Raw genomic sequence first — 72089 nt, forward strand, 5'->3', positions numbered from 1 at the left:
TGAGTCCCAGGCATTTCATGTTGGGGCCATGCTTATGACATTTAAGGAGTGCTATGTGGCAGTCAGTGGCTCTTATGTCTGAGGCTTAAGGATACAGTCAATCCTCAAACCCTGGAACATCAGGGGTGGAGTCGCCACTGCTCATTGCCCTGAGGGTCCACACCCGGTAGAAATCAGGTGCTTTTTAGAGAATATCCCAGACTGTTGCATTTCAAGTGTGCTCCCACCAAACTAGATTAAAAGCAAAAAAAAAAAATTATTTGCCATTCAGAATTTTGTTGAATGAGAACATCTCCATCTATTATATTGAAGGCCACACACTGACTTCCTGATCACGGCCTGATCAATCACTGCTCCCCAGGCACACATGCCTCTGAGTCTCTGAGCGTGTGTAGCAAGGGGTGGGAGATGAGAACACAGGAGCAACAAAGGCTGACCGTGAAGGACCAGGAGGCCTTGCAAGAGGGCTTGGATTTAATGCTAAGAACAACGGAAGGCCATTGATGCATTCTAAGCAAGTGAAGGATATCCCCTTCATGTTCTTAAAGGCCCACCCTGGGTGAAGAGGGTGGTCGAGGGACAAGAGCGGAAGCAGGGAGATCAGGTGGTGTTGGCAGTGGTCCAGGTGGGAGATGCTGATGGCGCGGAGCAGACGGGGTGCTGCCGAGGGAGAGAGGTGAGTGGATTCTGGTGCTGCTTGGAAGATTGGCAGGGCTTGCTGATGGATCTCAGGTGGGCAGGTGAGGAAAGAGGAATCGGGGATGACTCCTGGATGTTGGCTGAGCTGTTGGGCAGATGGTGGTGCCATTTACAGAGATGGGAAGGCACGGGGAGGAAGAACAGATTGGGAGAGGTGGGGAAGGGTGGATATTAAGCTGCTTTGCAGACGTTGTCCCCTAGGCCAGTGGCTGGTTTACTGGCTCTATCTGGCCAACTCCCCAAACTTGGAAACACACCTTATAGGCCATGCCTCGTTGAATAGAAAACCTGCTGCCAAGGACAAAGCGTTATTGAATCATAAGTAAAATCATCAGGAAAGGACAATTATTTCTGGGTGGAGCTTCTCAGAGAGGAGATGAGCAACGACTCCAGAGTCCCATTGATTATACCTGTGTCCTTTGTGTCCTGCCCTTTCCCTGGGGCCCGCTGCCATCCCCCTTCCAGTGATGATGATCATATCAGAATTTTCTCCCAGAAGCTTCTACAACTAGAGCCAGCAGAAGGTGGAGGAAAAAAAATTCACAGTACGATTTTCAGTCCAATGTTCATTAATGAAATTCAATTCCCCCTCTTTGACATCTGCTTAATTGATTTTGAGTTTAGGAAGCAATTTTGAGCCTTGGCTTTTTGGAGCTAAAACTAGCAATGACATTTGACTTGATTTGGTAATAATTGAGAGTCAGGAATGGTTCACCTTGGCACTGTTGGGAGGAAGCCTCATCTGATAAGTGGGTCCTGGGAATCCAGTGTCCTCATTCTGGATTGAGGTACAGGAATGGCAAGAGTTGCCACCACATCAGTGAGCACGTTACTGTGTGGAAAACAATGGGTTCGCTCTGCCCAGATGTGGTTTCTGATTGCTGTTGTTTGTCCCCCAGCCCTTTCTCAAAACCCCTGCTGGGGACAGCGCTATTCTGGGGCGGGTGGTCAGGCCTGATGGGGCCCAGTCTGCTGCGGCTGGTAAGCAGGTGTGGCCATGGGCACCGTGGACAGCTCAGAAGCTGATCCCATGGACTGTGGGTGTTCCAGGGACCCCTGAGCCTGGGCAAGGGCTGCTGAGTGAATTCTAGCCTGGCAGGAGGACACCGGGGCAGGAGGTCACCGGGGCAGGAAGACACCGGGGCAGGAGGATGGTGCAGGACGCAGGTGCTTTCCTGCTTTTCCACAGGTGCTCACTGCCCCTCACACCTGCCTTTCCACTTCATGGTCTATCCCCAGCCTCTACCTGAGACCACCTCTCACCACGCCAGACCTGCAGCCCCTCTTCTCCTATGAACACCTACAGGCTTGTTTTGGAACTTCTCTCTGTGCCACACTTGAAAGTTCTATTTGCAGGTTTATTTATCTCATCTCTTGAGCTGGAGCCAGAGGTTGCAAACTCAGCATCTACAGGGGCTGGGAGTGGGATTAATGTCAGTTAGAGAATTGGGTGTGGAGGGGATTACGGTGGACAGGTGAGGATGTGCTCAGTCTAGAAAGCAGCCCTCACTACACACTCCCCATGTGGAAAGGGAAACAGTATGAGCAGGTCTCCCAACTCTTTGAGCATAGCCAAAAGTAAATTCTCTCAATTAGAAAAGAAGTTGGGGCCAGGCATGGTGGCTCATGACAACATTTTTGGAGGCTGAAGCTTGTGGATCACCTGAAGGCAGGAGTTTGAGACCAGCCTGGCCAACATGGCAAAACCCCATCTCTACTAAAAATACAAAAATTAGCCTGGTGTGGTGGCACATGCCTTTAATTCCAGCTACTCAGGAGGCTGAGGTAGGAGAATTGCCTGAACGTGGGAAGCAGAGATTGCAGTGAGCTGAGATTACGCCACTGCACTCCAGCCTGGGCATCTGAGTGAGACTCTCTCAAAAATAAATAAATAAAATAAAAAAGAAGTTGGTAGCTAGTTAAAGAAAAAAAATTGTTAACATCTTGGGGGGAGGACCCAAAACAAACTCATCTGTAGAAAGGATCCCGATGGCAGACTGTGTTATATTGTTGCACTATATGTGTGAACTACAAGACGTAAACTTCTAGAAGGCTAACATATATTAAGTACTCGCTATGCACAGCGTTGCACTATGCATAGGCTTTATGTGTATTTTCTGAATTGGTATCAAAGCAGTTAAGAATATGCTGCCGTGAAATATGCTGCTCTGGCATGTTGGCTGTTTTGAATTACAGGTGCTTGCAACGCAGCCGGCACAAGAAGATCATCCTGACCTCCTGACCTTCATTCTGTTTTGTAAAAGCAGGAGGTGAAATTCCTATGTGAGCGATGCCCTCCCTATATCCCTAGAAGGAAAGTAATATTCTTTTTTTTTTTTTTGAGACGGAGTCTCACTCTGTCACCCAGGCTGGAGTGCAGTGGTGCGATCTCGGCTCACTGCAAGCTCTGCCTCCCGGGTTCATGCCATTCTCTTGCCTCAGCCTCCTGAGTAGCTGGGAATACAGGCGCCCGCCACCTCGCCCTGCTAATTTTTTGTATTTTTAGTAGAGGCGGGGTTTCACCCTGTTGGCCAGGATGGTCTCGATCTCCTGACCTTGTGATCCGCCCGCCTCAGCCTCCCAAAGTGCTGAGATTACAGGCGTGAGCCACCATGCCCAGGTCGAAAGTAACATTCTTATCATCAAGGGCTGGAAGTTGAGATGAGAGAATTCCCTACAGACCTTGTTATAATAATTTTTTTTAGCCTCCCACATATTTTAGTTGCTGTTCTACGAATTACTGCTCTTTATCCAATTCGAAATGTAAGTGTTTGACTAATTGTATCTTTGGGTCTTCTGTACCATGTAAAACTTGAATTAAATAGAATAAATGTGTGTGTGTTTCTTCTGTTGATCAGTCTTCTGTCAAATTTCATTCTCAGGCCCGGCTAAAAACTGGGTGGAGGTAAAATTTTGCCTCTTTCACAATATTTAGAACAACCTCAGAAGGGATGATGTTGTTATTCTCCCCATATTACAGATGAGGCAACTGAGGCACAGGGAGGTTGAGTCCTTTGCATAGGTCCAACAGAGACTAGCAAGTCAGGATTCAAGCCCGGGACTTCTAATTTGACAGCCCATGCCCTGACCTCTCCACTGACCTGTTTGGTGACTTAGAATATTCTGGAATTATCCTAGAAATGCATAGTTAAATCTTAGACCTAAAGTAACCTATGCCATATGCATTTGTAGATGAGAAGTACGTGGCTTATTGAAGGTTGTGGAAATGGCTAGTGGCTGGGGACTGGGGTGTGTGTGTTCTGCCTTATTTTTCAGACTTTTAATCCAGTGCTCTGGCATGCTGCAAGTACAAAGATGAGGGTGGGGCTGGTGGTTCAGTTGCAAGCCTGTTTCTCTCTCTCTATGAGAGACTGAGATAGAGATGAAGATGGAGCAATAGCAAACAAGCAAGAAAGAGACAGACAGAGTAAGCAAACAGTTCAACCCTTAGAGGAAACTAAAAAACACGGGTGAGAAAGGAAATGCTTGGAAAGGAGTACGCCTCAAGCTGTGCTTTCTTCTTTCTTGGCCTGCCCCACGCCAGGTTGCCCCTGAGATCCTGCTCCTTAATCCAAGAGAGAGCAGAACACATGGTGTAGGAATCCTAGGCCTGAGGAACCCCCTGCAAAGTTTGAGCACATCAAGGAAAAATGTGGCAGATGAATTCTGGGCCCAAACTGAGAGCGTCTCCTGGGTTTCTGGGCCACCAGTAGAAACTAGCTTGTGCTGACTTCGTCCCCATTAGCATCCTGGCTGGTCGACCTAACAGTGGCAGACTCACAGGCCTGGAGAGGCTTGGCTCAGAGCCACCCAGGCAGCCCAAGGAGAAAACTCCTGGTCTCCCCATTCTAAAAAATCTAGAACCACGTGGTTCTCTTAGTTTTCCATTTTTGATAAAGACATGAGTACAATACATACTCTGACTCCCTCTGAACTCTACAAGAAGGAATGCAGCAAGCTGAGTGTAATAACAAAGGTGACTTTGACTCAGTCTCAGGGCTGAGAAGGCAGTAGGGAGAGGTGGGGGCTATGGCAAAGCGGGGAGCCCAGGCCCCATTTGAAGAGCACTGCTACTTCTCAGTGGCTGTGGCTACTCATTTGTCTAAGAGAAAGCAGAAATCCAGATGTTTAGGTGACATCTAATTTTTGAAGCACCATAGAGACCCAACAAAACACTTCTTTGGATCTGTGAGTCACCTGTGACCTTGTTTTATATTCAGAGTCACTTGTGGTTGCTGCAGAGAGAGGCGAGTCCTTGCCCAGAGTCTCCACGCGAGCATCTCAGGCTCTGCCATATGGAATGTGCTGCTCCTCGGGGGTGAGGCATGGAGGAGGGAGGAAGTCCTTGCTCATCTTGGTTCTCACCCAGATTTACTTGTTTCTAGGCTGTTTTCTTTCCCTTCTCTGACTCCTTCCCCAATATTCTTCATTACATGAGTAATACAGTTGTTCTTTAAAGATTTAAATAACACAAAGCGCTTCATTCCCCACCCACCACTAACACAGGCCAGTATCACGCTCAGGTTCTTGTGCATCCTCTGAGAACATTTTCCCCTCGTTTCCTCATAGACACACAGGCATTAGACATATATGCATATTGAGAAAAAGCATAGGGTAAACTGAGTCATTACACAGCAACAGGATGCTCTTTAGAAGGTGGCACCAGAGAAGGCCTCTCAGAGGAGGTGACATCTGCGGAGCCTGGAGTGAGAGGACGAGCCAGGCAGCCTTGGCAGAGGGACCTGCAAGTGCAAAGGCCCTGAGGCAGGAGGGTTCTCAAGGGGGTTGGGGAGCAGCACAGAGGCCCATGTGGCTGCAGCAGAGGAGTGAGGTGGGGAGTGGCAGGGGCAGAGGTTGAAGAGAGGATGAGGGGTCAGGCCATGGAGGGCCTTGCAGGCCATGGGGAAGACTTTGACTTTTATTCTGCATGAGAGGGTGGGTCCCTAGAGGACTCTGAGTGATGGAATCTGATGAGCTGACTTGGGCTGAAAGGCCCACCTTGGCTCTGAATGGAGAACATGGGGTGGTGGCCGAGGGTGAAGTTTGGAGACCAGTTAGGAGACTACAATAGTCCAGGCAAGAGATGGCAATGGTTAGACACAGACTGAAGTCAAGGCCCTGCATTTACTGACCCCAGCTTCATTCTTCTCACTGTCCGACCCTTCCTCTATTTCCCAAAGAGTTCCTGAAATCGTGTAATCTAATTATTCACCTATAACTAAACCACACACACACACACACACACACACACACACACACACCAGGACATCATCTCCTTCATTATCCACCCCAAGTGGTGCTCCTGTACTTCTCAGGAGAAGGGAAGCAGGCATTCAGTCAGATGCAGCATGCGTCTGCTGCCCGCTGATGGGCGTAGTTAGTCTCTTGCACAGAAGTCTCTGGACTGCAAAACTAAGCTTTACCTTTGAATCTTCAAAGTATTAGACACCATCTAAGTACCAGGAAACATTGTTTGTTCTGAACTTTGGAATATGGAATCCATTCAGCATTTCCCTGGTGTGTTATGTGTCACACCAATAGTACACGGTATACCAGAGTGCATTATCTATTTCACTATTTAATCTTTAAAGTTTTAAAGAAACATCATATATAACTAATGCATGAAATCTACAATTTCACAGACAATATTGTTTGGTTTGAGTCTAAAATTTTTAAAGTGATCCGTTTAAAAATAATATTAGTTAAATAATTGTACAGGTGGTGCAGTGAGATGACCCAAAACAAATTCATGAGGGGTGTGTGCATGGAGGGTGCTTGGGAAATGCTGAGTTTCTGGTAGGCGGTGGGGTGCAGTTTGGGCATTGAAATTTAAGTTTGTTGGGGTGTTTTCCCACTCTCAGCCCATCCCCCCAGCCCATCGGAGTCACAGAGAGAGGTGTTAGGGTGACCTCATCCTTGGCCCAGCTAGCTGGGGAGGTTTGGTCATGGAAAGAAATTGTGTCTGTTTTTTTCCACTTGTCCCCAGGCTAATGTTGGAGAAAACACGTTTTGGTTGGCTAGCTCGTCTGCATTTGAAATATTAAAAAACTGGCTTCTTTCACCTTTCACAGTGACATCTTCCAGGTTCTCACCTCCCATCAGAGCTCTCTGTCTACATTAGGGCTGGGGCTGTGGGAGGAGATGAGATCATATATTTTTTTGTGTTAAAGATGTTGATGTATAAAGCTTGGTAGTCACAGCATTTTTAATAAATCAGGTTAATGTTCCAGGGGGAGGCTTACCACTTGCTATTTATGCATAAATGCCTCTATCACTTAAGAAGCTTGTTAAAATGGTAGTATAAGAGTAAATTAACAAAGTGCTTCACAGCTGGTGTGTTTGGGCAGGGTGAGCACACCTAACAAGGACACACACACAGAGGGGAGCCGACGGCAAGAACACCCAACAGCTAATTGCCTCCAAAATTAGTAGGATGGAAAAGCAAATGCTTCAAGACCCTGGTTCTGAGCAGATTAAAAATAAGAAACAGTTCTGCAGGCTGTTTGCTTTTTGCCAATGCAGCATTCGGGGCTGCTGACTGCAGGTGAATTATTCACCAGGTGGCAGCTTCCCCTGCATTTCTGAAGAAAGGTCTGACAGGTTGAGTGGAGAGCCAGCTTTCATCCTTTTTACTACTGAGACAATTTTTGAAGAAGGAGTGAGGCCGGGTTCTCATTTCCTCTCCTTTGTCTTTCTTCCTCATTGTAAACAGTGGCCTTGCTATGTCCCGGATTCACGCCTGCAACAAGTATTTCTGAGCATTCACAGTAGGCTAGTATCTTAGTCCGCCTGTGCTGCTAGGACAACATACCACAGACTGGGTAATTTATAAACGATAGAAATGTATTTCTCACGGTTCTGGAGGCTGAGAAGTCCAAGGTCAAGGCACTGGCAGCACTGGTGTCTGCTCAAGGCATCTCTCTGCTTCCAAGATGGTGCCTTGTTGCCGTGTGGTTGGCCCAGAGAGTAGGAACACTGTGTCCTCAATGAAAGACATGAGAATGCCCCCTTCAATCGCGAATGCTTTTATAAGGGTGCTTATTCCATTCATGAGTGGGGAGCCCTCATGACTTAATAACCTCCCAAAAACCACACTGCTTATACTGTTGCAATGGGGACCAAGTCTCGATGTGAATTTTGGAGGGGATACCACCGTTCAAACCATAGCAGCAGCCTAGGCAAGATGGTGAGACCCTGTCTCTACAAAGCATTTAAAAACTAGTCAGATGTGGTGGCTCATACCTGGAGTCCAAGCTACTCGGGAGGCTGAGTGGGGAGGATTACTTGAGCTCCAGAGGTTGAGGTTGCAGTGAGCCATGATCACACTACTGCACTCCAGCCTGGGTGACAGATTGAGACCCTGTCTCAAAAAAAAAAAAAAAAAAAAGCAGCTAGACACAGCTGTAGGTATTGGGGAGATCATGGATGAACAAATCGAGGCACTTTTTTGTTTTTGCTTTTGAGGCAAGGCCTCACTCTGTTGCCCAGCTTACCACAAGCTCTTGGGCTCAAGCGATCCTCCCACCTCAGCCTCCCAAGTAGCTGAGACTACAGGCACATGCCACCATGAGTAGATAATCTTTTAACAAGATTTTTGTAGAGATAAGGCCTTACTATATTGCCCAGGCTGGTCCTGATTTCCTGGCCTCAAGCAATCCTGCTGCCTCAGCCCCAAAAGTGTTGGGATTACGGGCATGAGCCACCATGTCCAGCCAAGGTTCATTTTTATAAATGATACTTAGTACGTAGTTATGAAAAGGAATGCACTATTGACATACAGTTGTATGGATTAATTTTACAACAGTATGCTGGGCAAAAGAAGCTAGACACAAGAGTGCATGCTATACATTCTTTTGATACAACATCTAGAACTAGCAATGTTAATTTACGGTAAAGGCAATCAGAAAACAAGCAGCTGCTGGGGACTGGTGTGTGGGGTTGACAAGATGGGATGCAAGGGAGGTTTTGAAATGAGGGCAATGACCTATGTTGTGGTAAGCGTTTGCATGATAGGAGTTTGTGCATTTGTCAAAACAGATCTAAATGCACATTCAAAAAGCTATACATTTCGCCATCTCTAGATTACAAGTCAAGTAAAGCATTTCTTAGGCAAATAAAGAAAATCATCCAATTCTGAGGTCCTTTGGGTAAAATGGTATATTTGTCTCAGGGTGTAAATGTGAGTAGTGGCAATAAACAGCTGCATCTTTTGAGAGTTGGAGGCTCAGAGGCCTGGAGAGGGAAGAACGTTGTTAACAGTGGGGGGAAGCACCCTTGACCTGAGCTTCCCAAGGACACAGATACGACTGGCTTTTCTCTGTCCCCCAATGTACCTTGCCTGGCCTATGTAAATGTTGTTGAGTGGATGGATGGGGCCTGGGGGCACTCGAGGGTAGCCTGAGCGAATTCACAGGAGACCTGAGGGCAGGCTTTAGGCAGTGGAAGGATTTCCCTGCAGTTAGAGGCATGAATGCCAAGATTCTTCACTCAGAGTCCACCATTCTGCTCACAACAACCATTACAGTCTGCTCAATCATGAAAATGAGAGATATCATTATAGAGGGTGCACAGGTGCAGACATTAGCCTGTGGTACTTACACACAAGCCAAGAGAGTTCATGCAAAGTATGTAGCAAGGGGCTGGCCCCTGGGAGGCCCTCAATCAATAACCACCAAGTTCTTGGCTATGGAAGTGGAGTTTGGGATTTGATAGTTTTGTTCTGGGTCCATACCCAAATCTCATTTCAACTTGTAAATCCCAGTGTTGAAGGAGAACCTGGTGGGGGGTGATTGAATAATGGGGGTGATTTCTAATGGTTTAGCACCACCCACCTAGTGCTGTCTGGTGATAGAGTTCTCATGAGATCTGGTTGCTTGAAAGCGTGTAGCACTTCCCTCTTCCATCTCTCTCTTTTCCTCGTGCTCCAGCAATGCAGGACGTGCTCCCTTCCTCCTCACCTCTCACCATGACTGTCAGTTTCCTGAGGCCTCCCATCCATGCTTCATATACAGCCTATGGAAATGTGAGTTGATTAAACCTCTTTTCTCTTTTTTTTTTTTTTTGAGACGGAGTCTTGCTCTGTCCCCCAGGCTGGAGTGCAGTGGCACGATCTCGGCTCACTGCAAGCTCTGCCTCCCGGGTTCATGCCATTCTCCTGCCTCAGCCTCCCGAGTAGCTGGGACTACAGGTGCCCGCCAACATGCCCGGCTAATTTTTTGTATTTTTGGTAGAGACGGGGTTTCACCGTGTTAGCCAGGATGGTCTCGATCTCCTGACCTCGTGATCCGCCTGCCTCGGCCTCCCAAAGTGCTGGGATTACAGGCTTGAGCCACCGTGCCCGGCCTAAACCTCTTTTCTTTACAAATTATCCAGTCTCAGGTATGTCTTTATAGCAGTGTAAGAATGGACTAATACTGGATTCAAACCCAGTTCTGACTCCAAAGCCCATGTGCTCAACTACCACTGACCCCCACTGACTCCCAAATGTTTATTCAGATGCTGCCTCTCACCTAGCACCAATCACTCCCAATGCCTAGAATGTCCAGAAGATGCAGGAGAGAGGATGCAGCAGCCAGGACTACCTGGCAAACTCTAGCAAGCAGCAACTGGTTCTGGCGTCCAGGGACACCGTTAACTGGCTCACTGGGATCCAGCAAAGCTTCTCTTTGAACAGAAGCCTTTGATCATCCAGTAAAAGCAGTCTCAGTCTGTGCCCTAGGACTTGGCTTTCTTCCTTTCTGACTTACCTTGTCTGGACTATACCCTCCAAGCCCCAAATATCCTTCACATGTGATAAAAACACAAACAGGAGGCTAACATCTTTTTAGATAATCGTAAGTGATACAACGAAATGTGTATCAGGCTGATGGGGACAGAAAGGAAGTGGGAGGAGGTGGTTTATCTTAGAGTAAATGCTCAGGGAAGCCTTCTCTGAGGAGATGACATTTGAGAAGAGAACAGTATGAATTGAGGGTGTTACTGATGGTGTGTATTAGTCTGTTCTCTCGTGGCTAATAAAGACATACCTGAGACTGGGTCATTTATAAAGGAAAGAGGTTTAATGGACTCACAGTTCCACATGGCTGGGAGACCCCACAGTCACTGCAGAAGGCAAAAGAGATGCAAAGTCACGTCTTACACAGCAGCAGGCAAGAAAGTGTGTGCAGGGGAACTCCCCTTTTTAAAACCATCAGATCTCGTGAGACTTACTCACCATCATATGAACAGCACGGGAAAGACCCACCTCCATGATTCAGTTACCTCCTGCCAGGTCCCTCCCATGACACATAGGAATTATGGGAGCCATAATTCAAGATGAGATTTGGGTGGGGACACAATCAAACCATATCACAGTGGTAGCTGGGAGAAGACTGCTCCAGGTGGAGAGAATGGCAAGAGGCAAAGTCCGTTTGCTGGATTGAGCTTGGTGTGTTTGAAAATGAGAAAGGGGCCATGTGGCTGGACTGAGCTGGGGAGGGCTAGATCCTGCAGGACCTTGTAGACCAGAGTGAGGACCCTGAACTTGACCTTGAAGTCCATGAGGTGTCAATAAAGAGCTTTTAGTGAGGAGGTGACATAGGCTGATGTTCAAATTAGAAATCCGCCCCCTCTCTTTATCTGGGAGACGGAGAGGTGCAGGGGGATGGGGGTGGTTTTGACCAGATGTGGGCACGGAGCTCCCAATACCAGCTACAATTAGCTCTCTTAACTGAGCCCCGCTGTGGGTGAGGCATTCTTCCAAGTCACCATCACAAATTACACCATTTGATCCTCAATCAATGCCCTGAAGCAGGTCCTATTATTATCTTCATTTTACATAAGAGAGAACGGAGTAATTTGCCCAAGGTCTCTTAGTGAGTAAGTGTCACTGGGAAGATGAACCAAGATCACCCTGCTGTCTTCTCCTCCAAGGAACCACAGCCGGCTGACATCCAAGTACTGAGTAATTCAACATGCAGGACCCTGGCGTGACTTTCCCTGTAATTCAACATGCAGGACCCCTGTGTGACTTTCCCTGTAATTCAACATGCAGGACCCCTGTGTGACTTTCCCTGTAATTCAACATGCAGGACCCCTGTGTGACTTTCCCGGTAATTCAACATGTGGGACCTTGGCGTGACTTTCCCTGTAATTCAACATGCAGTACCCCTGTGTGACTTTCCCTGTAATTCAACATGCAGGACCCCTGTGTGACTTTCCCTGTAATTCAACATGTGGGACCTTGGCGTGACTTTCCCTGTAATTCAACATGCAGGACCCCTGTGTGACTTTCCCGGTAATTCAACATGCAGGACCCCTGTGTGACTTTCCCTGTAATTCAACATGCAGGACCCCTGTGTGACTTTCCCGGTAATTCAACATGTGGGACCTTGGCGTGACTTTCCCTGTAATTCAACATGTGGGACCTTGGCGTGACTTTCCCTGTAATTCAACATGCAGGACCCCTGTGTGACTTTCCCTGTAATTCAACATGCAGGACCCCTGTGTGACTTTCCCTGTAATTCAACATGCAGGACCCCTGTGTGACTTTCCCGGTAATTCAACATGTGGGACCTTGGCGTGACTTTCCCTGTAATTCAACATGCAGGACCCTGGCGTGACTTTCCCTGTAATTCAACATGCAGGACGCCTGTGTGACTTTCCCTGTAATTCAACATGCAGGACCCCTGTGTGACTTTCCCTGTAATTCAACATGTGGGACCTTGGCGTTACTTTCCCTGTAATTCAACATGCAGGACCCTGGCGTGACTTTCCCTGTAATTCAACATGCAGGACCCCTGTGTGACTTTCCCAGTAATTCAACATGTGGGACCTTGGCGTGACTTTCCCTGTAATTCAACATGCAGGACCCTGGGGTGGCTTTCCCAGTCCCAAGTGCCACAAAAGAGCTGGAGCTGGTTGCTTAGCAACCTACTCGCTCTTGGTGAATCATGGGGGCAGAAGGCAGTGCAAAGTCATTGGTGGCCCCCGTCATCACATGATCAAGATCTGACCAGTCAGGGCATCCTCTTCCCTTGGCTACAGTGATTGGCTCAGGGTTGCACAGGGGACTTGAGTTGGTGCAGAGTCAGCCCCAGGACACTGGCGTGAGTGTTGGGAAAGATGTGTCCTCCTTGTGCTTGGGTGACCGCAATGGGAGGCCTTCCCTGCCACCTCCAGGAAAACGTCAGGCCAGAGCGAAGCTCACAGAGAGGCAAGGCGAGCCCAGAGTTGGGGAGGGAGAGTCCTGCCAAAACTCTCAGAGTACCAGGATGGAGTGGAGCTTTATGTGAGGTAATATGAGTTCTCTTTTTCTGTCAAGCCATTTCCGTGAGTTTTCTGTCATTTCTACCCAAGTGTCATGGCCGGTAGTGCTCTTACCTGGGGTGGCTTCCCAAGCAGGCTCCCCGAGTGATGCCACTCTGCCCATCCAAGCTCCAGGCTTGCTTCACTCTCAAAGAGCCAGCGGATCTAGGGAAACAGTGCCTCTCTTTCCCCCTCATTCCAGTGGAGGCACTCAGCATGTTTGCATTGGACCAACCTGGGCACATGCCTGTGTCTGAGCAGTCACCATGCCTGGAGGTGGCCAGGCCTGGACACCTGTCAACCCCAGGTGTGTGTGGGCAGCCCTACAGAAGCACATGGGGAGAGTGTTAGTCAAGAAGACTGGGCTATGGGGAAGCAAGAGGTGTCCTGGGAGGTGCTGCCCACAGGCATCCTGGGAGAGCCCTGGAAGCAGAGGACCTCCTAAAGGAAGACCTGGCGAGGGTGCAAGGGTGGGCAGGACTCGGTAGAGGCAAGAAGTGAGCCCTTCCTCTCTAAGTGCCAGTGGCCACACACAAAGTCCTGTTCCTCTTTGACCTCCCCATACTGGGGAGAAAGGCCTCTCCACCTAGCTGGGAAGAGGTAAGGTGAACTCCAGGAAGAGCCCTGTTGTGGGAAATGGGAGGCCTGGCCTCTTGTCCCCAGCCATGAGCTGCTTTGGATGCATCATCACTCTACCTCTCTGTGCCTGAGTTTTCTCATCTGCAAAATGGGAGCAGTCAGCCCCACTGTGGACCTCGGCCTCCCCTTCTATCCAATGAGAGGGCAGAGTCTGGCTATTCCCTAAAGTCTTTGGGACATCCAGACCAGCCTGGCAGGGGGACCATTCTGAAATCCACATCAGCAATTCTGAGTGAGTAGAAGCCTCAGGAAGTCTCTCGCCTCCATGTTGGAAAAAAGTAATTAGCTGTGCAAACAGCCTGATGATGGGGCTGTGTTTGGGTGTCTGCCACCCCGAGCAGGAAGGGAGATTCTCAGCTGGAAACTATTAATGTGATGACATGGTGGTTTATTAGCGTATCTCACTAACAAGCTGTGCAGTTTGCAGACACACAGTGGAAGAGTAAAGACGAGAAGGAGGCGGGCCAGGGGAGGGAAACACTGCCGCTCAGCTCTAGGGAAGCTTCAGTAAAGACTGAGGGTTACACAGTAAGCCTCTCCTCTCCTACCCCACAGTGGCCTGGGACACAGGGAGTTTGGGAGGTGCAGGTGCTCGCCTGCCTCCCCAAAAGGCCAGGCATTCTCTCTCTATTTCTCCAGAATTAAGCCTCCAACTGGGAAGATTTATGGGCACAACAAACAGTATGTCCCCAACTGAGCCCCGATATTCCCCACTCTGAACCTGCTCCCCTGCAAGCATCCCCATCTGAGTTGATGGCAAGTGTCCAAGGTGTTGGACAAAAAGGGTCTTAACCAAGACTGTAAGGATAAGTTGAGAGCTACGATGGTGCTAGGTGGAAAACATTATCTGCGATATCTGATTAAAACAATCTGGCAAAGCACGGACTCAGAGAACCAGAACAAGATGGGTGGGGAGGCCTGAAGTCCAGTGTGGAGGAGGGGCTGGGGATATGGTTTGGCTCTGTGTCCCCACCCAAATCTCACATGTCATGGCAGGGAACCAGTGGGAGGTAATTGAATCATAGGGATGTGTCTTTTCCATGCTGTTTTAGTGACAGTGAATACGTCTCACGAGATCTGATGGTTTTGTAAAGGGGAGTTCCCCTGCACACGCCCTCTTGCCAGCTGCCATGTAAGATGTGACTTTGCTCCTCATTCGCCTTCCACCATGATTGTCAGGCCTCCCCAGCCACGTGGAACTGTGAGTCCATTAAACCTCTTTCCTTTATAAATTAGCCAGTCTCGGGTATGTCTTTATTAGCAGCGTGAGAACACACCGATACAGGTGGGCATCTGAGAGACATGGTGGGGTGGGGATGGGGAGCATCACTCTAGACCAGGCAGCCCATTTTCCAGAAAGGTCTGGGAAGAAGAGACCTGAGCTGGCCTTGGGGTGCAGAAGTGGTGGCCACTGGTGGACACAGAGCTGCTCACTGCAAATCCTGTCATTTGATTGATCTTCCTGAGAAGACTACGATCTTGTGCAGGTAACAGATCATAGTAGACACTGTGGTGTCCCTGTGGGCCAATCAGGTGAGGGATGGGGATTTAAGCTGCGTAAAGGACTGGTCCCCAGCCCCAAGACAACATTCCCTGCTTCTCTAGAAAAATGAGGGTGAAGGGTGCAAATTCAGGCTCCCCTGGAAGTCTTTTTTTTTTTTTTTTTTTTTTAAGACGGAGTCTCGGTCTGTCGCCTAGGCTGGAGTGCAGTGGCGCAATCTCGGCTCACTGCAAGCTCCGCCTCCCGGGTTCACGCCATTCTCCTGCCTCAGCCTCTCCAAGTAGCTGGGACTACAGGCGCCCGCCACGACGCCCGGCTAATTTTTTTTGTATTTTTTTAGTAGAGACGGGGTTTCACCATGGTCTCGATCTCCTGACCTTGTGATCCACCTGCCTCGGCCTCCCAAAGTGCTGGGATTACAAGCGTGAGCCACTGTGCCTGGCCCTCCCCTGGAAGTCTTATGTGCCACCAATATGGCTGGGCTGGAGGCCCCTGCAAGAGGCCACGCTGTGAGATTTTTCTGTTTTTCTTCCTGTCTCTCCCACAATGCTGTGTCGAAGTCATTCCACACCTCCTGCATTTCCACCTCTGCCTCAGTGGGTCGCAAGCCACTTCACTTCCATTCTCCTGTCTGCAAAATAGATTGAAGTCTGCCAAGCAGGCCGGGAAAAGCATCATGGTGTCTCAGGATGGGGCCCCCTGTCCTCGGTGCTCCAGAAGAAGTCAATGTTATTATTCTGGGGCAGTCATATCCTGATCATTAATTTATGAGAATGTTAGAAACAACAACAATTATAATAATGACTGTTTTTTTTTTTTTTTTTTTTTTTTTTTTCTTTTTTTTTGAGACGGAGTCTCACTCTTTCACCCAGGCTGGAGTACAGTGGTGCGATCTCGGCTCACTGCAGGCTCCGCCCCCCGGGGTTCACGCCATTCTCCTGCCTCAGCCTCCTGCGTAGCTGGGACTACAGGTGCCCGCCATCTCGCCCGGCTAATTTTTTGTATTTTTAGTAGAGACGGGGTTTCACCATGTTAGCCAGGATGGTCTCGATCTCCTGACCTTGTGATCTGCCCGCCTCGGCCTCCCAAAGTGCTGGGATTACAGGCATGAGCCACCGCACCCGGCCAGTAATGACTGGTTTTTATGGAGTCGTTCTTACTACTCTAGCAGGAATAATCAATTTATTATGTCATTAAACATCCTAATAGCTATTTGAGGCAGATTCTATTTACCAGCATTTTTTATCTTAAAAATGAAGTAACAGACACAGAGAAGTGGAATAACTTTCCCCCTGTCCTCCAGTTAGAAACTAATCCAGGAGTCCATCTTCTACACTGACCTCTTCTGTGCCAGGCTATGCTTCCACCAATGTGTCCTCAGTGCCAGGTGGGCGTGGCCCATGGCTAGACTTGAAGGGTACAGCCATGGTCCCTGACCTCAGGGAGGCCACAGTTTTTAACATCCAGGCTTTAACACTCCACAGACCACTCGATTAGCACATAGCACCCATATTGAGATGATCCGTTGACAGGCTTGTCTCCCTGGACCGGGCAACCCTCAAGGGAGAGGACCCTGCTTCATCACCCCCGTATAGCCCACTGCCTGGCAATGATATCAATGTTTCATCTTTCCTGGGACTTTATTCTAGAGTTATATTTTGCTGTGCTTGGTTCTGTTTGATTGTTCTAAAATCAGGACCATATTGATTTGCTTACAGTGGCTCTGAAATCTCTTAACACCAGTGGTCCCGCCCCTAGTTGATTCTATGTTGATTTTTTTGGCTGTTCTTTTTTTTTGAGACAGAGTTTCTGCTCTTGTTGCCCATGCTGGAGTGCAGTGGTGCCATCTCAGCTCACTGCAACCTCTGCCTCCTGTGTTCAAGCGATTCTTCCGCCTCAGCCTCCCGAGTAGCTGGGATTATAGGCACATGCCACCATGCCCCACTAATTCTTGTATTTTTAGTAGAGACGGGGTTTCGACATGTTGGCCAAGCTGGTCTCGAGCTCCTGACCTCAGGTGATCTGCTCACCTCCACCTCCCAAAGTGCTGGGATTACAGGCGTGAGCCACCGCACCCGGTCTCCTTAGCTGTTCTTAAACATGGGCTTTTGCATAAGAATTTGAAGATAATTTTAACCTGGAGTCGGTCTGTGTAAATTTAAACCCTGCCTCTACCTCTCACAACATGGGCCAGTCACTCACCCCCTTGTGCCTCAGTTTCCTCATCTGTAAGTGGTGGGTGGGAACAATGACAGCTGAATGGAGCTTCAAAGAAGTTGAGTGATGTTGTGTGTGCTAAGGCAGTTGCAACAGTGCCCAGAGTGTGGTAATCGCTCAATCAATGGTTGCTTTTCTTTCTTTTTTTTTTTTTTTTTTGAGATAGAATCTCACTCTGTCACCCAGGCTGGAGTGCAGTGGCACGATTTCGGCTCACTGCAACTTCCGCCTCCAGGGTTCAAGCGATGCTCCTGACTCAGCCTCCTAAGTAGCTGGGACTACAGGCACATGCCACCATGCCAGGTTAATTTTTGTATTTTTAGTAGAGACAGGGTTTCACCATGTTGGCCAGACTGGTCTTGAATTCCTGACCTCAAGTGATCCACCCACCTTGGCCTCCCAAACTGCTGGGATTACAGGCATGAGCCACCGTGCCCCGCCTCAATAAATGGTAGCTATTTAATTATCATTATTATTGAATTTTATGTGAAATAGGAAGTCTCCAGTCCTGTTTGCTCAAATTTATTTGGAGCTGTTGAGCTTCATCCCTTGTGGCTATCTATTCTTGGGGTGAGAAGGTGCTTAAGCAGGAGATGGAGGCAGGAAACACGGCAAGAGACTGTAGACCTTTGTTCTTTCTTGTGCAGTTGGCCATGAGGAGTTGACCCAGACGGTGAACAGTAAAGGAGAATTAATTCTCTTTCCCCAAGAGCCTGGCATCAGGCAGGCCTTGGTGAATATCTAGCTGGTGGCATTTCACCAGCCTTGGAGATTGTGCAGTTCTGGAAAAGTAAATGCTACAGGGAATGGTATGCAACAGGAAGATAAAGCATGTCAACATTGGAAGCCTCATTCAATCCCTGTGCACACACTGTGGTTGTTCATACAATACCCGTACCCTACTCACATACAGACATTGCGCACACAACCCAGGACCCCACCAGCCCATACCCTCCACATGCACACATTTGCACACCAGTACACACATACTCTCAGCTAAAATATCTGAGCCCCCAGGGCCTGCCGTTGACCCCAGCACCACCACCTTCCTGCCCTGGGGAAGCCTTGCTCAGGGGTAATTTGGTCTCATTCTAGCTCTCAGACCTGGATTTGAGGCTGACCGCTGCTCTCACTTCTGGCCCTGCAGGTGTGGTGATGTCCCCAGCATAATGCGCAGGCCTGGGGATGGCCCTGGCTTCTCACCCCACCACCCACACTGCCTCAGCCACCTATCTCTTCCCTATGTCCAGCCAGCCTGCAGGGATGGGAGGCCCTGCCATGCTTTCTCGAAATAGAAGGTAGGGCAGCTGGATCTGAGTCTTGGGTGGGTGAGTGAGAGCCTCTCGGAGCCTCAATTTCCTCCCCGCATCATGGGGGCGTTGATGGGACAGCACCATCTCCCAATCACTCCAATCATCAACCCGTTAAGTTTCACTTGACATCTGCTGGAGACCCAGCCCAGTGGCTGCCAGGTGGGTTCTGGGCACTGGCTCCTGTCCTGGGCACTTGCACTATGGGTGACCATGGACAAGGGGGTGCCCCCCCAGGCCTCAGTCTCCCCATCTTTACAACTCGAGACCTGATCAGGTAAGGGCCCTTCGAGCACAAATGTTCCATGAGTCTCTGAGTCCACAAAGAGCATCCGAGAAAGTTCCACAGAGTGATGGTGTTGGGACTGGATGAGGGGACCCTGTCCTTCATGAGCTCAGCCAGGAGTAGCCACCTTCCTCTGACTGGGGCTTCTGGTAAGGCCCAGATCTGAAAGACACTGTGATTGGGCCAAGAGGGAGGGGATGAAGGAGTTGGCCATGCTGAGATGAGGAGGGGTGTGCGTGTGGGTGGGGACATATATGTATGGGCACAGATCTGTGGGTGGGTAGGTGGGTGGGGATGCCGATGCACGAGTACTATGCACAGGCACAGTACACTCTTTGGGGGCCTAACCTATTTATACACATGTGAATGTTCATTTCCGTGTGTGGTGCCTGGGCCAGGTATCCATGCAGGTGCATGCATGTGGGTGAACACGTGTGCATATGTGGGAGCATGTGGACGTGCACGAGGGCTGTGTCCTTGGGGCTCACATTTTTCTCATGCCTGTTGCTTGCCAGTCATTCTTCTAAGCACTTTCCGTGCATTAACTCATGCAGCCCCCATGACGGCTTTATCTGAGATTGTTTCTTAGGTTTGAGGAAACTGAGGCTCACAAGGGTTAAACCACGTGACCCAAGTCACAGGTTCAGAAGTGGTGAAGCTGGAGGTTGGACCCAGGCTGTCTGGTCTCGGAATGAGTGATGTGACCCGTGTCTGTGGGGTCTGTGTAGACAGTGGGGCATTTGCATTCAGCTGTTTCAGGGGGTGTGCGCCTGTGGGTGAGATGGTGGGAAAGGCTCTGCGTGTGTAAGTACCTGGTGGAGTGTACGTGTGTGCAGGTACAGGCATGTGTTGTAGACAGGCTTTGCACACACATGTGGGTTTGTGCTCACATATGTATGTCTCCCAGTGTCCCTGTGGCTGTGTGCTTGGGCATGCGCACAGGCACATTGGTGGGGACGTGTGAATTTGCACCCCAGCATGATAGAGGGGCACCTCGGGGCCCTGGCAGAGAACAGAGGGAAGCCAAGCCCTCCTGGCAGGGTCCCTCCCACTCTCCCCCACCTCCTTCTCCCCCAACGCCACCCCCCATGTCACTGCAGCCCTCTCAGTCTAGTCGGGGAGGAGGAGAGCAGCCTGCTCTGTGAGTTGCATTCCATGCTGCATATTTGTGTTTTCCAAACCGGGGGATGGAGCACTAACGGGTGTCAGCCGCCCTTGGAGAATGAGGGGTGTGGAGAGAAGGGCCTTCTGGGCTGCTCCTTATTACACAGATTGCTTTTGGGGAATACATATGAGGCTGCTTATTGAGACAAGGGGTATGGCCCCGAGACAGGCCTCACCCATGACTCAGTGCCTCCCGGGAACTTCTCAGGGTGTTACAGGATACGCCCTGCCCTGGAGCTGGGCGTGAAGCCCTGGGCTGAAAGCTTTTCCTGGCCAGTTTGAGCTCTGTGACCTTGGTGAGGCTCCTTTCACCTCTCAGATTCAGTTTCCTGCTCTGGGAGAAGGAGCCACAGCAGCATCCGTGATTTCTGTCTGGATGTGTCTATCCCGCCCGCCTTTGACCTTCCCTTATGGACTTGGTCAGCCTCATGCTGAGAAGTGGTGTGGTCCGGGTGGGGCTGACCCAGCACTGGGCTGTGGGGATGTGTGACCCCAGGATGACCATGCAGAACGCTCCATCCTCCTGGACTCTGATTGGAAGTGGGACGGACATTGTTTCCTGTGGCCACTGTGACAAATTACCACGAACGGTGCAGCGCACAACAAAGAAATTCACATCTCACAGCCCTAAGGTGGGAAACCTGAAGTCATGGTGGCCATGGCTCTCTCTGGAGGCTCAGGGGGTGGGGACTTCGCTCCACTTTGCCTCTCTGTTCTTTGCCTTTTCCAGCTTCAGGTGGCTGCAGGCATTCCTTGGCTTGTGGCCACATCGCTCCAGTCTCTGCTACTGTGGCCACATTGCCTCCTCCTCTGTCTTCTCCTCTTCTCTCTCATAAGGACCCACGACAGTATTTAGGGTCCACTCGAAATAATCCAGAATCATTTCCTCATCTCAAGATCCTTAGCCACATCTGCAAAGACCTCTTTTCCAAATAAGCGAGCACCACAGGTTCCAGGTATTTGACGTGGACATCTTTCATGGGGGCCGTTCTGTGGCCTGTCACAGACATGTGACCACAATGGGCCAATGGGAGCCTGCCCTGGGGCTTTTGCTGACTCTGGGAAAGAGATGTTCTCTGTGCCCTGGGGCTGCTGAGCTGAGGGATGGAAGGCGGGAGCTGCCTGCAGTCATCATGGTCCCCCATGGAGACTACCTATTTGGGAGTGAAGCCAACACAGAGGACAGCAGAGCCCAGAGATGGAGACGGACTGCGTCATGGCCAGATTGTTGGAGCCCTGGAACTGGCTGGGTCAGAAGCCCAATACGCCTGACTTCATTACACGGGCTGGGAGGTTTTCTTGTTTCACTTAAGTCTGTTTGAATTGAGTTTTTGTAAGAATCCTAACAGCTCAGAGTTTTCCCTTGGGTCACCTAAAAAGTGGGACCAGGCAGATCCACAGATGAGAAGGCTGCTTTATGAAGGCTGTGTCTTCTGCATCTGGGGACCAGGGACTGCTAAGCATCTTGTCCAGGAGGAGCGGAGCTGTGCTCCTTCCCTGCCTCCAGGATGGCTCTGGGTTCAGGGCACCACAGGGAGCCTCAGCACCCAGCTCGCAACATCCATCTCTTTCCATGGATCACACAGGTCCCACTCAACTGGCTGAGCTAGCCACAGTCAGGTGGCTCTAGACAAGGAGCACGGAACTCCCTGATGACACCTGAGGGACATGAGGGAGGAGACAAGTATACAGGAAATGGGTCACCTTTAAACAGACAGATTGCCTGCTTTCGATCAGTGTCTAGTTAGTTCACCACTTGTAGGGGCCATTTGCTACCTTTGCCTGCCCAGGATACAAACCCCTTATGGTCTGCATCCTGATTAAATCCAGGATCCAACTGCTTCCCATTACCATTGCCACCACCCAAGTCCAGAGCCATGTCCCCTCTCTCCTGGGCAATTGCAGTCCCCTCCTCACTGATCTCCTGCTTCCACCCTCCCCATGACAAACTAATTTCATACAGCAATCTGAGCAATTCGATTAGAACCCAGATCATGTCTCTTTTCTGCTCAGAACCCCCAGAGGCTTTTCATGGCAGATAAAGCAGAAGTCAAGTTCCTTCTAACGGCCCACAAAGGCCTGCAGGATCTGTGCCATCACACTGGCTTGGGCCAACTCATCTTCGGCCCCAGGACCTTTGCACCTGCTTTTCTTCTTCTGGGATTTCTATTTTCTGAAACATCCACAGGACTTATCTCCTTCAAGTTTTACTCAAATGTCACCTTGTCTGTGAGGCCTCCCAGGCTACCCCATCTGACACTGCATGCCCCGTCCTCCTGTCCTGCTTTACGTTTCTCCACGGCACTGCCATCATGAATATTATATAACTATTAAGTTCACTGATTCTTTTTGTCTATCCCCCTGCTGTGTTTTGAACATCCCTGTCAAAACTCATGTTGAAATTTAATTGCCAGCTGGGTGTGGTGGCTCATGCCTGTGATTCCAGCACTTTGGGAGGCCAAGGTGGGAGGAGCTCCAGGTGGGAGCCCAGGAGTTCCAGACCAACCTGGGCAATATAATGAGACCTTGTCTCTTTAAAAAAGTTAAAAAATTAGCCAAGCATGGTGGCACACACCTGTGGGTCCCTGATACTTGGGGCCCCGAGGTGGGAGGATTGCTTGAGCCTAGGAGGTCAAAGTTGCAGTGAGTAGAGATTGTGCCACTGCACTCCAGCCTGGGCAACAGAGTGAGACCTTGTCTCAAAAAAAAAAAAAAAAGAAAGAAAGAAAGAAAGAAATTTAATTGCTATTCTGATGGTATTAAGAGGTGAGACCCTTCAGAAGTGGCTAGGTCATGAGGGATTTGCCCTTACAAATGGATTGATGCTGTTATCACAGAAAGGCTTAGTTATTGCCAGAGTCCAGCCCCTTTTTCTCTCTGTCTCATGTGTGTGCTTCCTCACTGTATGATGCCTTCCACCATTTTCTGATGCATCAAGAAGGCCCCTCACCAGAGGCAGCCCCTCAGTCTTGGACTTCCCAGCCTCCAGAGCGGTAATCTGTGAGCCAAATACATCTCTTTTCTTTTTTCTTTTTTTCTTCTTGAGACAGGGTCTTGCTCTGTTGCGCAGGCTGGAGTGCAGTGGCATGATCTCGGCTCACTGCAGCCTCAACCTCCCAGGCTCAGGCAATCCTCCCATCTCAGCCTTCTGAGTAGCTCAGACTACAGGCACATGCCACCAAAACCAACTAATTTTTTTTTTTTTTTTTTTTGTAGAGAAAGGGTTTTTCCATGTTGCCCAGGTTGGTCTCGAAGTTCTGAGCTCAAGTGATCCACCTGCGTCAGCTCCACAACATGCTGGAACTACAGGTATGAGCCACTGTGCCTGGCCTCTTTTCTATTAAATCACCCAATCTGTAGTATTCTGTAATAACAGCAGAAAACAGACCAAGACAATCCCCAAACGAGGCTCTAAGTTCTTTCTTCACTGCACATAGTGAGCATTTTCTGAACAGGCAATGAATGAATGAGCTCTGCCTCCTGGGCGCAGCACCTTGATTGTCCTTTGGGAAACCTGCATCCTCTACTCTTGGTTCATGTGCTGCAGGTGGGTGGACCCCACACCCAGCTCCATGCAAGGCACAAGATCCAGGCCTGTGAACTGGCATATTCAGAATCACTGGGTACAGACTTGTGTCCTGGCACAGGCTGCTTCTCCTGAAAGGAAGGGGCATCTCTTTCTTACTTATACCAAGTCACCTCAGGGAGTGGCCCTGGCTGTGAGCAAATCCTGCCACCTTGACCCCAGTGTTTAGATCAGGGACAGACACATGGCAAGTCACGTCCAATTTGGTGAATCCTGGGAAGTCCTCAGGGGCCGCCAGGAAGAGAAGGTCTTTCCCTGGGGCTGCTGCGCTGGTAGGTGGAATCTCTCCACAAGCAAAGGAAGAGGAGACAGCAGCCCTGGAGGGCTGGGAGAAAGTTTCTGGGTCCCTAGATCAAGCTCTACCTGACACTGGACTAACCCTCAAAGCTTTTCAGTTCTTTAAGTCCATCATTCCTTTTTCTTTTCTTTTTTTTTTGAGATGGAGTCTCACTCTGTAACCCAGGCTGGAGTGCAATGACACGACCTTGGCTCATTGCAGCCTCACCCCCTGGGTTCAAGCGATTCTCCTGCCTTGGCCTCCCGAGTAGCTGGGATTACAGCTGCACACCACCACACCCAGCTAATTTTTGTATTTTTAGTAGAGACAGGGTTTTGCCACTTTGGCCAAGCTGGTCTTGAACTCCTGACCTCAAGTGATCCACCTGCCTTGGCCTCCCAAAGCTATCTATTCCTTTTTTGCTTAAGTCTGTTGGGGTTGGATTTTCTGTCCTTGCAACTTTAGGACCCTTTCTGACCCAGGATTCAGGAAATGCTACCCTACAGGACAGCCAGGAGCACTGGGTGAATCCTGCTTTTGAAATGTGCTTTACTGTGTTTAAACACTTGAGGTCCATGAAGGGCTGCTGGGGCTGCTGTGGGCTCCAGCCTCATCCCCTCCTTCCTTCGTCCATGGCTGCTCCCTAGGGGAGTCTGTTCCCCTCAGCGTACCCTCTGCCTCCTCCTCGAAGCGGCTTTCAACACTCACAGCTCCTTCCCTCTCACTTGAGTGATTTTCTCCTTTCCCATTTTTCATCTTGAAAAACGGCAAATTGAAGCACTTAATTTTCCTCCTCCAGCCCAATTAATGTGGACATGCTCAGTGCTGATGGGTGTGCTTGTGAAAAGAAAGTCATTTATACCAATTAGCAGAATAACCATGAGCTTTTTGGCCCTCTGCAAACTCCAGGTGGAAGCTTCCTCAGAGAATGAGAAGGGAGACCCCGCGGGAAGGCCCAGGGGCAAATACCCCATTGGATGCATCTGGGAAGTCTGGGGTTTGGGGGCCTTTAGGACTGTGTCGTGGTGGCATTTTGGAGAGGGCACAGGTCCAGCCACCTCTCCTTCCTGCAAGGTCGCTCAGTGAATATGTCCCAGGAACAAGAGAATTACCAGACATGGCTATACCTCAGTGTCAGCAGGGGCTGTGTTCCTAAGCCTTAACGTAGAGTCCATCCAGCCAAGCAGGAACGCCGAGCCTATCCCCGAAGTGTGCCTGAGCCCCCCACATGCCTCACTGGACTGAGCCCCTCATGCATCTTGGTCTCCTGGATAGTCACAGCAGCTTCATCCCTGGACTCTGCTGTCCAATCAGGCTTCCCTCCATCCACACCCATCCCAGCAGCTGAAAGGAGCGTTTAAAAATGTAAATCAAATCATGCGATCCTCCTGCTCTGAAATTCTCAGTGGCTCCCTGTTGCTCTTGGAAGAAAATCCAATTTGCCTTTCATGGCTTCCAATATCTTGCATAACCTGGCCCCTGGCGGCCTCTCAGACTCTCCCCTGGCTCCCTCAACCACAGAGGCCTCCTTGCTCTTCCTCCAGCTCCCCTTGCTCACTCCTGCCCCTAGACCTAGGCACTCGCTGTTTCCCACATCTTTTCCTGGTGGCTGTGTCTCATCCTTCGTGTCTCAGCTCAAACAGCCCCCCTGCCCCCAACCCTGGTACCTGTCCTCAGCTGCTGTTTATCTCTTTTATACCCTTTCAAACCTAAATATGTAGCCAGCACCCACTGTAGATCAGCCCTGGCTCCATGTGCTCAGAGTCCAGAGTGAGCAGGACACACAGTAGCCCCTGCCTTCCCAGACCTGTCCTTGGAACTCTGCGGACAGATGAGATGCAGGAGACCGCCATTGCCTGAATGAACTTCCAGGTTCTGAGGACCCAGTTTATCCCAATGAGGGGCTTACAGAGTGAGGTGTGGGTAAATCATGCAGAGAAACGATGCTCACAGAAATTAGGTGAAACAGAGAGATGTGAGGCCTGGAGCCGTTAGCAAATGCCATCAGCACTGGGTCCTTAGCAAGCCTGGGCCTTGTTGACACACCATGTCCATGAGTCTATGCTGGACAGAAGCAGACACTTAGCTGGGCACCAAGAACATGCTGAGGAAAGGTTTTTGCTGTTGGTGTTTGATTTTTTTTTTTTTTTTAGATGGAGTTTCGCTATTGTCACACAGGCTGCAGTGCAATGGCACAATCTCAGCCCACTGCAACCTCCACCTCCTGGGTTCAAGCAGTTCTCCTGCCTCAGCCTCCCAAGTAGCTGGGATTCAGGCACGTGCCACCACTCCCAGGTAATTTTTGTATTTTTAGTAGAGACGGGGTTTCACCATGTTGGCCAGGCTGGTCTCGAACTCCTGACCTCAGGTGATCCGCCCGCCTCGGCCTCTCGAAGTGCTGGGATTACAGGCATGAGCCACCGCACCTGGAGGTGTTTGATTTTTGTTTTAACTGATATGAAAGGGATTCTAGGAAGGGAGAATACAGGAAGGACTGGAAAATAAAGATCCCTGCCCTCTTGAGCTGACACTGTATTTGAGGAAGAGACAGACAGCCATTGAGATACATAAGCAGATGTCAGATCGTCACAAGTGCTAACAGAAAAATAAAGTACAAAATGTGAGGTGAGGCTGCCATTAGAAATGGGATAGTCAGGGTGAGCTTCACAGAGGAGGAGACACTTAAGCCAAGAACTTGGGGAGCTGACAGCGGCATGCCTGGGGAAGGAACTTCCAGGCAGGGGAAGGAAATTCCAGGCAGAGGAAAGAACAAGGCCAGGACTGCACAGTGGGCGAGCCAGCGTCTGGTGTGGCAGAGGAAGGGCGAGGAGGCCACACTGGCTGAGAGGGCGAGAAGGGGCGAGGGGAAGGAGCTGGGGTTATAGAAAGTGGCGGGCAGATCTCACTGGGCCCTGGGGTCCTCTGTAAGGACTTTGGCTTTTGTTCTGAGTGAGGTGGGAGTCCTGGAGGGCTCTGAGCAGGGGAGGGCACGGTGGGCCTCAGGTCTTCGAGGAGTCCTCTGTTAGTAAGTGAAGAATGACCTGGGGAAAGTGAAGGCGGAATCAGGCAGAGTGGTTTGGGGGCTGCCCCAGCTGGCCAGGCAAAATGCCATCTGCAGCGGGGAGAGGAGCAGTGGGGAGAGGAGCAGAGGAGGGCCAGGTTTCTTGATCTGGATCCTAAATAATTCTTGGGAATGAGAAAGTGGGGGAGAGGGAGAGGTGGAGAGAGGCCTGGACTATCCCTGCGTTTTGAAGAGTCATCATGGAATCCTGATGTGCAGGGACTTGACAGTGACATGTATTGGCTCATGCATTCACTCCAGAATTCATTCATTCGTTCACTCATTCATTCCTTCATTCATTCATTCCAGACCCGTGAGAGGCTTTGAATTCAGGTGGACCTGGGTTCAATTCATGCCCCCACCACTTCCTACTTGGGTGTCTCTGGGCAGTAACTTTAACCTCTCTGGGCCTCAGTCTCCATATCTGTAAAATAGTGCACATCACGGCACTTGCACCTATGGTAGGGTTGCTGTGAGGTTTAACAACAGTGCATGAGCAAACCGGCAATTCACTGGCATTCGCTTGTCCTTCCTCCCTCACTCCCTCCTCCCATCGTTTCCTCCTGCCTCCTGTCTTTATCTCACCTGATTAGACTATATTTCATCTGTGTCTTTTTTCTAGTGTTTCATGCCTCCATGCCTGGAATCTTGCTTGGCACAGAGTGGGAGCTCAGTGAATATGTACTGAATGGATGGCCTCACCGGAGTGCTGAGCAGATGGAAAGCACCACATCAGGAGGTGGGAGGCAAATTATACACTTCCAAACACAGCAAAGTGCGGCAGGGGTGCCACAGACGTGTCTACAGGGAACTGGATCACGCAGCAGAAAGCAACACATCCACAGAGCTCGTACTAAATTCTGAGGCCCAGCAGATAAGCATTAATGAAATGTTTAGTGTCTTTTCCAGCTTATGTGCAAGTTTTAAGTCAAATTTATGGCCCAGAGAGAGTTGTATTTTTAATCGGCTCTATGTAACTTTGTATTATAATGGAGCCTATTGTGTAATCAATACACACTTTTTTTTTTTTTTTTTTTGAGACTGAGTCTCGCTCTTTTGCATGGGCAGGACTGCAGTGCCGCTATCTTGGCTCACTGCAAGATCCGCCTCCCGGGTTCACGCCATTCTCCTGCCTCAGCCTCCCGAGTAGCTGGGACTACAGGCGCCCGCCACTGCACCTGGCTAAGTTTTTGTATTTTTAGTAGAGACGGGGTTTCACCGTGTTAGCCAAGATGATCTCGATCTTCTGACCTCGTGATCCACCTGCCTCGGCCTCCCAAATTTCTGGGATTACAGGCGTGAGCCACCGCGTCCGGTCTCAATACACACTTTTAAAAAATGTGTCTAGGAGCACATTTTTATGATATTAGCTGTTTATGACGATCTACCAAGGCACCCTTGCCTGGGAGTTTGGCAGAGCCTGGGGCTTTGGGGATGCTTTTGGGGGAAGGGGGTATTTGTGTAGCCGAGTGACGATGAAAGCTTCTGATTTAATGAGAAGTCACTCGGTCCTGAGTCCACTGTTCCCATGATTCACATGTGTGATTTCACTGCAGCCCCAGACAACCCTTGAGGGAGGGTCCTGTGCTGATTCCATTTTACAGATGAGGAAACCCGGAGAGCAGAGGGGCTCATGTTCCTCCCAAGGTTGCACAGCTCTTAAGATCAAACCTGCCCTTGACCCCAGCTGCGTGCACACCGACAGCCCCAAAGCCCAGGCTTTGCACCAGCTTTTGGCACAGTCAAGATAGATAAATTATCCCCAGACAGCCTCCTAAGCTTTAGAAAGAGAAGCTAAGCCAGGGTGAATAAACCTTGTAATATTTATTCTAGCACCTACGTTAATTTTGTGTTATATTTGTGGTTCTAGAGAGTTATAGTGTTAAGGTATACATGCATATTTTTATACAAGGGACCCTTGGTACAATTAATGTTTTATAAGACTTGGAGTATAATTTCATTACTTTTAAATATTTACAGAGGTTGAAAGTTGTAACTTTCCTTTTATGGCGTAGTGTGGGATACTATGGTCCTGTCTGTGATGTGTTTAACACTCCATCCTCAGCTAAGAAGACACCAAAGACAGCCTTTGGGGGACAAGCAGCTCTCTGAGGACCCCACAGGAGGTCCTGGGGAGGAGGGAGGAGCTCTGGCCAGAAATGAACCCCAGTTGGTGGGCGGGCAGAGCTGCCTCAGGAGCTGTGAGGAGACCCTTCCCTGTGACCCAGGAGCTCAGAGGAGACTCCTGGGAAAAGGCAGGACTGGGCTGGGCCTGGAAGGGTAGGTAGGGTCTCAGGAAGGAGCAGCTGGGGGCGGGGCTTCCCCAGGGAAACCACGTGACATCATCCACTGGGACGATTGCCATCTGAATTTCCTTCCCTCTGAAGATGCTGTGGTCGACGTCCCCAAGCTCTAAGTCACTCAGGTCTCATGATGTTGTTTCCTCCTTAAATCCTCCCCAGACACCCGGAGCAGAGAAACGAGGGCAAAGCACAAATCCATAGAGGTCTGGCGATGCTCCTGCTGGGAGAGACAGTCAGGTAGATGTCTGGTTCGAATTCACAGGTGTCCGCGGGGCAGTGAAGGTGGCCACTGGCTCTGTGGTGGGCACCATTTGAAGCTCCTCCCAGGGAGCTGTATCTTGTCATTGGACACAAGAATCCCACCATCAGGAAAGGATCCTAGGGTGGGTGTGTTCATGCGCACAGGTGCATGAGTGTGTACAGGTAGGACAGGGCTATGAATGTATGTGTGTGTTAAATGCACACTGTGTATTCACTGATTATTTTATTTAGCCAAACACTACTGAACATTTACTATGAGGCTGGGATTGTGTTCGACCCTGGAGATTCAGTAGTTAAAATGGAAGACGAAAGGCAGTGCTGAACACTAATCACCAAGAATGATCATTGCATGATGAGGTGTGTGTGATGAAAATATAATGTGCTGCTTTAGGGATCCATGGGGGAAGCAGGAGCACACACTGTAGATGGGAGGGGTGAAGAAGTGTCCCTGACAAGGTGACACTGCAGGACACACATCAACCAAGACACCCCCCTGACGTCTGCCTCCAGCTCAGTCCCCTCCTCAAAGCTCTGGGTTCTGAGTGACAGCCACCAGCTTGACATCTCCACTGAGATCCATTCTGCCCCAGGTCCATGTGGCCGGAGGGAAGCTCCTGTTTCTTTTGAACAACTTGCCCCTCCCTCCCCCAGACTTCCTCACACAGCCCTTGGCTGCACCATGTACTGAGTGCTGGAGGAGCAAGGTAAGGAGCAGTCCAGGCAATGGGAGCAGCAAGTGCAAAGGCCCTGGGGCAGGAAAGACCGTCCTGTAGTGGAGGATAGAAAGGAGGCCAGGGCACAGCCAGCCCCAGGCGACCCCCCAAAAAAGGAGCCAGGTGAACTCCAACACCACCCCTGCTGACCTCCCACTGGGACTCCCCACTGGGGGGACACATCCAGAGCCAGAGGCAAGGGAGCCCCCTGGTGTGGGCCACGTGCTCAGCCTGCAGGTCACAGAGCAGGGGGAGGTAGGGGGGAGGACCCAGAGGACAAAGGGCAGTCATGTGGCACAGGTTGGGGCCAAGGCCGGGGCACTGGCACTCATTCTGAGTCAGGTGGGGAGCCATGGGGGCAGCAGGCAAAGAGATTATGTCCTGACTTGCAGGTTTAAAGTGTCCTGTCATTGACATGGGGAAAGTAAACTGCAGAAGCCCCGGGTGGAGGCATCTGCGGTGACCCAGGGAGAAGTGACGGGGGCTCTGCCTAAGTGTGGACAGGGCAGGTGTGCAGAGGCGGCCTGCCTTGGGTCAGAGTGGAAAAGCCACACTGAGGGACTCCAGGTGGCTCTCAGGTCTGCCTTGAACAGCAGAGTGATGGCCCCATCCCTGGGCAGAAGCAGCCTAAACGTCTGAGCAAATGGGGGATCCAGGCCCTGCTGGACGGTGTGGGTGAGAGCTGGAACCAGACAAACAGCCTCTCTCACCCTGGGCCACCTCCCAAAAGGTCCACCTCGGGCCTCAGAAGGTGCAGACAGCAGGAATGAGCAAGGCGCCCGAGGGTGGCCTCATGCCAGGGCACCGCTGTCCTCACATTTTCTTTCGCATCCATTAGCAGGAAATGCTCTGGGGCCAGAGCCGGCTTCCTGCTGAGAAATCACTGGCTCATTAGAGTTCACCTTTGCCTCCCCTCTGCCCTCAGGCTATTAAAACTGGCCAGGACAGAGCAAGACTCAGCCTACCCAGGAAGGACAGCAGGCTGGGCCCCATTCCTCCTGCAAGGCCACCCCAGCCAGGGCAGCAGCTCTGTCCCCAAGACCCCCCAGCAGCCTTGATGAGGGCCTGGCCCTGGCCCTGCAGAATGGAGAACACGTCAGCCTGGAGTGGAGCAGGTGCAGCTGTCCTGCATCCCCAGTGCAAATCCTGTCTCCACCACTCATGGGACCTGTGACCCTGGGAGTTACCTCCCCTCCCCAGGGCGCAGCCTCTCCGTCTGTAAAATGGGGCTTTACCATGAGAGTATCAGCGCTCCTCTTGCAACCAGAGGCTCCACTCCGGCTGGTTTGAGCAGAGAAAGGAGTGGATTACAGGGTCACCAGGGGCTCTGGGACCTCTGGGAGGACAAAGAGACAGGTGAGGAGGCTACGCAGGCAGCAAGAAAGCATCTCTGGCAGGACTGATCCCTGGGGACCCAACACTGATGTTGTGGCCGCAGATAGCGCAGCCTGCACCCTGACACCCACCACAGGGTCCAGTGCAAACTCCTCCTCACTCTCAGTCTAAGTGGTTCAAGCCCCTTCTCTGCACAGGGATGTCGTGTGACCTGGGTCTGGCCAGTAAGATCCATAGACTCTATCTGAGCCAATGAGTGTCACCCCAGGGCTGTGCCAGACTCACTGGGAAAGAGCCCAGTTTCTGCTGAGGGTGCTAAGTTGGAGGATGGAAGCCTGGCTGCTGGGGACCCGCCTTGCCACTACCTGAAGGGCCTGTCTGAGAACTCCACTGACACAGAGGGAAGCAGGGCTGAGAGACGGAGAGGGGGCAACGTAGTGACACTGTAAGAGCCCCTGGATGCAGCTGTGCCTGAAGCCACATTGTGAATGTGGAACAGCAAACCAGACATTTTTGTTTCTTTGTTCTTGGTTTTGTTCTAGTCCTTAATTTGGGTTCTTGCAACCAAAAGTTCAAGGAATGATTCAAGGAAACACCTGGCATGGCACAGGTCAGCGTTAATTCCAACACTCAGGGGCCTAGGGCTGAGCAGTGGAGGTGAGGAGAGGGCTGGAGAGGAGAGAGAGAGGGGAGGGGAGGAGAGAAACGAGAGCCCCATGCCCTTCCTTCTTGCATCCTCAAGGTGCTGGGGTGCCACCATCTGTGACTTGAGGAGCTGGGGCTGGGGTCCGGGCAATGCAGGGAGGGGCCCTCCATTCTCATCAGCTCCTTTCCCCTCCCAGAGGTGAGCAGACGTCCTCTGAGGGGACCCAGGATCCTGATGTGGAGTGTGTCCAGGGGAGCTTATGGGAGGGCAGGGAAGGGACCCCAGATGTCTGCCTCCAACTGTTGCCCTGTTCTCTGTGCCAACAGCTCACCCAGGGCAGCAACCTTGCGGAATCTTCTTCCCACTCACACCTGGAGGAAATGCCTCATGGAGATATGGGCAGAGCTTGATATTCGGCACCAAACACACCTGAGTGTGTGATACCCTCTGTCACTCACTGGCTGTGTGACCCCAGGCTGGTCACCTCACCCTCCCAGCCTCAGTTTCCTGGTCTGTGGAATGGGGGTAATGGTAACGCAGATCCCACAGAATTAAGGGAGTCAACCTGTATAAATGTGCCTGGTACACAGCAGGTGCTTGGAATGTGTGTCCCGGTCCTTCCCTCCTGTCCGGAGGCCTGGTGGGTGCAGGCATGACACCTGAGTCCTCATCACCCTTGGCCAATCAAACGAGGTGGCTCGGAGAGTGAAATGCAACTCCTGGCCTGTTTTCAGGACTCAATAACCATTCATCGTCATCATCATCATCATCACCATCACCATCGTCACCGTTGTGATTGTTATGGGTTGTGGAGATGCACACCTGACATGCTGACTTGGGGAGATCTGGGTGCTGATCAGAAGCATGTTTACGTGAGGTGCTCATAGCCTGTGATGGTCAGGGAGGGCTTCCTGGAAGAGGAAGACCTGAAGTGGCATCCGAAGTTCGTGGGGGCTTGGGTGAGGTAGGGAGTGCTGAGGAACAATAGCGCTAACACACATGCAGCTGCTGCTTATCGATGCGTTCACTGTGGGCAGCTGGGGTTGGGCGCTCAAGGTGCCTGAGCTCACTCAACCCCCACAGCGCCAGGAAGTTGGTGCAGTTTTGATCACTGAGGTTACTGACGAGGTAACCGAGTGGCAGAGAGGCTAGTAACTTGCCGAAGGTCACTCAGAGATGAAATGGCAAAGTGGGGATTTGAGTCCGGGCAGCCACACTGCAGAGCCCATCCTCCTGACCCTACACTGTGCCGTCTCTGTAACTTTATAAATGGTAACCATAATCCTAAGATAGTCTGACCTGTATTGCTCACCTACGTTCCAGGCACTTTATACCCATGATCTCATTTGTCCTTGTAACAGCTCTGCAACGTTGGGAGAGAGTGGGGTGACCTCAGCCTCACTGTGGAGTCCCCAGTCTGGCAGGGACACAAACTCACAGGGACGAGGCAGGGGTATGAGTGAGTGAAACAGGCCAGGAGTGGGGACGACAGGGAGGAGTGGGGACTGTGGCAAAGTGGGGAGCACAGGCCCCATGTGGAGGGGCAGCTGCAGCTCAGCTTCAGGGATCCCTACCGAGGGCAAATGTCACCTGTGTTCCTACAACTTGTGATTGCTCAAGAGAAATTGGAAATGCAGTTCTTTAAATGTAAAGTCTCCTTATTTAAACATTTTGACTACAGATTCCACTTTTCAGTACACTTGGGGGCCATTTCCGTGAATGAAATAAAACACATCTGGGAGTGATTCCGCCCATGCCAGCGCTCGTGACCTCTGAACGGTGCACTGCACCCTCTAAGGAAGGCACCCGAGGCATCACAGTGAGGGCAAAGGTGGGGGACAAGGGAGTTTCCCCTCCTGCCTGAAATAGGGAGGACAGGTGGCCGCACAGATGGAAACGGGAAGGGACAGGGGCAGTCAGCCTCTCTTCCACACAGACCGGAGCTCCCAGGCGGCTGTCCGGGCTGTGGATCCCACAGTCCTTGTCTGGAGGGATTAGTTGCGGGAATTCTCAGGGTGGGTGGTCCTGACCCCGGGCAAGTTCTGAGAAATGTGGGAACATACTTGGTCATCAAAGACAAGCAGTGGGCGGGGCCGGGGTGCTGACATTGTGCCCTTGGTGCATGGGAAAGTCCTTTGCAACGGGGGCCAGTGTCGGGTCCATCTGGGCTTTCATGTCCTGCCAGACATTCGAGGAGGTGAAACCCGTTCCTGAGGCTCTAAACCTAGATTCTCGCTCAGTTGGGGTCTCAGTTTGGCCTCCCCAGAAGCAGACCCTGAGTCAGATTCAAGGGCAAGTCGTCTATTTGGGACATGACCCAGGAACCCTGGAGTGGGTGTGGGAAGGGAAGGCATCCCCATAGATACTGGGTGTGTCAACACGTCACCTCTGCAGGCATCGGGAGCTCAGACTGCTGGGGACTGGGGAAACAGTCCAGGACCTGTGCCCGGCAGTGTCCCCATGAGCCACAAGGCTGCTGGCGCATTGCACACCCACCTCCCTCCACGTGCAGTGAGGGCCGTACTCTAGAGGCGTCAGTGCCATGGACTTCCAGCCACAGCTCCAGGGGAGAGAGGACACGCCCAGAGTCAACCTGTGTCCTTGAAAGGATGAAGGACATGGTGGGCATTGTTGTGTCACCACAAAGACTTTTCTTTTTATCCTCTCCCTGTGATTTTAAGATGCGCTGAATTTTTTTTTTTTTTTTTTTTTGAGATGGAGTTTTGCTCTTGTCACCCAGGCTGGAGTGCAATGGTGTGATCTCTGCTCACTGCAACCTCCACTTCCCGGGTTCGATTCTTCTACCTCTGCCTCCCAAGTACTGGGATTACAAGCATGCGCCACCACGCCTGGTTAATTTTCATACTTTTAGTAGAGATGGGGTTTTGCCATGTTGGTCAGGCTGGTCTCGAACTCCTGACCTCAGGTGATCCACCCACCTTGGCCTCCCAAAGTGTCAGCATTACAGGCGTGAGCCGCCACACCCAGCCAAGATGTGCTGAATTTTTAAGGACAGCATCAACCTTTGACATTGAGGGAAGATTGTCTACCTTGCGGCACACCCACCGTCGTGTTCTTGTGGTGTGAGGTCACTGCACCACGGGTGTCAGTCTGCCTGTGCACCCCCATGTTCACTGTCCTCTTGTGCTTAGGTGTGAACACCCCACGGCTTCATTTAGCGTGGTCATGCTCACAGATGTACATATAGAAAACATTTTATATAATAAATAACATTTGATTAGAATTGCTGTCATTTCACTGTTTAGCATGTTTGGGCATTTACTGACTTTTATAAATTAACGTGTCTAGCTAGGTTATAGTATTTTATGACTTTCTTTTCTGAGCAGTGCAGGACCTGTTAACAAGCATTTCTATTTGAGGGCAGGCTGGGCTGGGAGTCTCCGTACTGGGAGTTTGAGCCCATGTGGCTGAGGATGGAGCTCAGGGCACTTTTCTTCTCCAGCGCAAGTGACTCCCCAGTGACGCCGACAAGTGACAGCTGGCCCAGGCTGAGGCTTTCTGAGTAGAAATAGATCGTGTCCCAGGGGCTTCTAGGAGTGACCCTCTGGCCTGGCCAACCAATTAACCACTTCCCCAAGGAAGGAAGAGGCTGGAGCAGAGGTCAGGCTGCAGTGCCCTCGCCCACCCCACACCAAACAGCCCAGCTGTTTACACGGGCACATGCCCTCCAGTTCACTGTCGTGTACAACAGGGCAGCCCCAGCCTGAAGAGGTCCAGAAAGTAGTTGGTGTTTACGGGTCCTGTTTAGAGAGGAGGTGAAGCCACACCTCAATCCACCACTCATGTGGCAGAAATGCACCTTTTGTTGCAAAACTTCACAATATCTTGGCGGCATTAGTGCAAACTGGTTGAAGCACAGATTCTGGATCCAGAATGCCTGGTTTGTGGTTTGCACCCGCTTCCTTCCAGCCCTGTGACCTTAGCCAAGTGTACTTGAACATGCTGGGCTTGAACGTGTGTTTCCTCATCTATGAAATGGGACAGTAATAGAATGTTTTCTTCGTGTGGCTGGGACATTTCAAAACATTTTCTCATAAAAGGACTTAGACATCGCAATGCCTGCCATGTTCACTATTATTTCTTTTTTTTTTTTGAGACGGAGTCTCGCTCTGTAGCCCAGGCTGGAGTGCAGTGGCGCAATCTCGGCTCACTGCAAGCTCCGCCTCCCGGGTTCACGCCATTCTCCTGCCTCAGCCTCTCCGAGTAGCTGGGACTACAGGCGCCCGCCACCACGCCCGGCTAATTTTTTGTATTATTAGTAGAGACGGGGTTTCACCGTGGTCTCTATCTCCTGACCTCATGATCCGCCCACCTCGGCCTCCCGAAGTGCTGGGATTACAAGCGTGAGCCACCGCGCCCGGCCCATGTTCGCTATTATTTCTGTTTGAGTCCCTGTGTTGCGTGGGTAGTGGAAGTTTGACCTCAGACAATTTAGGGTGGCCCTTTCCCTTTTTGGAGGGTTTACCTGGTACCAGGTGACAGTGAGAACTAACATGGTCATTAGGTCACATCCCTCCCAGTCAGCACGTGCTGAGACACTTGTCTTGCAGCCTGGATCGTGGGGGTCCTGGACACACTCCTTGTGCCGGTCCCACAGCCCTCCTAGCCCAGCTGTTCTCTCTGCTACTTCTGGGCCACTTGGGGGCACATGAAAATACCCCACAGCTCCTGCACCGTGTGGGGTGGGCACTCTCTACCATCCTCTTGGATCCAACAGCCAACCAGGCAGGGGCTGTGAACGCACGTGCCTGAAGGGGCCAGGCGAGGACATAACGGGTGAATGGGCCCATTGGGGGTGGCAGTGGAGAGAAGGTGCCATGTAAAGGGGCGGCCGCTCCCCAGGTCTGGCTAATTGCTATGTGAAGGAAGCAAGGCCCTATGAAACTTAATTCTTTGCTTTTGCAAGAAACCAGGGGTTATTCTATGAAGTCTCCTGATTTTTAAGTATTGCTAAAAGTCCATTTTAAAAGCACCGTGTGAGCTAAACATAAAATGCCTGCAGGACTGAGCTTGACCTAGACTCGAGGTGCAGTTATTCCCTGCCTGGGCCTTGGTGCCTCCTTGAACTCTACCCAGGCCCTTGCTGTACTCAAAGCCACACACCACACCCATCAGGCACTCTGGCCACCTTCCTGGGTCATTAGACACAGGGGACCCTGGTTAGTCTCCCTAAGGTTTCTGTGTCTGATACTGGCCCCAGTAGAAGCAGGGGCCTCCAGATCAGCTTGACAGGAGCAATGAACAACCATTAATTTATCCATCCAACACCCACCCATCCACCCACCTTCCCACCCATTCACCCATCCATCCATCCATTCATTCATCCACCTTCCCACCCATTCACCCATCCATCCATCCACTCATCATCCATCCATCCATCCATCCACTCATCCATCCATCCATCCATCCACTCATCCATCCATCCATCCATCCATCCATCCATCCATCCATCCATTTATCCATCAGTCCATCCATCCACCTTTCCATCCATCCATCCATCCATTCACCATCCAGTCAACAGAAAAGTATTGAATGCCAGGTGCAACAGACACAGCTGTGAACAAACAGCTGTTGACCTTGTGTGGCTGATATTCTATCAGTGGAGCCAGCAGTAAACAGAGTAAGTAAGTAAATAAATAACATGTTGAGTGGTGGTAACTACAAAGGAGAAAAATAATTCAGGTGAGAGGAAGAAGATGTGTGTGTGTGTGCACGTGTGCACATGCATGTGTGTGATTGTGTGGGTCTAAATTATATATTGAGTAATCGGGAAGGGCTCACTGATAAGGTGACATTTGAGAAAAGACCTGGATTTGTTGAGGGAGAAAGTCACATGGGCTAGACCTCTGGAGAAAGGGCATTTCAGGTAGAGGAAGCAGCACGTGCAAAGACCCTGAGGTTAGATGATGCCAGGTGTGTTTGAGGAACAGCAATGAGGCTGCTGTGGCTGGAAGAAGGTCAGAAAGAGAGAAGCAGGGGAGATGAGGGCAAAACATAACCTGGGTCACATCAGGCAGGGCCTCGTAGACAACTGCAAGGACTGGCTTTGGAGGGAAGGAGTGCTGTGCGGAGGAGGAACAGGAGCTGTTTCAGGTTTTCACAGGGCCCTTCTGGCTGAATATGGAGGAGAAACTGCAGAAGACCAGAGATGGGTCCAATGCAGTATTCAGAAGGGAGGTAAGGAGGCTTGGATGTGTGGTAGCAATGAAGGAGGCGAGAAGTATGCGAATTCTGGTTCTACTAGAAGACAGATGCTATGGTCTGAACTTTTGTGTCTCTTCCAAATTCAAATATTGAAGTCCTAACCCCCAAGGTATTAGGAAGTGGGAGCTTTGGAGGTGATTAGGATTCATGAATGGAATGAGTACCCATATCAAATAGCCCCCAGAGAGGTGGCTCAGCCCTTCCACCATCCGAGGACGTGGCAAGCAGGCAGCATTTTCTGAACCAGAGAGTCAGCCCTCTCCAGTACTGAATCTGCAGGCACCTTGATCACGGACTCCATGTTCTCCAGAACCGTGAGAAAGAAATTCCTGTTGTTTCAAAGGCACCCATTTATGGTATTTTGTGACAGCAGCCTAAACAGACCACGGCAGCAGGCTGGCATGTTTTCCTGCTGGAGGGAAGGGGCGTGTGTGAGGAAGAGGGGAGTCGCTGGGATGCTGTGAGGCTCAGGGCCAGCTGAGAGAGGCCACGGAGGTCGTGGCTCCCTTCACACTTAGTCACCTGCCAAATCCCAGAACTATCACATGGCCCCGAAGAGGTACCCCGGTGTGGGTTGAAGTCGCCCCCTCCTCACTCCCCTGGAACGGGGGCTGGGAATGAGGGAATGAGACATTCAATTGGGAGAGAAGGATGGGGGTGATGAGTTTTCCGCTCACCTGAGTATGAGGACTAGACTCAGTCCACAGTCTGACTAATGCTCACAGTTGCGGGCCTGGGATGTCCCTCAGGGTGGGGACGGGGTCCGTTCCCTCCCCGCGTCCCCTGCATCCGGGGTGGACGTACTGTCTCTGCGTAGCCTCTGCCAGGTTGGGGGTCAGGAGGCTTCATCCTTCCCTGGGGCTGGGAGCTGGAGTAAACCCCCTCTGCAGCCTGAGGCCCAACAGCTGCTGGGTAATTCCTCAGCCGCCAGCATGCGTCTGCCCAGACTCCATAATCCCCAGACCTCCAGGGGCTCAAGTGTCAGCTGTGCCTGATCAGAGAAGGAGGGAGGAGGAGGGGCGGAGTGACACAGAGGAGGAGACAGGGAAGGGAAATACTTGGCGGCCCTGGGAAATCCACCCCTGCAGCAGCTGTTTGGGCCCATGGTACACCCAGACTGGCCTCCCCAGGCTCAGCTTCCACCACCAAACCCACAGGTATTTATGGAGGGCCCACCGCAGGGGTCGCAACTGGATGTCCCAGACCCAAATGCAGCCTATGAGCGTGTGCAAGGGCAGGGCATGTTCAACACACCCAACACTCAGTAAGTCAGGACAGACATCAGGAATGCCCAGTGGGTGCTCACTGTGTAAATACCTGCCCTGGGCATGTGCCCTGTGGCTGTGCTCTGTGGTCCTGCCCTCATTTGCCTGCAGATTTTGGCAACCACCTCCTGTGATTAAATTGATGAGGCGCTTGTCAGAGCCACTTGAGGAGGCTTGCGTCCACCCACCAGCCAGGACATCCAGGAAGCCAGGTCCCCAGCGTCCCTGGCAATCACAGCCCTAGTCCTAAAAGCCCAGTGCTGGGAACCACTCCCTTGCTGGGAAGCCTCAGCTGACAAAGTGTTGATCAGCCCATTGGTCGATGGGGGCCTTGAGCTGTCTGGACTTCCTGCAAGACTCGGTGACCCTCGGCTCCAGGAGCCCACCCTCCCGGGGTGGGGCAGAGCACTACCTTGGTCCCCCAGCAGCCTCCTGCTGATGGTGACTCTGTGCCCACCCTGCACCCAGCTGTCTGCTCACAGTGCCCACTTCATCTTCCCAATGACTCCCCAGGGCACTGTCCCCACTTTAAGGACTACAGACCCAGACGCAGTAACCTGCTGAGGCTGTGGCCACATGGGGCGGGCTCACTCCCCACTGCCTGTGCCCCCTCCTGCTGCCAGATCCCCAGGTCTGAGGCCACGTGCCCAGCCCAGGGCAGCAGCTCCAGGGGGCTCATGGGAGCTGCCCCTGGCCTGTGATTGGCAGGCGGTGACCCACATCTGACAAACAAGGGGTATGTTGAGGTTGATGCTTCTAAGGAAAAAATCAACCAAAGCATAGACCCTGTGTGCTCATGCTTTTTTCCTGCTGCCACCCTTTCTTCCTGCTGTGGCCCCGTGTCCCTGGCCTCCACCCTGGTCCAGCCCCATCATACCCGGCCCACTGAGTGGCCTTCTCCCAGGGTTCCCTGCCTTCCTTCCCCTTCACCCCCACAGTGGGTCTCCACATGTGGCCCCAGGGGACTTAAAACCTTGCTCAGGTCCTGTCCCTCCTGTGCCAGGACATCCCAGCCCCCAGCTTGCTCAGCACGAAAGCCAAAGCCTCACCTGGGCTTGGGGCACCGGCTCCTCCTCAGTCCACCTCCCACCCCACAGGGGTCCCTTGCAGCCCCCCAGACTCTCCAGGCTGCACCCACCCGGGCTTGGCCTTGCTGTTCCTTGTGCTGAAGCCCTCTGTTCCCCCCCAGTCCCACTCCTAATTCTGCCGGGCCCCCCCCACCTCCTCCAGATCTCAGGCCTCCTTCCGCAGCGGTCCCCTCAGACCTCCTTTGCTCACCCAGCACCCGTGACTCTCTGTTCCTGCCTCCAGCATGTTTATTCTTCCTAAGAATTATCCTAATCTGACATTATAGTTTATACTTAATCATTCACTTCTTCAATATCTGTCTCCCGTCTCGAAATATCAACTCCAGGAGGACAGGAATATGTGGCATTTTTACACTGCTATGTTCTCAGGGTGCCTGGACGTGGCACCAGGTACCTACAGGCGCTCATGGATGAGTGTTGGGGAAACGGATGGAAGGAAACAGCCTGGAGAGGGAGGCACGGGCTGACGGGCAGCGCTGGCCTTGGGACACTCAGGGAACCTTATGGCAAAGTCACCACTCCCAGGGCTCCGTGTCTTGTGCCTTCATTCATTCACCACCCATTCATTCATTATTTCACCCAAACGGGCCTTTGCTGAACACCTACTATGTGGCAGCGCTACTGTGGGTTCTAGGAATAAAGTGTTGGGAAGGAAAAAAGATTCTCTTTCACATCTTAGAGTCTCTGGCTGAGTTCTGAATTCAGCTGACATAGGGCAAATGAATAGGAGAAAGTGGACAAGCTTGACTACATTTTGACGTGTACACGGGGCCTTCACAAGAGAAGGAAGCCCTGAAGAAGTGCCCAGTGCAGAAAGCATTTATCTCTCTCAAAGAAATGATATATTTGTGAAGAAATGATGAGACAAAAAGGTTTGGACTGGGGGCAATAAATTGTGGGGAAGGAACTGGAAGATAACTGGGGGAGAAACGAGTAAAACTGGTAGAAGCCAAGGGTTATTTTAGTAAGTACATTTGTGCAGATGCACCTCGGCATCCACTCCCAGTGTTAGGTGATAAGGATGTTCTCTTCCTGGTACAAAGGGAGCGCATATCTTGTGGGAAATGTCATGGCCTGTCCTTGGTTAGAAATGGGGAGGTCAGAGGGCCCTGCCTGCACCTGCTATTTCTCCAGTGCCTGCAGCTCAAAATAATCCATATACCAAAGTGACGTCATTTGGGGGTAGCTTGTCCTTAATTCCTTCTAAAACAATGAACGTAACAGACAAAAAAGCCTGCGTCTTAGGACTTCACATTTCACAGCAGGGGCTGGACGATGATCAAGAAGTGAAAACTTGGTTTGTCTGATGGTGATAAGAGCCAGGAAGAGGACAGAGGGGAAAGGAGGGAGGAAGTGTCAGGGTTGGCACTTTAAATGGGGTGGCCAAAGACGCCCTTGCTCAGAGGCAACATCCAAGTAAAGACCTGAAGGAGGACACTGAATCCTCCCGACAACCCTGTGAGGGGAACCATCATCCTTCTTTTCCACGGGAGGCTCAGAGGGGTTCAGTAACTTCCCTGAAGCCACACAGCTGCTGCACGGCGAAGCCTGGTTTCAACCTGAAATCAGGCCCTTGCCGGGTTGTAACTCTGCTCCTCCGCATCTTGCTGGGGCTCTTGGTCACTCTGGATCTGGGTGTCCTGGGCTGTGTCTGCCATGAGAGCTCAGCCGGGGACCTGTGACAGCTGCCTGGGAAGGATGCCCTGCCTCCCGGGGCCTTCTCTGCTCACCCCTCCCAGTGTTCTAATGAGCAGGGAGAAAAGACATCATACGGCACAGCTAGAATTCATTTCAATATTAATTCTGAAACCTCGTTTTCAGCGGATAATTAAATTACTTTTTAATTACAAACAGAATATCTGTACATTCCCTCTGAGTGAGCACTGGCGTGTGGGGAGGGGGAAAAATGGTGCCGCCTGGCATTTCCTGCTTTGTCCCCAGCACACAGGACCCCCATAAATGGTCCCCTCCTTGTCACATCTGAAGGCTGGGAGCACGTGTCCAGGCGACCCACCTGCCCAGTCACCGGACAAATCCCACTGATGAAGCCATGTTCTCTGCTGCACACAGGCAGCGCATGAAGCCCCCTCCCTGCCCCCGATAGCCACCTCCTCCCCAGCCCCTAAAAGCGCTCAAAGGGAGGACACCAACCTTCCACTAAAACAAGGAAAAGGATCCCCTCGAGGTGAGCCTTGGACAGCAGAGGCCACATTGCCTCAGATGGGCTGCAGACAGGGGTCTGCAGTGAAGGCAGGTGTGAGCTGTCCTGACCCAGACACTTCTGGAACCCAGCAGACAGCCCGGGCCAGGGCACAGTGTCACTGCAGAAAGCGACAGTGGACAGCAGCCTCTTCCCTTCGTGGAGACACACGTCTGCAGCTACAGGGTCACAGCAGTGTCCCCTCCGGCTCTCTCCCCAGAGAGCCTCTCCCGCACCCTCTGGGCTGCCTCTGGCTGGAGTGTCCAGGGTGTCCAGGCCCGGGCGGGTGAGTGACAGAGGAGGCATCTAGAGGTACAGCCTCTTGGCCACTGACCAGGTGCAGCCTGGGACCATCCCTAGGCCTTGGCCACCAAGTATTTGAGGCGTGTGGCCTGGTGGGCACAGACTTTGGGGACAGAGGAATTGAGTTAGCTTCTGGCTCCACGGCTGAGCAGCTGAGAAGGGGGTGAGTGCCTGCTGCCAGCCACAGCTGCGCCCTGGGTGAGGAGGGGGCCCGCCTGAGCTGGGGGAACTCAGAGCTGCCTGGGCAGGGATGAGCATAGATGGTGCCTGCCGCCCACAGCAGCCCTGCCCGTCAGAATCCACGTCTGCGTGACCAGCCCTGAAAGCCACCTTCTGTTGGCTTCCTCCTTCTCCTTCACTTCTGCCTGGCCCGTCCGTGCAGCTCCTGTCAGGGGGACACAAGACTGTCAACACAGTGCAGCCCCCAGGAGGAGATGGCAGTCCCCAGACCCACGTCCTGCCCGGCCCACCTTTCACATGAAAATGGGAGAGACAACCAGGCAGATGTCCACTAAGCCGGGTGCGCTGGACAGTATGGACACGAGGCCACATCCACACCAGGTGGCTGGAGCGGCTGCTGGACAAATGGTCTCTGATGATGCCTGCCACTCCTGCAGCCTCTGTCCTTGGAGCCCTGCCCATCCTCTGCACAGAAATCACACCTATTATCTCCCCTCCACAGCACTTGGCGACCACAGGATGGGAACAGTCAGCCCAGCCTCTGAATGTCCCGCGGCCTGGTGAGCACAAGCGGTCCCTTTATTTTAAAGTGACACCTAGACCCCCAGGGTGAGGAGCAGAGCAGATCTGGATCCCAAAGGGGTCCCTAAGGCTGCTTGGAGGGAGGAATCTAGGCATCGTGGGTGGGAGCAGGCCTTCCAGGCAGGAGGCCCTAGCAGAGGAGAGAGCAGCTGTTGCCTGGAGCCTCCTGTGGTCCTGAGTTCAGGGCCAGGGTGGCACAGCCTGGACACAACCCTGCTTTGCCTCTCTGCCCAAGCCCTCCGCCCATTGCCCTGGCCCCTGAATCGGGAAAACTCCAGCCCATCCAGAGCAGGCACCATGGCCTTTCACACCCAGCCAGCCTGTTTGGGCGTGGAGAGGAGGCCTGGCTTCGTGGCCCCAGAGAGCCCTCAAGCCAGAGAGCCCCAGAGTGATGGCAGTCGGTGGAGGGGGCCCCCTTCCAGGCTGGGGATTCTCCACTCCTAGGATCCAGCTACTCCTTGGCGTGCAGCAGCACAGCCCCAGGGGCTGGTCATGGTCATCTCCTGATGGGAGATGCCGTAGGGTTTGTGACCCTCTCGGTGGGAGATACTGTAGGGTTCATGACTGGTGGGAGATGACATAGGATGTTTCCTGCCTCAGAACCTCCCCAAACCCTCACGCTGGCCCTGTGCAAAGGAAAAGGGAGTTAATTCTAATCCCTCTAATTTCCTGACTTTACGAGGAGAAGCCAGGACTTCCATTCCAAAGGAGCCTTAGTTTTCTCATCTGCTAAATGGGCTTATGGGGAAGACAAGAATCACCTAAGAGCAAACAAAAGAGAGAATTCTACTGGGATTGCGGGCCTAGAGGCGAGTGGGGATTGGGCTTCCACACTCACCTCAACAAAGTAACTTCCCTCCTGCTCCCAGATCAGCCACCATTACCTCACCTGGTGACACAGCCCCGTGAGAGCTGGGACCTTGCCTGTCACATCTAATGTTGGATTTTCAGGATCTAAAATAGCAGGTCCTGGCTCACAGTAGAGCCTCAAAAGATTTGTTGAGTAAGTGAACGAATGAATTGAAAGGTGAACTAATGCATTGACTTTATGTGACCTTGGTCCTGCTCCTTGTCTGTGTGCATCACCGTCACTCTCCCGCTAACTTACTCGGCCACACCAGCTTCCACGGTTTCTCAAATACTCGGGAACCTCCACTCCAGGCCTCTCCCCTTGCTGTTGCTTTGCCTGACATTCCTCGTAGTCACCAGCCTCACCTCCTTCAGGGATCTGTACAAATGTCCCCATCTCGGGACCTCCCTGACCCCTTTGCCTCAACCTGTGATTGACCCTACCTCCTGGCATTTCCTATCCCCACTTCATCTTTGTTTTCTCCGTAGCACTGAGCACTTTCCAATATATTAACTTCTCCATTTTGCTTATTATCATACTCCCCGCAGGAAGGCAGCCACCAGGGCAGGGATTGTGGCCTGGTTCGTTCAGTGCTGTTTCCCCAGCGCCTGGGAAAGCAGTGCCTGACACATAGCAGGTGCTCAGTCAACATTTCCCCGGTGAACGAGGAAACAGTCGAAGGAGCAACCTGTGGGCTGGGGGAAGCAGAGAGAGCTTTCGTGGCTGAGAGGACTTGAGATGAGTATTGATGAGAGAAAATTCCAAGTAGGACAAAATACTCAAAACCAAATGTGGTTTCAGGGGCCTGGGGCAGGTAGCATCCCGCAGGCCCAGTTCTGGTTTGTTGTTCTGTGTGTGTTGGTTTTTTGCTTGTGTGCTTTCATTAGATCTCATGCAGGCTTGGCAACAGTTCTTTGGCAATTAATTCAATGTTTTATTCATCTTTGAATTCCTTAAAGCTGCAAATCAAACCATCACTGGGTGCTTTGCTCACCGCGTTCCAGGCTCTGGTGTCGCAAATAACTGTGCTCTTTGAATACCAAGCAGACCTTTCTGTGCCCTGGGAAAAAGTATTTCTCCTGGTGCTCATTGCTCTAATTGCATCCACAGCGAGGCAGTCCAAATATGTTTCCATCCACATTTGCATTATGCAAAACCTTAATCTCCCCAAGTTTCCTAAAGCACTGTGAGTGATTCACAGCCTCTCGATGCCAGGAAATGCACTGTTTGATCTGACAATCCGTATAAATTAGATTTATTGGGAGGAAAGAAAGGAGGCTTGATACTATAAACTATTGGGAAATAATCACCCATGTGCACGTGTGCCCCATAAATTTGCTACTTTGGAGAAAAAAGAGGCAGCTGACTCAGCACATGTTGCTGAATTTATATCCTCGGTTGCAATGATCACAATGCAGTGGTTGGTGGACTTCTGTGTTGGGCAGACTTCTGCGTCATCTGAGTCTGGGTTGACTGGGTTGGTCAACTCCCACACTGCCCGATCTGGGAAAAGACTGGCCTGAGAGAGGCCAGGGAATACAGTAGAGTAGCAGGGTTGTCAGGGTTATGGCCAGAGCCCAGAGTAAGGAATGCCAGGACTGTCCTCTGTGTGCTTCAATACGTCATGCAGGTGATTTATCTTCTCTGAGCTTTAGTTTCTTTCTTCTTTTTCTTCTTCTTTTTTTTAGATGGAGTTTCACTCTCATCACTCAGGCTGGAGTGCAATAGCACGATCTCGGCTCACTGCAACCTCCGCCTCTTACGTTCAAGCGATTCTCCTGTCTCAGCCTCCTGAGTAGCTGAGACCACAGGCACATGCCACCACACCCAGCTAATTTTTGTATTCTTATTTTTACTAGAGACGGGGTTTCACCATATTGGTCAGGCTGGTCTCGAACTCCTGACCTCAAGTGATCCACCCACCTCGGCCTCCCAAAGTGCTGGGATTACAGGCATGAGCCACCGTGCCTGGCCAAGCTTTGGTTTCTTTAACTGCTGTTGGGGGGGACACAACTTAATAGACCATGTAGCGATGAGGGTTTGATGGTGTCCTGGGTGGAATCCTCACTGGACGTCTTCTCTGTGCCAGGCCCTGGCCTATGCTCTGGGGGGCAGTGGAGAAAAAAGGTCAGCCCAGGCCCCTGCTTCAGGGAGCTTACAGAGGACACACCAGGTGGCAACCCTCATGGAGGAGCTCAGACCATGATAAGTGAGGTGGTGCGTTGTCTTTATCACACAATCCACTTTGAGTCGGATTTTCTGTTACTTGCAGCCCAAAGCACCCCACCTGCAGTAGGCAGGCCCATGCTACCTGCAAGCAGTCTCTTCCATTTGGTGAGCAAAGACCTTATCATGTAGAAAGTGCCAGAATTTTGCAGCATCTCAACCCCTGCAAAGTATGGATTATGATCCGCATTTACAGATAGGAGTGTTAAAAGAGGGTTAATGAGGTCCCAGTGTCAGACAGACAGGCCGTGGCTGAGTGAGCAATTGGCTGTGGTCCTGTCTCGAGTCCCAGGGCAATACCTCTCCCGCCCTGCCACTGCATCCAGAAGACCTTCATCATTCTGTGATTTGAGGCCCTCCTCAGGACATCCAAGCCCCATGGAACCCCCACATCCCATCACCGTTGCTTTATGTTCTCGATTGGAGTGGCTTCCTGGGTTGAAGAATTATATCTCAGGACATTTCCTGTTGACACCCGCATGTCTCACCTAGAGAAATAGTGCTCGTCCACTGGCACAAATCAGTTCTTCAAATTAGGCCTCAGAGGTGGCAGGATATGGAAAAAATGGGACAGGCAAGTTTGGGGCTGAATCTAATCATGGTGGCAGGGTGAGATTCTATTTATTCGTTCACCCATCACTCCTTCCGGGAATATTTACTGTGTGTCCTCCGTGCTGGACACTGTGCCCTCAGGACCCAGCCTTCCAGTGAGCAGAAAGAAAACAGCAGACATAAAAACAAGATGATTTGAGCTTTGACAACGGATACCATGGTAAGAAGACCACGGGACATACAGAGAGTGATTAGCAAAAATGAGGGAGCATGCAAGCTTGAGTTCCCTAGACGACGACTTTAAGCACGGAGCAAAGGGCAAGTCCTTTGTCTGGAAGGGGATCCAGGCAGTACTGGTAAGGGGTGGGGAAATGAGACAGGAGAGGGAAAGCAGCCAGCACAGGGTGTTACCGAGCAAGCAACGCAGCGTGCAGCCGGGGCTCAATCCTCCTGGGGCACGTTAGTGTGGAGCACACAGCTCAAAGTCATCCCGCTGTGGGGCCAGGGGCCTGGGATATTTTCCCACCAGCTACCGAAAGTCACTGGTTGAGGGCCGCTCCTGCAGGGTGATGCGTCTTTGGCATTTCTAGCCCACCAGAACAGCCTTCCGGGACTCTGGAGAAATAGCCTCAGGCACAGAAATGAAGGTGGAAATCTGCAGAGCGCGCTGCAAGCTCCGGGCTTTATGGGAAGGAACTAACAGCATCTGCCACAGGAATCCCCGTTAGATTGCGTGAGGGGGTGGGGGTGTCCGTGATGCTTAACTGTAGGTGTCCCATCAGCCAGGTGAAGTTGCCCAGTTGTTTGATCACAATCCATCTAGATGTTGCCGGGAAGTTAATTTTTAGATGTGATTGACATTTAAATCAGTAGCCTCTGAGTCACGAGGAGTGCCGTCCACAGTGGGGGTGGGTGTCATGCAATCAGTTGAAGGCCTTAAGACACAGGTTCCCAACCCCCAGGTCTGTGGACCAGGACACTGGTCTGTGGCCTGATAGGAACCAGGCTGCACAGCAGGAGGTGAGTGGTGGGTGGGCAAATATTACCACCTGATCTCCACCTCCTGTCAGATCAGCAGCAGCATTAGATTCTCATAGGAGCATGAACCCTATTGTGAACTGTGCATGCGAGGGATCTAGGTTACATGCTCCTTATGAGACTCTAATGCCTGATGATCTGAGGTGGAACATTTTCACCCTGAAACCATCCACCCGACCCCCCACAGTCTGTGGAAAAATTGTCATCCACAAAACTGGTCCCTGGTGACAAAAGTGCTGGGGACTGCTGCCTTAAGAGAGTGAGGTCCCTCAAAGAGGAAGGAATTCTGACTCCAGACTGTAACGTAGAAATTCTGCCTGAGTTTCCACCCTTCCGACTCCAGACTGCAACATTAACTCTTGCTGGAATTTCCAGCCTGCCTGTCTGCTTGCAGATTTCACACTTGCCAGCCCCCGCAATCCTATGAGCGAATTCCTTAAGTTTCTCTCTCTCTCTTTCTCTCTCTCTCTCTCCCTCTCTCTCTCTATCCATATGGATTCTGTTTCTCTGGAAAATGCTGACTGATATGGCCTTCACGTGGGGGTGACAGTTGAGCTAATACCAGAAGGATGAAAAGGGTCAGGTACAAGAAGGTGTGGGAAGAAAGCAATTCAGGCTGCAGGCCCAGCAAGTGCAAAGGCCCTGAGGTGGGAATGTGCTTAGTGCAAAGTGAACAGGGAGATGTGTGTAGTGAGGGCAGGGACCAGATCATAGGGAGTCATGCAAGCCACAGTGGTGTTTGAATTTGATTCCAAGAGCAATGAGAAGTCAATGAAGATTGTAGATGAGAGAGTGGCATCATCTTAATTGCACTTTGTCATGTTTACTCTGGTGGCTGAAAGGAGAATGGATCATGGGGGCAGGCGCAGAGCAGGGAAACTCCGCAGTAGCCTGTCTTAATCACCAGGACGAGAGAGGACAGTGGCTTGGACAGGGGGTAATGGACGTGGTGCTGAGCAGTGGGTGGAGCTTGGAGGGCCTGCTACGCACAGGCTGGGGTCCAGGGTCCAAGAGCCCTGGGGTGCAGGATACATAAGGCACAGGGTTCCCCATGTGAGCAGAAGTGAGGAGGAGGAGGAGGAGGAGGAGGAGGAGGGGAATTGCATGGTGCCATGTGTGCAGCTAGGCAGGAAGGAGAAGAAGGGCACGGAGCCAAGCGCAAGAGAAGAAGGGAGCTGTCTCTGCAGTCCCTACAGGGCACTGGGATCTGACTCACCTGTTAACTGGGAGGAGGAAGGCTAGGTTTTCTTTCATGCTTTTTCTGGCTCAGACATTCTGAGCCTCCACCATCTGGTAGGGTCAGACCCTCTGAGCCTCTGCCATCTGGACAGACCCAGATGGAGCAGAGAAGGGTGCGCGGGCCAGGGCGCCAAGGTGTTCTCAGTCCCTCTTTATAGCCTTGACTCTGCAAACAGGACAGGGGACTGGCTCGGCGCTGCCAGGACACAGATGTGGCAGCCCCTCACACCCCCATCCCCAGCCTCAGCGCCACGGTCCTATGAGCCCCCACAATCCTATGAGCGAATTCCTTAAGTTTCTCTCTCTCTCTCTCTCCATATGGATTCTGTTTCTCTAGAAAATGCTGACTGATACGGCCTTCATGTTGGAGTCAGGTGAGCTGACACCAGTGGGTGTGAAGGATGGAGGGCAGCCCTGTGTCCCACACCCAGGCCCCCTTCCCTCCCTTGACTCGCTGCTCCCCAGCAGTCCCAGCTCCATCATCCTCCAGTGTTGGCCATGCACCATGGAAACAGGTCCCACCCTCCGGGCCATTCTTGTGCTCTTTTCCAAAGAGCTGTTTGGGCCAAAAGCCTGCGAAGAGAGCCGCAAGTCTGTGCGCCCTGCAGGGCTGGCCCTCATCCAGCTCATTCACCCGCAACACTCCTGTCCCTGGAGCAGCTCATCTAGGCCCTGCTGATGTTTGAAAAGCTCCCATCATCGCCTGCAGCTCTAGGAGGGCTCTGGCGAAGCACAAATCAGGGGCGTCTCCCATTACCTATGGGCCCCACAGCGGTGATGATGCACGTGTCCAGCAGGCAGCAGAGCCACTGGGAGGGACACAGGGTGGGTCGGCTCTGATTGGAGGGGGACATGGCAGGAAGGATCTGGAGGTGGAAGTCAGGACAGCAGGGCCTGCCATAGAGTGGGGGTGCTCAGGCAGCCCCACCTGGGGAACCTGGGCCTGGAAAGTGCTGGAAGGGAAACATTTCAGAAAGCAGGAGGACAGGGCAGCACCCACCCCACATGCTGGGCAGAGGCTGGCTAGGGACCCGCCCTGGGAGTGGATGGACTTGGATCCTGGGCCCCTCTGCTGAGACCCTCAGGACTTCTGGATGGGAAAACAGAACAGCACAGGGTCACTGCAGTGACCCAGGCAGAGGAGCTGAGCCAAGCCACCCTTACACACCCAAGGACCTGCCCCTGGGCCACACCCCAGACAGAGCCCTGGGCTCAGGGTCTGGAGCTGCACAGCCTGGGCTCAAATCCAGCCACTGTCCTTGTGAGAAAATTGTGGCTGCAACAATGGGAGATGCAGCCGGTGAAGGTGCCAGCAATGAGGCATTTCCTTACCCCTTAGGAGAACTCTGGAGGTGGGAGGGCCATGGCCAGGCAGGGGCTCCACAGAGTCACCAAGCCACTGCCCAGGCTCCTCTGGCCTCATGTGACCCCCAAGGCATCCCTCATGGTCACACGTTGTCACAGCCCCCACATCCGTTCATTCACTTATTCAGTCATTATTTATTTGGGGATAACCAGGTGCCCAGCACTGCCCCAGACCCCGAGTGGGGGCCCATGAGGGAGACAAAGCCGCCGTAGAGCTGCTGTTCTGGTTGGGCAAGAGGAACAGCAAACCAAATAGCTTGGTGTACCAGGCAGTGTATCAGAGAAGCTAAACCAGGAAGAGGTGGGGGCCCAGGGCTTGGGGAGGGTTGCATTTTAGACACGGGTGTCAGGGAAGGCCTCATGGAGATGGAGACTTATGAACAGAGACCTGGGGGACAGAGGGATCCATGGGGGTTTCTGGGGAAGAGCGTTCCCTGCACAGGGAGCAGCCCGTGCAGAGGCCTGAGATGGAGCTGCCGGGGAGGTCGAGGGCCCATGAGGAGACCAGAGTGGGTGGGACAGTGAGTGGAGGGGAGAGACGCAGGGGAGGGCGTGGGGAGGGGCAGGGGTCAGTGGGGTCCTGTGGGGCGTGATGGGGTCTTGGCCTTTGACTCAGTGTGAGATGGGAAGTCCCTGGAGGGCTCCAAGCAGAGGAGGGACATGGCCTGACTTGGATTCGAGCAGGACCCTTGGGCTGCATGTCAGAGCGAGGGTGGGCCTGGGATACCAAGGAGAAGACCAGACTATTCCAGGCAAACAAGCACACGATGCTGTGTTTGGATTGGGCCGGTGGCAGTGCAGGTGGGGAGGAGGGGTCAGGTGACAATGCCCAGGGCAGGAGGGGATGAGGCTCGGGGAGAAAACATGCTCCTCATGAGCCCCCTCTCTTTACAGAGAAAAGATTTTCCCAGAATCCCCCAAGCACATTGCTTGTACCTCATTGGTCAGAAGTGGCTCAATGCCCACCAATCACAGGCAGAGAGGTGGGATCCCGGGATTGACTTAGACCCTTGTGATTCACCTTCTGGGCTTAGCTCAAGACCATCCAGAGAGAGCAGGGGTGTTGTCCAGGAGGAGGAAGGGCTGTGGAGAGGTGACCAGCATGTTGGCCATCAGCACTCTGCAGCTTGAGGTCTCAGACACACAAGTGACTGTGCCTGGATCTGCCTGTACAGAGAAATGGGACACCACCTGGGAGAGTCATCTGGAAGTTCCAATGGAAGGATGCGGGCCAAGCTTAGGACAGAGCCTGGCACACTTGAGAGTACCTTCAATGTTAACCAGTGTCATTCCTGTTTGCTACGAGGACCCAAATCTACCTCTTTCTCAGCCTAATGATGTCACATCACTGTTCCCCCCGCCCCCCGGTATTACTGCAGAATTTCTGCTCCCTTCGCCCTGTCATGGTGCTTGAAATTCCCCCATTAGTCACACACCTCCCAGAAGGACATGAATGCCCTACTTTGTAGTTCATTAGAGAGACAGCTATGAAAATTTGAGAAAAATACATGTCATCATAACTCTATAAAAGTCATAAAATACAAACAAAAAAGCTTCTGACCTACCTACACACAGGGTACAGAGGCCATTCTTGTGCCATGAGTGTGAGTAAACGTGTTGGTCGTGGCAGTGGAACCTGGCGCTTCCCCACCTGACCCCTGCTGCCCCCGCTCCTGATCACAGCATGGGCATTGTCCCAGGAACCACCCTCCACAAGTCGCCCCAGGTGGAGCTGGCCCACACCTGTCTCTCGGCCTTTACATAATGCCTAGGACTGGCCAATCAGAGAATTGCCTCATTCCCTTATCCATGATGATTTGTTAACGGCGGGGGGGGGGGGCTCCTGACTCAAGGCTACCCAATCAGATTCAAAGACAGGTAATTCCAAGCTTTTCACTGGCAGGATTTGAGTAAGACTCTCTGTTCCCACGGGGTTTATAGGTGAGATTAATCATGGGTGCAGAATTGTTGACACTCACCTTGCCAACCCACGGAGCCTGAGAATGCAGCCACCACAGAGGTAATCCTAGCTGAACCCTGAAACAGACTCGGTCCTAATTCCAATATCTGGGGTTCTAGATCCAGCCATGCCTGAAGTAAAACAGCTTCGAGCCGAGCCTGTTGGGGATGGCTTCCTGCTGCTTGCAACCAAACAAGTCCTAACTGGCACATTGATGCTGTGATGGGGAAACTGTCACCCTCTCCAGCCATGTCACCGTCTCTGTCTCCCTTCATATCCAGTGAGGGGCAGTTTCATCAAGGGACAGTCTGGAACAGTGGTAAAGAGGACAGACCTAGAGGCCAGACTGGCTCTGCCACTTTGCTATGTGACCTTGGACAAGATATTTAGCTGCTCTGCACCTCTGCTTCCACATTAAAAAAACAGGGATAATTATAGCACCTACTTCACTCCAGAGTTTTGGGGATGGAATGTTAACACATCTAAAGCACTTAGCACTATGCCAGGCCCATAGTGTGTGATGTGTGTTTCTAAAGAATTATTAACTTTTAGCAGCAGAAAGTTCCCCAAAGTGGCCTCAGTCTTCATGCAGGGACAAGACAGCCTGGGAGCCGATGTCCTAGTGGACTTTGCTGGGCCCAAGACCCTGCAGGAGAGACCGCCTCATAGCACCTCTTACTCCAGCAGGGACATGGGAGGGGACTTCTGGGGTGACTCACACGCCAAGTATTAAAGCACTGAGTGGCTCCTTCCATGGAAATTTGGAGCACAAACACAGCTTAGTTGTGAAATGGACATAATAACACATAACACGATCACATCAGCAGAGGATTAAATGAGATAATATGCAAAATGCACTTGGAACAGTGCCTGGCAGAGTTAGCCCTCAGTGGGAATTGGGGTTGTTGTTATTACTGTTGCCTTGTTAAAATATAATTGTTTCAGGTGAGCCCTGTAAAAGAAAATAAAATTTTAGAACCCTCTAAATGTATTATGCCATGAGAGAAGTTAAGCTCTGGTGACTGAGCCGCAGCTGCATATTTGCAGTTCTGCTTCTTAGATTAGAGCTTAACTGTCTTCCACATTGTTCTCATTGCTATAAATGACTAGGAGAGACCAAAGAACAGAACTTCTCCTCCTTCCAATCACTGATCTTTGTTATAGATTAACTGTCTCCTTCATTGTCCTGTACCTAACTCAGACCAGATGGCGCCCAAGACCCCATGACAGTTACATCTTCCATGGAGAATGTTAAATTTACCTTTCTGGAAAACAAAAGCCACCTCAACTAATCAGATCATTTTAACTATGCATTACACCTTACATAGAAAGAGATTGGAATTCTGTTAAGCCTCCCTAAGCTTTGTCTATATAAAAATCCCAAACTTCTACAGTTTGGAACATTGACTTCTATTCTTTGCAATCTGTGCTTCCTAGGCAGCCTGTCCTCACACTTTGCACTTAAATAAATTCTCTTTAAACTAGATTCTGACCCTGTTGATTATATTAGGTTGACAGCCCATTCTTAGCAAATTAATTCTTAGTGAATGAATCAATTCACTTACCCGAAAATGGTCACCAAGCTCGTGCTATGTGCCAGGCATCGTTCAAGATGCAATGGAAAAAAAGCTAAGCAAAACACACAAGACCTGCCCTCCCTGATCTGACACTCAGACCCCAACAGCAAATCAAACCAATGAGAAAATGCCAAGCAGTGAGAGTGCTCTGAAGACAACGGAAAGAGGGTGACCACAAGAGCTATGCTCAGTCAGGTGCTCAGGAGGCCTCCCAGGGGAGGTGGCATTGCAGCTGAGCCCTGAACAAACAGGAGGAACCAGGCATGGGACAACTGGGTAGAGGAACACTGGGCAAAGGCCCCAAGGTGGGAATGAGCTCAGTCATGACACCAGCGTGCAGAGGCCCTGTAGCAGATTGGGACTGGGGAGGGATGAAGGGGACTGGAGGACTCTGGTCTTGGGAAAACGGAGAAGCAAATGTGGGCCCTGGTCCCCACATACTTTCTCATGACAACCCCCTTCCCCAACACTGTCCTTGGAGCTAAATTCAAGACCATTTTATGGTAAATCAAAGCATTGGCCACTGAAGCTGTGAAGCTATTAATATAGGCTAAATGCCTTCTGGGAGCCTCAAGGCAGAAGGGAAGGATGGGGCCTGGGGCGGCAGTAAAACCATGTCCAGGAGGTCCTGTAGTGGAGGCCTGGGACCCAGAAACCCCTCCCAGGCCAGAGGGAAGAGGCACTGCTGGGGAGAGCCTGGTTGGGACCAGACAGTGAGAAACTGCAGGGCAGGAGGGCAGCTATTCTGAGAACCCTTCCAGCCTGGGGCCACCTGCAAGAAAGCAGTTCTCCACATCCAGAGAGGCCTTGGGGTTTTAAAATAAAGGATATTTTTAGGAGGATTTGAGGGATGCTGGTGTACAATGCCCCCATGCCCTGAATTTGGAAATCCTGGTCTCTGACCCAGTCTGAATTAGATACGGAACATGAGACTGTCTCCCTGAGCGGGCAGTTTGTGGGATGCTGAGTCTCTGTGTCCCACTGGAAAGACTCCTTGGTGTCTTGGGCCTCAGTTTCCCATCTGGAAAATGGGAATAATAATGATAGTACTTCACTCATAGGCCTGTGACCATTCTTTCAATTAGTTTATTCCAGAATCATTTATTCAGTGCCTGCTGCACGACAGTCCCTTTTCTGAGCACTGATCATGACAGCTAATACTCACCGAGAGCTGACCTCCTGCCACACCCTGAAATTAGAGCTTTCTTAGCACTTTCATCACTCAGTCTGAGACTCTCCCCACAGCCCAGGAAGTGGGTGTTGTGCTCTCTGAGGCTCAGAGTGGTAAAGTCACCTGTCCAAGGCCATGCAGCTAATTAGGGGCAGAGCTGGGATTCGAACCCTGGCAGCCTGGCCCCAGAGTCCTCACCACCCATCCTCACACTTGGCTGCTCCCTTGAGTCTAAGCCAGATGCAAGGTGAGCAGCTGTTATTTGCCCAATTTGACAGACAGGGAAACTGAGGCCTAGAAAGTCAGTGGCTTGCCCAATGCTGCACAGTGACTGATCCCTTGGCTTTTTCACTCCATGGGAACCTTGAGTATCTGCAGCCACCCCAAGGGACATATTACTGGGGCAGGATTTTCTGTGGGCTCACCTGCCACTACTCCTGAGGGAATCCCAGCTGGTGACAGTGTGGTGGTCACCTGATCCCCCTTCTTGGCTCTGGTGCTAAATGTCTGCAAAATGCCTTCCAACTCTGTTTACAAAAGCTACCCTCAGGAAAGAGTCTGATAAACTCATTCACATTACTAATAACTGCATACTGTGGTACCACAGTCCATCTGGCCACCCATCATCCATCCATCCATCCATCCATTTATCCATCTATCTAGCCATCATCCATTCATTCATCCATCCATCCATTCATCTATCTACCCATCCAGCCATTCAGCCATCATCCATCCATTCATCCATCCATCCATCCATCCATCCATCCATCGATTTATCCATCTATCCAGCAATCATCCTTCCATTCATCCATCCATCCATTCATCCATTCTTCCATTTATCCATCTATCCAGCCATCATCCATCCATCCATTCATCCATCCACCCATTCATCTATCTACCCATCCAGCCATTCAGCCATCATCCATCCATTCATCCATCCATCCATTCACTCATCTACCCATCTAGTCATCCAGCCATCATCCACCCATGCATCTGTCCATTCATCTGTTCATCTATCCATCCAGCCAGCCAGCCATCGCCCATCCATCTGCCTCTCCATTCATCCATTCCTCCATCTATCCATTCATTCATCAGGTGCTTGGAGTGCTCTTGGAACAGCAAGGCAGCCAGCATGAGCCAGTGAAATAGTGGTGAGAGATGAAGATGGAGAGGGAGATGGGGGCCTCAGGTAGATTGGTGGCCCCGGTAAAACTCTTTAAAAAATAAAGCTTAGCCAGGTGCAGTGGTGTGCACCTGTAGTCCCAGGTACTCAGGGGGCTGAAGCAGGAGGATTGCTTGAGCCCAGGAGTTGGAAGTTGCAGTGAGCTATGATTGCACCACTGAACTCCAGTCCAGGCAGCATAGCAAGGCCCTACCTCTTAAAAAATAAAACAAAGTTTGATTAGACTCCTAAGCCAACCCTGTCCAGCTTGGACCAAGACACTCCAGACCCTCTCCACAGCCCCAGCCTTTGGAGCTCTTGGGCTGGGCTGCAGCAGGTACAGGAGTGGGCTGACTTGTGGCAGCTGACTGAGGGCGGGAGTGGGGTGGGAATGGAGCCTCTGCATGGAGGCTCCCTTGACTGCCAACTCACAGGCCCATCTGTCAGCCTCAGGGCACCTGCCTTCCTCGCTGCCCATTTCACCCAGTGCACACCTCCTTTCCCACTCCAACCCCTGGCCCAGAAAGGTCATGGCTGGCTTTACAGCATGTATGGCTGAGCTAGGCAGAGTGAGGCATGCACCAAGGAAAGCCTCTTGTTCTTCCCCAGCTGCAAAATCCTTTCTTCCCCACCCTGGGGAAAAGCCAACCTGGGTTCCTGGGCCCCTCCTGACTCTATCAGCAGCACAGGCCCTGGAGCCAGAGAGAGGCCTGCTGTCTCCTCCTCTTCCCACCCACTTCCCGCCCCACCTGCTCACCAGCTGGGAAATATTTAGCAAGTCACTTAACCTTTAGTCACTGAATGCCTTAGTTGCCCCATCTCTAAAATGGACATAATAATACATTTCTCCTTGGGCTGTGGGGGCATTACATATGCAAAATGCTTAGATAAGTGTCTGACACCAGAGTAAGCCCTTAATAGATATTAACTCCTATTGATACTTCAATTAAAGGCACTTCCAGAATAGCAGAGTAAAGACCTTCCCAAATCTACTCTTCCATAAAACAATGAGAGCACTGGCCAAAAAGCAACTGTCAAAATCGACTTTTCAGAACTCTGGATATTAACCAAAGGTTTAAACCGTACAAAGATGTTTATTCAGGAAAATGCTGAATCTCAGAAAGAACAAGCTTTGTTTCAACTTGCCCTAACCCATCCCCATCTCCCCAGATCCGTGGTAGCCTTGAAAACCAACCACCTCAACTAAGCAGCTATAGAAAGCAGCCACCTATCAGCCACTGGGGGGAGCAGAGGGACAGAAATTTCCCCAAAGAAGATATGAGGATGCCCCTTTGCACAGCATCATGTGCAACATGCAGTTGCACAGCATCAGGAATCTTTAGGGAACTGCAAATCATCACTTCAAAGAGATGCCATTTCACACCCACTAGGACAGCTTGAATCAAAAAGACAGACAGTAACAAGTGTTGGTGAGGTTTCAAGAAACCAGAAGCCTTATTTATTGCCAGTGGCAATGCAAAGTGTGCAGCCACTCAGGCAAAGAGTCTGATGTTTCTTCAAAAAGTTAAACAGAGTTCACACACCATGCAGCAATTCCATTCCTAGGTATATACCCAACAGAAACAAAAACACATGTCCACACGAATATTTGCATGCAAATGTTCACAGCAGCATTATTCGTAATAGCCCAGAGTGAAAGTGACCCAAATGTCTATCAACTGATGAATGGATCAAGAATGAAAAGCTCCCTTTGGGAGGCCAAGGAAGGTGGATCACTTGAGGTCAGGAGTTAGAGACCAGACTGACCAACATGGTGAAACCCTGTCTCTACTAAAAACACACACACACACACAAAAATTAGCTGGGCATGGTGGCACAGCCCTGTAATCCCAGCTACTTGAGAGGCTGAGGCAGGAGGAGAATTGCTTGAACATGGGAGGTGGAAGTTGCAGTGAGCCAAGATCGTGCCACTGCACTCCACTCCAGCCTGGGTGACAGAGTGAGACTCCATCACAAAACAAAACAAAACAAACAAACAAAAAAGACTGAAAAGTTGTGCAGTCGGCCTTCCTTATCCATGGTTCCACATCCTAGGACTCAACCAACCGTACATCAAAAATATAGTCAGTCCTATGATGATCATGTCTGTAATGAACATGTATAGACTGTTTTCCTTGTCATTAGTTTCTAAATAATATAGTATAACAACTATTTATGTAGCATTTACCTTGTATTAGGAAATATAAATAATCTACAGATGATTTAAAGTATACAGGAGTATTGTGTAGGTTAAATGTAAATACTACTCCATTTTATATCAGGCACTTGAACATCCAAGGATTTTGGTATCCATGAGGATATCCGTGAGGATACCAAAATGGGAGAGCCAGTGCAGAGGCACGCATGTGGTGGCTGTTCAGAGGGCAGCAAGGAGGCCAGTTTGGCTGGGGTGGAGTAAACCAGGGGGCAGATTCAGTGAGAAGGGAGGCTGGCAGGATTCGTGGAACCAGTCCTCCAGAATACCAAGGGACTACTGTATATGCATTCAGAGTATTATTCTATTTATATTATTCTACCACAAAAAGGAATGAAATGCTGACACATGCTACAACGTGAACGAACCCTATAAACATTACGCTAAGCAGAGGAAACCAGTCACAAAAGACCACATATTGTCTGATTCCACTTACATGAAATGATCAGAACAGGCAAATCCACAGAGGCCAACAGTAGCAGTGGCTGCCTATGGTGGGAAGGTAGTGGATGGGGAGTGACGGCTCATGGGTATAGGGTTTTCTTTGGGGATAATGCAATGCTCCAGAATAGATAGGGATGATGACCACACAACTTTCCGAGTTTAATCAAAAGCACAGAACTGTATACGTTAAAAGAGTGAACATTATGATATGCAAATTATCTCTCAATAAAGCTGTTATTAAAAAAAGATTCAAACACCCAGTCCAAAACACCGTCATCTCATGCTTGGACCATTCTGGGGTCGCCTCATGGGTCTCTGGGTCTACTCTGCCCCTTTGAATCCCTGGACCCTTCTGATCTGTTGAAGCCAGAAGCATGATGGCATCTCTCCTGTCTACCGTCCGCCATCCTTCATTTCCTTGTGTTCATCCTTCTCTCATGATTCAGGCTTTGGCCTGTGCTGTTCCCTCATTGGATGAGCCTTCCCTTCCTGTCTCCCTGGCTAATTTCTGTCCACCCTTCAGGATCCAGCCCCCTTCTAGGGGAGGCCTTCCAGAAGCCCTCTGCCTGGGTTGCTGCCTCAGCCAACTCGCCCCAGCTCAGGAATGTTTCCTGTGCACTGTTGTCTCTCCCGCTGGTCCAGCACCTGTTTTTCACTAGATCAAGCTCTTGCAGAGGAGAGTCTGGCTGTAGCCTCAGTGCATATGGCAATGTCTGGCACACGATAGGGGCTCAGTCAACACCTCTGAGTAGATGATGTCCCGGGCTGCAGCGCAGCCCAGGAAGGAGCCCAGAAGCCAGCTCTGCAGAGACCTGCTCCGGGATGTTGGGCAAGACACCACCCACTCACATGTGAACGAGCTGGAGAGTGCTAGCAGGGCTGGTGTGACAGCTTAATTTAATTGGCTTAAATAACCTCTGCATAACAATGCGTGGTTTAGCAACAGCTTCTCTTTGTACAAGCTTTGGAGAAAAAGAATCTAATCTCTCCTTAATTAGCACCACTTTGCAGATGAAAGTGAGGCTGGCAAGGTGCACTGACTTGCTTGGAGTCACAGTTTGAAAGAGGTAGAAACATTCACCTTGTTTGTTCACTCACCCATTCATTCATTCACTCAGTAAGTCAATATTTATTTTTCATGTAAAAGGTATCCTGGGTCCTGGGGATACAGTGGAGAAAAGACAAAAGTGGGCCTGATTCCATGGAACTGACATTCTAGAGAAAAAGACAGGTAATGACTCCAGATTTTGGTATGTGCTGAGAAAGAAAAGTACGATAGAGAGTGAGTGGTGGGAGTGGGGGATGTGTGGGGGTGGACGAGGTGCAACTGTTTTAGCTGTGCTGGTTAATGAAGGCCTCACTGAAGAGGTAACGTTTGCCTGAGATTTGGGAAGAACATTCCAGGCAGAGGGAACAGCCAGTGCAGAGGCACGCATGTGGTGGCTGTTCAGAGGGCAGCAAGAGGGCCAGTTTGGCCGGGGTAGAGTAAATCAGGGGGCTAGATTCAGTGAGAAGAGAGGCCGGCAGGGTTGGTCTCACAGAGCTTTGTCAAAAGTGATGAGGATCAGAGTCTGGCTGCTGAAGTGGACAAGCATGCTGGGCTGTGGAGCAGAGTGTGCAAAATGTGTGTTTCGTGTCACATTAAACTTTCCCAGGGAGTCACAAATATGCATTCATTAAGGTGAATTTGAGTTTTCTTCTGCACATGGCTGGAAAAGATGTTCTCTTGACTCAATCTGGTGGAGAGACCCAGCCAGGACCACCTGAGACAGAGCCCTCCCGAGCAGTTCAGTTCTGCAAATACGTGGAGGAAACCTCCCCAACCAAGGCCTGTGCTGCAAAGAGAGAAGTAAAGTGGGCCAGCCCTTCCCTGAAAGATCCCACAGTCCTGGGGTGAGAAATCCTTGCCCATGTGGAACAAGAAAAGAATGACAGGTTTCAATGCTCATAGGTCATTCCGGCAAGGCATCTTCCAGAATATTAGGGAAAGGCTACAGAGGTAAAAGTCAAAAGTTGAACCATTAAGTATGGTGAGATTTGTGGAGAGGAGGTAGTGAGGTTGGCCCTGGCAAGACTTTCTGCAAAGGCAAAGGTCAAAAAGTGGGCAGAGCATGGCAAGGACAGGAAGGGTGGGAAGGCAGGGGCTGAGTGGAGAGCCTGGTAGGTCCTGGGGCAGGAAGGCATGGCATTCAGTGGAAGGGTTGGTCCCTGACCACAAGAGACCTGAAGTGCAAGCTGTGGAGTGTTGGCTTGATCCTGAGAGCTCTGCCCCTCCCTGAGCAGCCTCATGAGTCCCCTATATCAGTAATGGTAGATCCAATCTCACAGAACAGTAAGTTCAATACAAGAGAGCCTTCAACACAGGGATGCACTCCTATTCTCGTACTTAAAGGAAGTTTGGGAGATAAACAGTCCATGACTGATGTGGAAGTTCCATGAAGTCAATAGGGTCCACAGAGCTTTCCTATTTCTGCTACTCCGTGGATGTACATAGCTTATATGCAAATACTACTCCATTTTGTATAAGGGACTTGAGCGTTCATGGATTTTGGTACCCATGTGGGTTCACTTCCTAGTCCTCATGGCCACTTCATAGTCCAGGATGGCTGCCGAGCAGCACCACCATAACATCCACATTCCAGGTAGCTAGAATGAGGATTGGAATCAGAGCACAAAAGGTGTGTATTCTTCCTGAACCTGTTCTCTACCCTGAGGCCTCACCAAAGACTTCTTTTGATATGACATTGAGCTTTACTTTATCACATGACCTCACCTAGTACAAGGGAGGGTGGGCAAAGTCGTCTTCCTTTTGGGGAGCCCTGTGTCCAGTTAAACTCGGGGTTCCAAAGAAGAAGAGAAGACTAGATAGCGGGTGGGCAGCAAGTATTCTCTGCTAGACCCTGGGTTTTGTCTCTTCCAAGATCTTTAAGGAAAGGAATACAAATGCTTATCTATTCCTCAAACAACACTGCTTTGGCCAATTCAAAGGCCTTCTATTCAGCAATACATCGAGGTCCATTTTTGACCCTAATAAAATGTCTCACTCCTGCAACCTCCTTGAGGAGAGTGGGCCCAATGAATGTAGTCTCCTGTTTAGGAAGAGACGGGACTTTCTGGCAGTCCTCAAACTGTCCTGCATGGCACCTTGGGGTGGAACGTCCTCTGACCAGCCACGGCCCCTACTAATGCTCACTGCTAAACCCAGCTTCTCTCTCTCCTTTTCACAATGCCCATGCTTTTTGAGAAACATTTTGAAGGCCTCTTTCATTAGCTAACTCTGATGCTGGGGAAACCAGGAAAGCACCTGGGGGCGGGAGGGTGAGGAGGCGGCTGTGTGGTTAACAGACATTTTCTCCCAGGATCCCAGATGTTGGAGAAGAAGATGCCAGGTGGGATAGAGGCACATGAACCCTTCACACACCAGGTTCATGCCTCAAACAGTGCATGGTTTTGGCCAATTACTCATTAAGTAAAGTAAGGCCCCAGGTTAAGGGGTATAATTACAGCCTCTGCATGTGCGGGCAGAAGGGTGATGTTATCTCGGAGCAGGACTCTGCTCTCTCCCGGAAACTGGGCCTTCCCAGTCTGGGGCCTCATGGGCCCCTTGGCTGGAATTTTCAATTTCACAGCCTGAGATTTTTAACGACCTTTCTATTTTCCAGAGAGGGAGGACAGAATTTATCTTGAGTGTTTGTTACCAGCCTTGTGGACCAGATAATGAAATGTGAGAGCAGACAGCTGAGATGCTAGAAAGATGGTCACCTGCAGTGGCCCCTAGACTAGTGAAGCCCTTCAGAGGCTTCCAAGAAAAGGTTCAGGATCAAAGGCACTCTATTTGAGAGACCTTGCAGAGCAACCAGTACTGGCACGGAGTCAACTTTGAAAGAGAGAAAATCCTGGACGGTAAAAGCCACAGTGGCACTTTGTGACATCGCTCTGCTAGTGGCATTGAGAGCAGCTCTCAGTGCCGCATCATGGGTGGTGTGAGGACTGATTCAGGGCTGGGCTGCCCAGGTTCAAATTCCTGCCAAGGTGGAACCCTCGGCGGGTTATTACAGCCCTTTGTGACTCAGTTTCCTTACCTGAAAATAAAAATAGTCCTAGGAGGTACCTCACAGGGTTCTGAAGATTAAATGAGCTAACATTTGTCATCTTCCTTCTAAGGTGACAAGTATTAGCTCATTAGAATGAGTTAACTCGTTTAGAATGGGGCTCAGGCCTGGTGGCAGGTGCTGTTAGAAATCATGAGTAAAGAAATTATGGGTAAAAACCATGTGTCCCTTATCTTTGGACACAGCCATGTTTTCAGAATTTAAAAACCGTGTAGCCACTGATTAAAGGGAGGGTAAGGAGCCATCTATGGCAGCCCCTACGGCTAGGTGGTTGGTGAGGCTAGGGGTAGAGCACCTGCATGGTTTTCATGGCCATGCATGATCGCATGCTCACTTTTGAGCCAATCACTGTGGCTTGGGCAATAGACTGCTCTGATTGGTCAGCTCTGGGTCATGGGGTAGAGTCAGCCTTGCTAATCAACATGAATGACAGCAGAGCTAAGGCAGTTCCCAAGAGAAAACCAGGCAGGTGTGGCCAGAGATGGGAATGTCAGGGCTGGGCAGGCTGAAAATGTCCCTCGATGTCACGGCACCATTGGTGCTAATCTGTAAGCAAACATGGGATACTTAGCTAAGAAGGGAGGCCTTTAACACGGCCAAGAAACCCGAATATCCAAGTCACTAGAGTGGGAAAGGAAAAAGATCACCATCCGTTAGTGCAGTGCGAGTCCTCAGGCCAAGGCTCGATGGAAGGAAGAACTTTCTAGAACCCTGTGCAAAATGAAACAGGCCATCTTGCAAAGGAGGGAGCTCTGTTATTCCCAAGGTTTGAACCAAGGCTGTGAGTTTGCAGGGATATTGTAGACAGGGTTTTATCTTTAGGAGGGCTAAGCTCCTTTAGTGTTTTCCAAACATCTCTCACAATTTTATCCATTTCCCGTTGCACCATCTGTACTGTAATCTATGAAATATTTTTATTTGCCTACATCTGTGTGTTTTACTTACATACATGGATTTAAAAGAAACATATACTTGCCAGGGGCTAGGGGCAGGGAGGGAGTGAGGAGTTGCAGAGGGTATACAGTTTCCATTCGGAAGATAAAAAAGTTCTGGAGGTGGATGTGGTGATAGTTGCACAACAGTGTGAAAGCATCTAATGCCACTGATCTTTCCACCTAAAAATGGTGAAAATGATAAATTTTGTGATATGTATATTTTGCCACAATACGAAAAAAAATTTCACTCAAAAGAAAAAAATAAGAAAATACAACACACATAAATATCATCATAAAATGGAAAACCAGAATCATTTCCCTAAATAGAAGGAAATAGCAAGAACAAAAGCAGTAAGAAGAAAATATTGATAGTAAATTCTAGCCGAATACCCACAGAGCTCTGTGATCCTGATAACCTGAACTCTGATTTTTCAAATGAGTATTAGCAAGGGCTATGAAATTTATTAAAATATATTAGCATTAACCTTTGACTTTCTCCTTGATAAGGTTGAAAGAGAATTGATCTGGGAAGAATTTTTTTTTGGTATAAGTCAATATTATTCTAGGCCAGGGTCTAACTCTCTAAAGTCATCTTTGAAGCCCCAGTAGTTTTTTTTACTGTCTTCCCTCAATTTCCAAGGAAGAGCTGATGTTGGAAGAATTGGGAGAACTAAGAGGGTGGGACATTGGGCCTTTTTCCTCCTTTTACCCTTTTCCTCTTTTAACTAAATAGCTTAGTGTTGATCCGCTTTCATCATGGACGTTCCCACAGACTTTAGATTTTATTTGACAAAAGAGGTCTGTGGCTCTAAAAAAAAATGTGTTTGGAAACTGTTGGTTTCAATCTGGGAAGATGCTGCTAACTTTAAGATTCCAGGATTCATCATAATCATGATTATTCTCATTCTCAAACTAAACACACCCCATTTCCTTCTGTTTTTGTTGTTGTTGTTGTTGTTTTGTCTGCTATTAAATGTTTCTCAGACCAAATTTTCCTTGCTCCAAATACACTTCCCTTTTTTCTTGTAATGAACCCTATTTTCCTGGGGGAGCCACCCCTCCTCCACTCCCTGTGTAGGTAGTTTTGTTGAGTCCAGGGCTATGATGTGACCTGGGTCTGACCAATCAGAAGTCTCTATCCCATGACCACAGTGATTGGTTAAGATATGCACATGTGACCCAGTTAAAGTTACTAAAGGCCAATTCTTAGGTATCAGCCTCAGTAACTGCAGGAGCAGTGCTCTCTTTCCCCTGCAATTGCTGAGAAGTTATGATGCTGAGCTGGAGCAGCCGGTGGCCACCGTCATATGAGTGAACATCTACCCTAAAATATAGCCAACTCAGGGGAATGCGGAGTTTAAAAATAGAGAAAAAGAGCCACATGGTGGCATCCTTTGAGTTCCTGGATCCAGCCACACCCAAAACAAAAATCCCCATCCTGCTTCAAGTCTGTGATTCAATAAAACTCTTGATTGGATTAACCCAACTGGGGTTGGATTTTCTGTCACTTGCAACCACAGAATTCTGATGGATACAAGACACTCTTTCTCATAGACCCTCTCTTGAAGCTACTATTTGATTACTATATGGTCTTCTAAATAGTAAATATAAAATGTCAAACTTGGAAAGAACCCAACTTTTAGGCCTTTGGTGGGTAGATTTTTTTCTGAGGATTCAAGTAAGCAGTCTAGAGAACATCATGTGTTAAGGTCTTAACCTCAGACACTCGCTCTTTGTTACTTTAAAGCTGTCTAATGTAGAAGCCCCTGAGATGCTGCTCCATAGACATGAGAAGAGAGAGTCCTCGGGCCCCACACAAGGTCTGAGGCCCATCACCAGCTCAGCTTCTGCCCTTTTGCAAAACACTGGTCTTTTTGTCTCTGATGATGTGAGTCCATTGCTCACATATCTGGCTGTTTCATCCAAAAAAAATATTTTACTTTTGGCTTAAAAGCCCATCTCAACATAAACATCGGAGCTCCCGAATGTTGCTCTAACAGCTTGACAACTCTGTAGGTGTAGAGCTGGCTGCCCGCCAATCCAAATTTTTCTGCTTCTTTCTTTTAATATAAACAGAGCCTTTGAAGAACTGTGGTTTCATTGAATGAACAAATGAACTTGTTTACATAAAACACGCAGGAGGAAATTTCCACTGCGCTTCAACATATAATTTCAGTCTGTTTTTGGATGGGCCGGTGCATTATGGAGATTGTTTTTCTAGACCAGGATGTTGTCCTCCATATGGTGGCCTCATTATTCACTCCAGTCAGTAAGTTCAAGATTTAGCTATGGGGGGAGAAGGGGTACAAAGTTAAATTCCGCTATGTTGGTTCACAAAGAACAGACTTGAGTTTGGAAGACCCCTGCCCAATTATAGGAAAGAAAGAAATGGAAATGTGTTTTTTTCTTAGCGTATGATGTTTCATAGAAACAGAAGCAAAGGTCTTCTGGGCAGCTCTTCCAACCTCCACTCCAAATATGCACCCTGAATCTAGTGATTTACATTAATTTGTAGAAGTTAAAACAAGTGAGGAGGTCACTCAGGACGGGTTGGGTAGGATGATTAATGATGGTTTTATGTCATTTCAAGAAAATAACATTGCTTTTCACAGGCTTTGTGTGCAGCCCTATGAATCATCTCTTGGTTAATAAAGAGGCTCCTCCCATCACTTTATTTGCTGGTAACAAATCACTTTAGGAGGAGGTGACAGGAGTTTTCAGAAAATACCTTGTGTGATGATGTGAAATCCAGAGATAAAATATGCCAGGGGAAAGTTCAGAGAGGATGAGAGGGTGTGTATTAGTCTGTTCTCATGCTGCTAATAAAGATATACCCAATACTGCGTAATTTATAAAGGAAAGAGGTTTAATGGACCCACAGTTCCACATGGCTGGGGAGGCCTCATGATCATGGAGGAAGGCGAATGAGGAGCGAAGTCACGTCTTACATGGTGGCAGGCAAGACAGCTTGTGTAGAGGAACTCTTCTTTATAAAACCATCAAATCTCATGAGACTTATTCACTATCATGAGAACAACACGGGAAAGACCCATCCCGTGATTTAATTATCTCCCATTGGATCCCTCCCATGACACATGGGAATTATGGGAACTACAGTTCAAGATGAGATTTGGGTGGGGAAACAGCCAAACCATATCAGATGGTGTGGGCATGAGATGCCGGTGGTGGGGGATGTGTGGTGTGGGGAGGTCTTGGGAGGAGGTGGCCACGCCAACACACCCTTGGAGGATATCGGTACATCCATGGGGCTCCAAAGGTCTCACACATTGGTAATCACCAAGGTGGATGCAGGAAATGCTCTTGTTTCCTCCTCTATTGTTACCAATGAGGACTTTTTATCATGAGTTGATGGCGAGCTGGTTTGGTCAGTAGTTGGAAGCAGTAAAGTCTACTTATAAAATAAATAAATAAGCCCTCTTGCAAGGAGTTGCATTTTATCATTATTTCCTTTGAATGGTTTACAAATTAATACCTCTAGGATGCTACTTCCTGGGACACCAAAATCAAATCACAGAGTTTTTTCAAAAGTCTTCACATTTCAGCTTCAGCTAAGGGCCTACTTAAGCTCCTCCCGCCAAGCCAGATAAAAATTTAAATGATGATAATAATAACAGCAGCAGCCTACATTTAGTGCCATGCACTGTTTCAAGTATTTCTGTACTTTAATTCAATCATTACAACAACTATGTAAGGACCACTTAGTCCTATTTTGCCAGTGAGGAAACTGAGGCACAAGCAAATTCAGCACCTGGCCCACAGTAATGCATCTAATAAAGGATGGAGCCAGGACTGGAACCCGAGTGGATGTTAGGGCCTTAGATTAGATTGAGGGAAAAAAAAAAAAAAAAGAGTGAGCCAAGAGCTTCAGTCTTTACTGAATAAAGGGGAGTGAGTGGGATGTTTCCAGATGAGGGGTGGAGAATGTTGGATGAGAGTTAAAGACACGTGGCAAGAGGTTCAAGCAAGATGTGCTTTTGAAATAGGAAGAAGGAAATTGATACACTGATTGTCATGAAAAACAGAGAGGGCACTGACCCTGCCTCTAGACCTGGAGCGCCTGAATTGTGAGGGAAACAGAGAGAGGTTCCTTGGAGAGGGGCTGCTTGTCCTCAAAGAGAGTCAGATTACAGGAAAGGCTGGTGGGTGGAGGGACTGGGCGAGTCATCTGGAGATGTTAGGGAGAAGGGGGGATTATTGATAAAATAATTGCCTCAAAGATTTTAGGAGGCAGAGAAGATAATAGCGGATGGAAGGGTCAGATGAAGCAAAAATTAGGAGAGAGGGTAAAAAATTGTGTTGATAGAGACAAGAAGTAACTTACAGATACAAGGAATCTCTAAAGGAAAAAAAGACAGTGTAGCAAGGGAGCAATGCAAATACTGAAAATAATAATTCAAAAAAATTTCCTAAAACAAAAACCTCGGAAATCATTTATTGAAAGCAGGCTGCATCCTGTGAATAGTGACCCATGATGACCAACACCAAGTTCAAGTAAAATTGCTGGACTTTAAAGAAAATGAAAAAGAAAAGGAAACCCACAAATTCTTTGGATCCATGACTGAAATGTCCAGAGGGGATCAGGTGGATTTCAGGCCCGGCTAGATCCATGGGCTTAAATCTTTTCATCAGGACTCGGCCTTTCTGGCTCTTTAATCACGTATCTCTGTTTGCATTTTGTGGCTCCCTGTGTAGGCAAATTATCTCTATATGGTGTCTCCAAACGTTTTTCAGCTTCTATTATCACAACATAAAATCCAGCATAAAAAGAATATCTCTCTTGTTTAACAATCTCAACATAAAATCCAGCATAAAAAGAATGTCTCTCTGTTTAACCATCTCAGTGACAATTTAAGACTTGCATTTTGGTGGACTGACTGGGGGCTAATCTAGGCAGCTGGTGAATCTGATGCTCTGATTGGCCAGGCCTGGGTCACCTGCTCACACCTAGGGTCAGCCCAGGACACCCCTCAGTAGGGTGAGAGTGAGAGACAGGTGGTTTCCCAAGAAAAACACTCATTCTTACCTCAAAGGGAGAAGAAATGGATAAAGCATAGGCAAAACAACTTCTGTCCACTCAAATTATTAACCTAGGCTTTCCTGCTTAGGCGTTTTGGTCCCTAACCTGGGAGGAGACCCCTGGGCGGTAGGAGAGGGGAGGATGGGTTGGTGTGTGGCTGGAATAGGACTGTGTCCAACACCCTGTTTTCCTATTAAGGAATGCGTCTGGCTTTTGTTCTGGGTTCCAGGGGGGAGCTTGCGGATTGGTGAACGTGTCGATGTATATGGAGGGGGATGCGTCCTGATTCCACGAGGGAAGAATATGGGAACTCTATGTTTGAGACCATCCCAGACCTCACCCTTTGTGCCTCTTCATTTGCCTGGTCCTGATTTGTAACCTTTATAAGATCGTAACCACCCATATAGCACTTCCCTGAGTTCTGTGCATTGTTCTAGTAAATTATGCAACCTGAGTGGCTCGTAGGAATCCCTGATTTGTAGCCAGTTGGTCAAAAGTGTGGGTGGCTGGACTTGGAGCTGGTGTGTGAAGGGAGGGCAGTCTTGTTGGGGACCGTGTCCTGAACTTGTGGAGTCTGCACCAATGCAGGTGGCGTGCCTGGGAATCGCGTTGAAGTATTGTAGCATGCGTTCCTCACTTCTTTCTGAGTGCACTTCAAGTGAGGACTTGGAAATGAGTCCCAGTCTTAGCAGATCGCACAAGTCCATTCTCAAAAATCTTATTGCCACAGAAAGGAACATGCTAGCAGCAGGCACAGCCAGGCCTGAGCCCAGGTCTGTCCATTCCCCCGGCAGAGCCAAACCTCAACGGCACGTGGACCATGCAAGAGCTCCCTTTGGCCGTTGGCGTCCAGCTGTTTCTCATCCCACTTGGCTGATGCAGGGTGAGAGGGACAAGTGGGTGCTGCACTTGTGGGTCACTTGTGGGTCCGGCCACCCACACTTTTGACCAACTGGCTACAAATCAGGGATTCCTACGAGCCACTCAGGTTGCATAATTTACTAGGACAATGCACAGAACTCAGGGAAGTGCTATATGGGTGGTTACGATCTTATAAAGGTTACAAATCAGGACCAGGCAAATGAAGAGGCACAAAGGGTGAGGTCTGGGATGGTCTCAAACGTAGAGTTCCCATATTCTTCCCTCGTGGAATCAGGATGCATCCTCCTCCATACACATCAATGTGTTCACCAATCACCTTCCTCCACTGGGGACAGAGGTAGACAGTGGCTGACAGGGAATGTGGGGAGGAAGGAGCCTACATGAGCCTCAGTCTTGCTCAGCTCCCCCAGACTGGTGAAAGACAATGACATTTCAAGTACATGGCATGCCTGGAAATGAATGACAGATTCCTCCTGAAACCTGGAACTTCTCACAAGCTGCTCTCGTGTCTCAGGGCTTGGGCCAGGCTGACTTTGACATTTACCACTTACCTCTTCATCCCTCCTCCCTCCTTTCTTGTTTTCTTCTTAGGCCTGTGTTCCCACACTGCAAAGAGGAGGCAGTAAATGCCCATCTAATTTATCAGAGCAGTAAAAAGTATTGGGATTCATGACCAGAGGATTGTTCCGGAATAAAAATTGTGCATCTCACCTCACCTTTCCTTGCACTTTATCTTTTTGCAATCTAAGCATGGCGAGCAGGGCACATGAGGACACAGATTCCCTGAAAAGCCCTTGAGTAATTCTGGCTTAGGCCATTAACCTTACACAGGCATAAGAAATCAACATATTTTACACATGTTCTTGTACCCCAGCTAGTAAATAGATCACTTTAACTGATCTGTAACATGCCTATGAACCAAAATACTAGAAATCTTGTCCTGGGCTGATCTATTACATGCATATGAACCAAAATGCTGGGAACTTTGTCCTGGTGTTCTCCTGAATAGGACTTCCTCCAGTAACCAGAATGCCAATATCATTAGCAGACACTTTCCCATTTAGCAGCGAAATGGCAGGTCTGTGGGGACGCTACTGAACCATGTTTGCTTTCATGGGGTGGAAACCTGCTTGGCTCAGTCTCTGGTAAGTTCAGCTTCAAAATATTTACTCTTAAATGGGTTAACTGTTTTCTCCT

This window comes from Symphalangus syndactylus, chromosome 24, assembly GCF_028878055.3.
Source record: "Symphalangus syndactylus isolate Jambi chromosome 24, NHGRI_mSymSyn1-v2.1_pri, whole genome shotgun sequence".
Lineage (NCBI taxonomy): Eukaryota > Metazoa > Chordata > Mammalia > Primates > Hylobatidae > Symphalangus > Symphalangus syndactylus.